General features: G+C 36.4%; 1 pseudogene; it reads right to left on the bottom strand.

The window, feature by feature from the left end:
• Window positions 1–33,460: 33,460 nt before the first annotated feature.
• Window positions 33,461–35,133, bottom strand: LOC147357327 (tRNA (guanine(37)-N(1))-methyltransferase pseudogene; annotated as a pseudogene).
• Window positions 35,134–72,089: the final 36,956 nt, after the last annotated feature.

Below are 72,089 nucleotides of genomic sequence, written 5' to 3'. Positions count from 1 at the left end.
TTTTTATATTTTCTGTGTCTTCCTTTTGGTTGTGCCCTGTGCAAAATAGGGCTTGTAGCCATCACCAATCAATGAAAGGGAATGCAAATCTGCATATGCTCAAGGCTGATTGATAAATGCAAGTTACATACAGCAGGCTCTGTTGTGTGTCTTCCCATAAATCAGACTCAGTTTGTTATAATTATGTGTGTGTGTGTTAGAGTATTTCAGTTCAGTTCAGTTCAGTCTCTCAGTCGTGTCCAAGTCTGAGACCCCATGAATCACAGCACTCCAGGCCTCCCTGTCCTTCACCAACTCCCGGACTTCACTCAGACTCACGTCCATCGAGTCAGTGATGCCATCCGGCCATCTCATCCTCTGCCGTCCCGTTCTCGTCCTGCCACCAATCCCTCCCAGCATCAGAGTCTTTTCCAATGAGTCGACTCTTCGCATGAGGTGGCCACAGTACTGGAGTTTCAGCTTTAGCATCCCTCCTTCCAAAGAAATAACAGGGCTGATCTCCTTCAGAATGGACTGGTTGGACCTCCTTGCAGTCCAAGGGACTCTCAAGAGTCTTCTCCAACACCACAGTTCAAAAGCATTAATTCTTTGGCGCTCAGCTTTCTTCACAGTCTAACTCTCACATCCATACATGACCACAGGAAAAACCATAGCCTTGACTAGATGGACCTTTGTTGGCAAAGTAATGTCTCTGCTTTTGAATATGCTATCTAGGTTGGTCATAACTTTCCTTCCAAGGAGTAAGCGTCTTTTAATTTCATGGCTGCAGTCACCATCTGCAGTGATTTTGGAGCCCCAAAAAATAAAGTCTGACACTGTTTCCACTGTTTCCCCATCTATTTCCCATGAAGTGATATGAACCTTTAATAGACTCCTACCTGATTAAGCTTACTTGGAGAAGCCCCTGTGGTTAGTTTGTATCTACTGTGTGCTTGAGGCATGTGCTGGAATTGGGAAAGACTCTGTGGATGTCTGGGATGGGGCTTAGAGATCAGCTTGCATTCTTTTCAGCCAGGCCACCCCTTATTGCTCATGCCTAACTTCCTACGTTACAATGCAAATAGCAATTATAAATGATGATAATATTTTTAATTGAATACTTACCATGTGTGAGACACTCCATGTGATTCTTAAACCTAAACTCATTTGAGTTTAAACTGTTAATTGAAATGAAAGGAATTAAGACACAGTTTGAGTAGCAAATACCTGATGATATTAAGGCCACAGTTTTAGTTTTTACGGTCCTGTTTTTTGCAACTCTTTCTTTATTCTGTGTGTTCCATCAGTTCTTCTCAGATATATAATCCAATAATCCCACTTTTCTTAAACTACTCTCAGGTAGTTTTCTAATGTTAGAAATAAATCTACACCAATAAATACAGTTCTTGATTCACTAGACATGAAAGCACAGGAAAAAAAGAGGAATAAGTAGAAGATTCTGAAGTTAAGAGTCATATTGAAAAGGTGACTTATAGAGGAAAGAGTAATAGGCATCTATATTAGGAGGTCAGAGAAGGCAATGGCACCCCACTCCAGTACTCTTGCCTGGAAAATCCCATGGACAGAGAAGCCTAATAGGCTGCAGTCCATGGAGTCGCTAAGAGTTGGACATGATTGAGCGACTTCACTTTAACTTTTCACTTCCATGCATTGGAGAAGGAAATGGCAACCCACTCCAGTGTTCTTGCCTGGAGAATCCCAGGGACGGGGGAGCCTGGTGGGCTGCCATCTATGGGGTCGCACAGAGTCGGACACGACTGAAACAACTAAACACACACATGTATTAGGAGGTGGCATCCCAGTTTTGAGGGGTCAGTAATATATCTGTTTTACAAGGGAATTAATGGATGGGAAGAAACCCAGAGAGACCACCAATGCTGATTTCATGAATGTCCCATCTATTCATTCCATCAGGGTCCCTTTGAAGGTCTGTATTCTTGGTTTGATGATGTGCTTTCAGTGTCTTGAAATTCTTAATAATTTTTGAACTAGTGGTTTGCTAGTGGGACAATAGGACATATGTGAGCAGGGAAACTACCCGCCTATGTACCTTTGCCATTCCTTGCTGTCTCATTTGCATGAAACATTCACTATGCCACATGAGCACAGAATTCTAAGGGTTCCATAATGCCCTGGAGTGCAGAGAGTCTCCAAATAAGGACAAGTGGGGAGGGGTAAGTTTTCCCCTACCCTTCTAGGTTCTTCCAGCATGTCTAAGAATTACATTGACATGAGACAGACTAACAGGATAAAACATTAATTATGTAGATATGGGAGCTTCATAAAAATATGAGGCCCAAAGAAATGGCCAAAGCAGCTTTTACAGCTTTTAGACAAAGAAACATACTTGTGACGAATTGACAGGATAAAGATACTTATGCTGGGCCTTAATTAGTGAGGAAACTGAGCAGAGTTTGTATATGTAGATTTCTCAGCCCCAAATTCCCTTTTTCTGGCAATAAAAGTTTCTCTCTGTCTATGCATACCTTTTACACAGGAGATTTACTTCTTCCTTTCAGGGGGACATAGAGAAAGATCAGAATGTCCTTCTTGTACAAGTTTTTCCACAGGTAAATTTAATTCAAACTTGCAAATAGGAAAAGGAGTATGTCAAGGCTATATATTGTCACCCTGCTTATTTAACTTATATGCAGAGTACATCATAAAAAACGCTGGGCTGGAGAAGCACAGTCTGGAATCAAAATTGCTGGGAGAAATATCAATAACCTCAGATATGCAGATGACACCACCCTTATGGCAGAAAGTGAAGAGGAACTAAAGAGCCTGTTGATGAAAGTGAAAGAGGAGAGTGAAAAAGTTGGCTTAAAGCTCAACATTCAGAAAACGAAGATCATGGCATCTGGTCCCATCACTCCCTGGGAAATAGATGGGGAAACAGTGGAAACAGTGTTAGACTTTATTGTTTTGGGCTTCAAAATCACAGCAGATGGTGACTCCAGCCATGAAATTAAAAGACACTTATTCCCTGGAAGGAAAGTTATGACCAACCTAGATAGCATATTGAAAGGCAGAGATATTACTTTGCCAACAAAGGTCCATTTAGTCAAGGCTATGATTTTTCCTGTGGTCGTGTATGCATGTGAGAGTTGGACTGTGAAGAAGGCTGAGTGCCAAAGAATTGATGCTTTTGGACTGTGGTGTTGGAGAAGACTCTTGAGAGTCCCTTGGACTGCAAGGAGCTTCAGCCAGTCCATTCTGAAGGAGATCAGCCCTGGGATTTCTTTGGAAGGAATGATGCTAAAGGTGAAACTCCGGTACTTTGGCCACCTCATGTGAAGAGTTGACTCATTGGAAAAGACTCTGATGCTGGGAGGGATTGGGGGCAGGAGGAGAAGTGGATGACAGAGGATGAGATGGCTGGATGGCATCACCGACTCGATGGTCCTGAGTTTGAGTGAACTCCGGGAGTTGGTGAAGGACAGGGAGGCCTGGGGTGCTGTGATTCATGGGGTCTCAAAGAGTCAGACATGACTGAACGACTGAACTGAACTGAACTGAATATGCCAAAGTGGCATATTTGGGTGCAGTCTGTCATGAACTCCATCAGTACAGAGTAAGAATGTTACAACAATGACTGATTACCCCAAGAAACTATGTTTTCTATTTGAACCAGAACAGACAGTGCTAGTGAAAAATAATCCACCTGCCAATACAGGACACACAAGAGACATAGGTTCAGTTCTTGGGTCGTGATGATCCCCTGGAGTAGGAAATGGCAGTTGATCCAGTATCCTTGCCTAGAAAATTCCATGGACAGAGGAGCCTGGTAGGCTACAGTCCATGGGGCCACAGAGAGTTGGACATGACTGAGGAACTAGGCATGATTGTTACTTTGAATACAGAACAAAGACAATTCCGCTCTAAAAAAAAACATAAATAACTTAGGAACTCTCTCCTATTTTCTTACTCATATTACTTCCCTGTATTAGTCAATCATATACACTGAAAATGACAATACAGAAAGTATGGGAAAGATAAAGCAATACATTGATTCCTTCTTTTTTGATTTTTTCTTTACTCATTAATAAGCTAACAGTTGAGAGTGTTGGTAGAATGTGAGTGTATCAAGTAAAACACTTGAATTAGTTTTCTGCAACATTTCCATCATTCCAGAAAGAACAAAATACATATGCATGTATGAGCTACAAAATATGAATTGTCAGGTTAATTGACGTGTTAATTGAACACAATTATATTTGCATTTAAAACTGGAACTGTTTGATATAGAGATACACGGTAAAATTATAGTATAATTTAACAATTTAATTTATCTTTATGTAGAATAATATTAAATACAAATTAAAAACAGCATGTCAAATACAGAGAAAAACCATGAAAAGAAGAATAAGTTTAATGTTTTAGTGACTTTAAAGGTACTATTCTTCTGTTTTCTGAACAAAGAGCTCTGCATTTTCATTTTGTACCAGTCCCTGCAAATTATGCCCAAACTCAAAATTATAAAACACATGTGCATATGCCCGCTCCACTTGTTAGGGACATTTAGATGCTCAGGCCTTATGTATTTGAAGGAATCAAGGATAGAGAATGATGTGGTACTAACACACATGATGGTGAACAGTGAAAGCGAGAGGTGACAAGAATCAAATGTAGGAGGGTGCCAGAATTCAAAGTGAATGAACCAAAGGAAACCCATGGGATATCACCCAGAAGGGTGTATGTTAGAGTTGCAAAGTAAACTTATTGCTGAGAGGGGAGTCTGGCTACTAGTCACTTGAAAGCCAATAACGTGGCAAGTTTGATGGAAAGGAAAGTTGCCTATCTCTATTGAATTTGCAATGGGGAGTGGTGAGAGGTGGGCTTCCCTGGTAACTCAGTCAGTAAAGAATCAGCCTGCAATGCAGGAGACCCAGGTTCAATTCCTGGGTTGAGAAGACCCCCAGGAGAAGGAAACAGCAACCCACTACAGTATTCTTGCTTGGAGAATTACGTGGGTAGAAGAGCCTGGCAGGCTACAGTCCACGGGGCTGCAAGGAGTCAGACGTGACTGAGTGACTAAACAGCAGCAATAGGGAGTGGGGGGAGACTTCCCTCACAACTGACAATCAGTGGGCAAGAGCTTTTATAGATGCAAGCCAAGAACTACATGGAGAAACAGCACAGTCAACACTGATAGTATCTTGAAATCAGTCATTAGTGGTCTGAGCAGCTTCATCTTGATCATTTTAAGTACAGTTAATCTTTAGTTCCAAGGTCAGTTTGTTCCCATTTCTTTGAGCCCAGTTGGAATTGTGGCAGCTTATGTCACGGCTACATCCTGGTAATCATATAGTTAACTTCTTCCACCTGGTACGGGTTTCTATATCTAGAAGACAGCTCATAAGATATGGCTCAGAATATTATCTATAGTGCTTGAACTAAAGGTCCTTGACTTTGTTTAATGACTAAACTATTACTGTTTAGTTGTGTTGGACTGCTTTTCTTAAAATCTGCATCTTCTCATTTCTCTTATTAAACAAAACAGTTTGACTAAAATTTTTCCATAGACAAAAGGAAGGATGAGGCCATGGAGGGCAAGGGCCATAAGTTCCTGCTCTGTTTCAGGAATTTCCCCATTCTTTATATTTTTGTGATGGCATTCTTATGCCTAGTGGGAATGAAATTTGGAATAACATTTCCACTTTCTATGTCATCTACTATATTTTATCCCTCCATGAGAGGAGTGATTTATCAGATGTTTGGAATCTATAATCTACAGGTCCACTTTACTCTGTTGAGTGGAGCAAGGGTATTGATTACCAGAATAGGTCCTTTTCCTGCCAGTGAGAAAACTGCAAATACAGCCACCAAATTTCTAGTATGTAACATGACTATGGCTATAGCTTTACATTTGCTCTGCAGCCTAACATTATTGATGACTTTTTAAAAATTCTGATAGTTTAATAGCTTTTTAAGAGTTGTATTTTCTTGAGTGGTTTAAAGCCACAGAATATAGTTAGGATTAATCATTACCTGTAGGAAAATTATAGCCCTTAAATTCTTTAATCACAGGTGTCAGAAGGTAGAAGATGAGTCAAATGGTTGTAAAAGGGAGACAGGGTTTGGGGGAAAATATACAGGTGTTGCCACCTGAGCTGGGTTTTATGTGTCCACATTGATTTTTTTTTTTTTTTTAATAGTAAGAGAAATAATAGCTTTCAGAGAACTGTAGGACTCCTGAGAAGTTGCTGTTCTTATTGAAACTTTTAAAAATTTTAAAATATATTTAGAGTTTATATTTTTATCTAACTGTAGAAGGAGCCATTCAATCTACTACCAGCTATGGGAAATGGGAAGAGTGGAAACTTAGGAAGCTAGTGAAATAGCCCCTCCTTTTCCCCAAACTGCCTAAGCACAGAATTACTAAATTAGTTACTAGCAGGGATGAAAAAGAGGAATCAAAGATGAGCAAGATGCCCAATACCATGATTCATCAATTATCATGTCTCATCACCAAAATAGATTGCAGTTTTAGAAAAGTAAGGATGAACTCAGAAGAAAAGTTTAGGGTCAACATAAATCTTTGGATCCATTATCCTTTATTATCCTTCACATTATTATCCATAACTTTCACTACAAATCATTTGTGCCCCGTTTTTCTTAATAACATACAGGCGCAAACAATATAAACTACATGATTGAGTGTCTTTTGGGTTTTCAATATTAATAAAAGATAATACAATATAAAGATAATAATTGATTGCTAATACATAGATATTTGAAGCTAGAGATAATTATTTTAAGGATATCCTATAAGAGCTAAGATGCTCCCCAAATGAACTTCTTTTTTTCCCCAAAACCATTTTCCTAAATCTGAATTATTGGGAACATGTCAAATGCAGTTACATAAAATAAAAACCTCACAGCATGAAATACTGTTTTTCTAAATTTGCAATTTCTAAGCAGACACATTCTATGCCTATGAAAAAATGAGAATAAGGCTATTTAAGGAAGATTAAATTGTAGGGCTATTAGTTGCAAATATAGAAAAGGTCTTATAGGTTCATTTTATCAGACACTAAAATTGAGAATGATGGAGTCTAATTTTGTTATGGATGTTAGTTTTAAGAATAAATATTTTTTTTAACCTGACCCATCCCAACCTTCTGACAGATAATTTCTGAAGCAAATCCAGATCTGTCAAAAAAAAAAAAATAGTATTTATCTACATTTATGTCAGCTCTGGCAAGTACAAATTGTCTAAACATTGAGGCATAACCTTCATGAGCTTGAATCTTTTCATATCCTCAAACCATTAATGTAATGAATAGACAGTAAAGTGAATTGTTAATTCTTTGTGCATTTATCATGCCTTTGTGAACATCTAAAAAGTATTTTAAGAGGCATTATTTCTTACATTTAGTTTCTTACATTTTTTTTTTTTTTAATTGGGAAGCCTTGTGTAGGGATAAGTAAAATTGCAAAGTAACATACCAAAAAGAAACAAAAAAATCCCTAGGTCTACTGTGGGTTTATTTTTAGAGTGTATTATGTGCAGCTGGCCTTATATGTCATAGTAGTTAAAAGCCTGCCTATCTTGAGATATTGAAACTCCTCTTACACAGTGCATACATTTTCACAGTATATACTAGTTACAGTTACTTATTGTTAAAACAGTCTTAATCTGAGTGGTTTAGGAATTCCTTGACTAAAAGAGCAAGCAAATCACACAAGATAAACCACTCAAGTAAAATGGGGCAAATTGTCATACTTTAGAAACAACCTTTCACAAGCACTAATTACCATCTTCTTTGTATACAAGGCTGATCTTGCAAACCAACCCTGAGTCAACACATGTTTATGGGCCTGATACCCATTGCAGGACAGGTTTATATACCATTTTGTTTCCTTGAGAGAGAGAAATCTGATAAGAATCTGAAATGTAGTGAGGATCAGACTTATTTTTTTAATTTATTTAATTTTAATTGGAGGATAATTGCTTTACAATATTGTGTTGCTTTCTGCTGTACATGAACATGAGTCAGCCATAGGTATACATATGTCCCCTCTTTGCTGAATCGCCCTCCCACCTCTCACCCCATCCCATTCCTCTAGGTTGTCACAGCACCAGATTTGAGCTCCTTGCATCATATAGCAAATTCCCACTGGCTATCTAATTTTGCATATAGTTATGTATATGTTTCAATGGATGGATGAACACAGCATATTATACAGAGTGAAGTAAGTCAGAAAAAGTAAAACAACTGTCATGTATTTATGCATATATATTGAATCTAGATAGATGATGCTGATGAACCTATTCACAGGGCAGCAATTGGGGGATCAAATGTCTATCCTTAAACATATGACTATGTCCCACTTATGTTTGATGTGAGTATATCATTGATTCCAAACTCGATTTAGGCTTTTCAGGACCTTCCTGGTAGCTCAGTTAGTAAAGAATCTGCCTGCAATGCAGGAGACTTGGTTTCAATCCCTGGGTTGGGAAGATCCCCTGGAGAAGGAAATGGCAACCCACTTCACTATTCTTGCCTGCTAAATCTCATGGACAGAAGAGTCTGGGGGGCTACAGTCCATGGGGTTGCAAGTCAGACATAAGTGAGTGACTAAACTACTGTACTTAGGAAAGCAGTCCACAGTATATACTTCTTAAAATCTTGGAATGAACATGATCATAGAAAAAAAGTGGTGAGAGGAGTCATGAAGTTAATTAAAGTGAATGAAACCTACATTTATGCCAGGAGCTATAGGGGTCTTAACTGTATCTATTGTAACATTTTGCTTATCAGTTACCAACCATAAAAACTGCAAATATTTCTTCATGTTTCCTATGTTTACATGTGTCCAGATAATACCAATTTCTGACTATGCACTGGCATGATTATGAGAAGCATCCTTTATCACTCTCAAAGAATCCTGGTTTGACAATAAATTTTATAGCTACTCTATTTTTGTACACAGTTCAGTATGCTTTATATTTATTAATCTAATTTAATCCTTACAGTATGCTTTATATTTATTAATCTAATTTAATCCTTACTATAACATTTTAAGATATACACCATTATTATTCTTGTTTTAAAGATTAACAAAGACAAAGCCTAAAGTCAAGAAGTGTGAGTACTGAAGGTGAATTTGAATCAGATAGAGTGATTCTATAATACCATCTCCCAACTATTTATATCTTTTTGGATTTTCAGAACCAAGACTTTGAGTTGTTGGAACATGATGTTTTTTTTTGCAAATTTAAGGAAATTAAAATATGGAAAATTATTCACCTTTTGTTTGTAGAAATAAGATGTCCCTCGTATATGTATATGGGCTGAATACAAAAGGCAGAAGGAAACCAAGAAGATCTAAGATCTGTAATCAGTTCTTAGAAGTTGAGAATGTTTACATGGCAAAGAACAACAGACTGAGCAACAAAATAGAAATTTATTTTCTCATCATTCTGGAGGTTAGGAATCTGAGAACATGGTGTTGGCATGGTTGACTTCTTCTAAGACCTTTCTCCTGGTTTTGTAGATGGTTATCTTTTTGTATCTTCACATACGACTCTATATATTGTCTGTCTTCTAATCTCCTCTTATAAGACACTAGTCATTTGCCATTTCTAACAGCCTAAGAGCTTTGTTTTAATCGAATTACTCTTTAAATGCCTTATCTTTAAATACAGTCACATTTGGGGGCGCCAGGAGTAAAGGCTTCAAGGTGTGATTTTTTTTCCTATTTTTTTTTATTTAAAATTTTTACTTTACACTATTTTATTGGTTTTGCCATATATCAACATGAATCCATCACAGGTACATAAGTGTTCCCCATCCTGAACCCTCCACCTTCCTCCCTCCCCGTACCATCCTTCTGGGTCATCCCATTTTTGAGAGATATAGTTCAGCCCATAACAGCTCAAAAACCAGTATTTTAGAAAAGAGAGTATGTCCAGAATATTTGCATGTTTTGTAAACCTTTTGTTTTCTCCTTAGTTTATAAGGAGAAGTCCTTGAAAATCTTAGCATTCCACAATTATGCAAAGTAAAGTCAATGAAATGGTTTTCACTTGAATGTTGATGAAAAGTATTAACACTGTCTGTAATGGACTCTGTGGAAAGAGTGCTAATTAAAATCAAACAATGACAAGAATTAAGTGAAACTTTTGTGTATAGAACTGAACTTGTACCATTGACTTTGAAACTGCACAAGATTATTTATTCTCAAAGGTATTTTACTGCTGAAGGGTGGTATGCATCTGTTTATCTCTGGAAACTTACAGCATTCTAGTCTCATTACTTTAACATTTAAGTCACCCTAATACAGGAGTATAGTTTTTGTTCAGTTGCTAGGTCATGTCCGACACTTTGCAAACCCATGGACTACAGCACACCAGCTTCCTCTGTCTTTCAATATCTCCCAGAGTTTGCTCAACAGTGATGCCATCTAACCATCTCACCCTCTGCCGTCCCCTCCCTCTTTTGCCCTCAATCTTTCCCAGCAGCAGGGTCTTTTTCAATGAGTCAGCTCTTTGCATCATGTGGCCAAAATATTGGAGCTTCAGCATCAGTCCTGCCAATATTCAGGACTGATTTCCTTCAGGATTGACTATTTTGATCCCCTTGCTTCCCTTGAGAGTCCAAGGGGCTCTCAAGAGTCTTCTCCAGCATGACAGTTTGAAAGCATAATGTCTTCAGCACTGAGTCATCTTTATCATCGAACTCTCACATCTGTACATGACTACTGGAAAAAAAAACCATAGCTTTGACTATACTGCCCTTTGTCAGTGAAGTGCTGTTTCTGCTTTCTAATACACTGTCTAGGTATGTCAGGACTTGCCTTGTGGCTCAGATGGTAAAGAATCTGTCTGTAATGCAGGAGTCCTGGGCTCAATCCCTGGGTTGGGAAGATTTCCTGGAGAAGAGAAGGGCTACCCACTCCAGTATTCTTGCCTGGAGAATTCCATGAAGAGAGGAGTCTGGTGGGCTAAGCAACTGAGCAACTAAGCAACCAACCTGATGCTGGGAAAGATTGAGAGCAGGAGGACAAGAGGGTGGCATAGGATGAGATAGTTCAATAACATTACTGACTCAAAGGACATAAATCTGAGCAAGCTCTGGGAGATGATGGAGGACAGGGAAGCCTGTCATGCTGCAGTGCATGGGGTCATAAAGAGTTGGACAGGACTTGGTGACTGAACAACCAGTAGGTTAGACATAGCTTGCTTCCAAGGAGCAAGCATCTTTTAATTTCATGGCTGAATCACTGTCTGATATGACTTTGGATCCCTAGAAAATAAAAATCTTCCACTAATTCCAATTTTTTCCTTTTCTATTTGCTATGAAGTGATGGCACCAGATGCCATAATCCTAGTTTTGGAATGTTGAGCTTCAAGCAGGCTTTTTCACTCTCCTCTTTCACCCTCATCAAGAGGCTCTTTAGTTCCTTTTCACTTTATGCCCTTAGAATGTTATTATCTACATATCTAAGGATGTTGATATTTCTCTTGAGAACCTTGATTCCAGTTTGTGATTCATCCAGCCTGACATTTTACATGATGTAGTCTGCATATAAGTTAAATAAGTGGGATGACAGTATACAGTCTTGTCACACTCCTTTCCCAATTTGAAACCAGTCAGTTGAATCAAACCCATTTCTAACCGTTGATTCTTGACCTGCATAGAGGTTTCTCAGGAGACAGGTTAGGTGGTCTGGTATTCCCATCTATTTATGAATTTTCTACATTTTGTTGAGATCCTCACAAAGTGTTAGTGTAGTCAATGATGCAGACATTGATGTTTTTTTCTGGAATTCCTTTGTTTTTTTGTATTATCCAATGGATGTTGGCAATTCAGTCTCTGGTTTCTCTGCCTTTTCTAAAGCCAGCTTGTACATCTGGAAGATCTCCATTTTGCTAAAGCCTAGGTTAAGGGATTTTGAGCATAACCTTGCTAGTGTGTAAAGTGAGCAAATTATACAGTAGTTTGAACATTCTTTGTTATTGCCCTTCTTTGGGAGGATGAAACTGGCCTTTTCTAGTCCTATTGCCACTGCAATTTTCCCAAATTTGCTGACATTTTGAGTATAGCACTTTAACAGCATCATATTTTAGGATTTGAAATAGTTCAGCTGGAATTCCATCAGCTCCCCTAGCATTGTTCATAGTATTGCTTCCTAAGTCCCATTTGACTTCACACTCCAGGATGTCTGGCTTTAGGTGAGTGACCACACCTCGTAATTATCCTGATCATTATGATGGTTCTTTGTATAGTTCTTCTGTGTATTCTTGCCACTTCTTAATCTTTTCTGCTTCTGTTAGATCCTTATCATTTCTGTCCTTTATCGTGCCCATCCTTGCATGAAATGTTCCCCTGATATCTCCAATTTTCTTGAAGAGATGTCTGGTCTTTCCCATTCCATTGTTTTCCTCTAATTGTTTTCCTTTATTTCTTTTCACTGTTCTTTAAGAAGGCTTTCTTATCTCTCCTTTCTAGTCTCCGGAACTCTACATTCAGTTGGATATGTCTTTCTCTTTATCCCTTGCCTTTTGTTTCTTTCCTCAACATCTTTGCCTTCTTGAATTTCTCTTTCTTTGGTTAAGTTTTGATCACTGCCTCCTGTACATTGTTACAAACATCATTCTATAGTTATTCAGGCACTCTCTCTACCAGATCTAATTCTTGATTCTATTCATAATCTCCACTATAATCATAAGGGATTTGATTTAGGTCATGCTTCCCAGGTGGCAGTAATGGTAAAGAACCCTCTGGCTAACATAGGAGACATGGGTTCAATCCCCGGGTTGGAAGAACCCCTTGAGGAGGGCATAGCAATCCCTTCCGGTATTCTTGCCTGGATAATCCTATGTAGTGAGGAGCTTGGTGGGCTATGGTTCATAGGGTTGCAAAGGGTCAGACAGAACTGAAGCAACTTAGCACACACAGGATGAACATTCCTGAATGGCCTAGTGGCTTTCCCTCCTCTTTTCTATTTAAACCTGAATTTTGCAATAAGGGACTAATGATCTAAGCCACAGTCAGCTCCAAGTCTTATTTTTGTTGACTGTATAGAGCTTCTCCATCTTTGGCTGCAAAGAATATAATCAATCTGATTTCAGTATTGACCATTTGCTGATGTTCATGTGTAAAGTTGTTTCTCATGTTGTTTGAAAAGGGTGCTTGCTATGACCATTGTGTTCTCTTGACAAAACTTTTTTAGCTTTTTTCATGCTTCATTTTGCACTCCAAGGCTCAACTTACCTATTACTCAGGGTATCTCTCTACCCTCTACATTTGCATTCCAGTCCCCTAGGATGAAAATGTCATTCCTTTTTATGTTGTTCTAGAAGGTGTTGTAGGTCTTCATAAAACCCACCAATTTCACCTTCTGCAGCATCGTTGGTTGCAGTATGAGTTGGATCACTGTGATGTTGAATGGTTTGCCTTGGAAATGAAACCAGACCCTGTATTTTTTGAGATTGCAACCAAGTACTGCATTTCAGACACTTTCATTGACTATGAGGGCTACTCCATTTCTTCTAAGGGATTCTTGCCCACAGGAGTAGATATAATAGTCATCTGAATTAAATTTGCCCATTCATGTCCATTTTGGTCCACTGATTCCTAAGATATCAGTGTTCAATCTTACCATCGTCTGCTTGACCATATCCACTTTACCTTGATTCATGGACCAATATTCCAGGTTTCTATGCAATAGTGTTCTTTATAGCCTCCGACTTTACTTTCACCATCGGATACATCCAGAACAAAGCATCATTTATACTTTGGCCTAGCCACTCCTTTCTTTTTGGAGCTATTAGTAGTTGCCCTCCACTCTTCCCCAGTAGCATACTGGATAACTTTTGACCTCTGGATCTCATCTTCCAGTATCATATCTTTTTGCCTTTACATACTGGTCATGGGGTACTTAAGGCAAAAATACAGAAGTGGCTTGCTATTTCCTCCTCCAGTGGATCAAGTTTTTTCATAACTCTACACTTTGACCTGCCTATCTTGGGTGGCTCTGCATGGCATGGCTCAGCACTTCACTGAATTATGCAAGTCCCTTCAGCACAACAATCCCCTTCACAGGTCATACCCTTGTCATGGCAAAAGGGCTTGCGTAACTCAGAACCTTTGAGCCATGCTGTGCAGGGCCACCCAAGACAAACGGGTCATAGTAAACAGTTCTGATGAAACATTTTTCAGTGGAGGAGGAAATGGCAAACTGCTCCAGTATTCTTGCCATGAGAACTCTATGAGAAGCATGTCCAGATACAAGATTTTTATGTTCTGTGGTGGCAAACAAGAAGAAAGGTTGATTTTATTTATTTATTTTTATTTTTATTTTTTTTATATTTGGCAAAACTAATACAAATATGTAAAGTTTAAAAATAAAAAAAGAAAAAAAAAAGAAAAAAAAATAATAATAAAAGGTTGATTTTATAAATAATAAACTTTTCTTTGTTTTCATATAGTGGAATATAATTTGCTTATAAATTAAAATGTATTCATTGTAGTCAAATGTTTCTTAATGTATGTCATTATTAATACATTTTATACATAAGCACTTAAAAATCTCTGGATCTGAGACAGAAACTGTTTCCATATTACTATTAGAATACTAAAGTTTTAAAATTAAGTTGAGCTGAAATATTTACAATGTTTGTATGAAACTTACTTGACGACTCCAGTAATTTTATTGTCTATTACATTTGCTACTTTTTTTCTATATAGCAATTTATTTATTTTTTTTACCATTCTTTGTCTTTTTTAATTTAAATTTATTTATTTTAATTAGAGGCTAATTACTTTTAAATCAATATAAATAATGATTCTGTAGGCAAATGCCACTTTTGCTTACCATTCAGAAACTTTTTGTTAAGATTGTAATTAAATAAGAATTGTAAATTCTTCTTTAATACTAACAAATATAAGCAATTTCATTATTTGATGATTAAGTATGTTGAAAAATAATCGATAGTACCAGGGAAATATTTTATTCAGATATGCACATTCTATACAAAACCAAAGCTATCAAAAATCTTGAAAATCTGAAATTCCATACAAAATCAAATCTCACTTTGAATTTTAAAGATGTTGTGATCAGATCAAATATTTGAAAGGCAATTTGTTAACTGGTTTATTTGTTACATTGTCAATTCTTTTGTCCTTTCATTCTAGAATGAGTTAGTTCCTCAGTAATTATGGTGTATCTGACAGTTGTAGAAATGTAGAGAATTGAAATATGAGAGATAAGTACAACCCTCAAATAAGTTACAATTTAGTACAGATATTTGCAAAATTAACTGTAGTACAAGGTGCAGTGCAATGAGAAACTTATCTGAGTCATGAGTTCTGAAGTAAAAGAATTCTTTCAATCGCAAACTATCAGGGAGTATTCCATTGACAATATAGCATTTAACCTGAGACTTGATAGGACATTGAAAGCCATAAATTTTAATATGCAAACACAGGACTGAAGAATAAGTGAATGTATCTATGTCTCAGGAAACACAGAGTCCAAAACTAGATTTACTGATATAATGCAAAAAGATTGTTTAGGAAGTATGTTTGCATCCAGATACTGTAATCTGGAGCAAATTACTTAATTTTTAGTTATCAGTGCTTCTATGTGATAAACATTTTTGTTAGAAGGATTTAACATGAAGATTATCATAAATCATATTTTGGATAATAGGTGTGTAATAAAAGATAGTTTACCAAAAAGTGTTCATAAAGGCGATAAACTCTCTTCCTTAAAAAGAGAACCAGCTATAATGTGTATTCTGTTCCTCACTCCTTACATGCTTCCCTTCTCCTTTCTCTATAATTATGTGGATCTTCATTCCCCTCTACTCTGTTTTCATCATTTAATGTTTTTCAAATCAAAGGCTCAGACCTAATACTTTCTGATTCTCTTCACTGAGCTATTACTTAGAAGTTATTTTTATCACATCCATAAATAGGAGGGAATTTGTGATCCTTCACTAAATGTGTTTTTGAGCAGCAATACACATGCTGGTATTTGTTGATAGTACATGGCATTGCTCTGAAAGGAAAAGAAACATCATAGATTCATCTTTTTCCATCTACATAAGAAGAAAGAACAGTATGTCACACTTATTTCTTATCCAACCAACTAATCAGTGTTTTTATTTTCTCCTACATACTCAAATTTTCTTTGCAGGACATTTTGTTTGAAAGCAACCTTCAGTGTGATATGAAGAAACAAAGATTTTCAAACTGACTTTGCAGCATACTGAGGGATTGAATTAGGCAGAAAAGCTGCATGAAGTATTTCACATGCATATACAAATAGCCCTTTAAATTAAAGAGAAACATTTTTGTCCTTGAATATTCTTGAGGACTTCGTGTGGAACAAAAGTTTACAGGAAAACCAATTTTTGCATTCCCAAAATAGGTTTATGGCTCAGGCTCAAAGTTAACATTTTATGAGTCCAATTTTAATATTTGCATATTTTGCTTTAACCAATAGTAATCTCCATTATACTGATTCATTGCACTGTACCCTAGGTTTTATATACAAATGAACTGGAAGATAGGCCTGATACATTTTTACCTGATAACCTGAGTATAATTCATTTCATTCAGTGGTCAAATCTTCCTTGTTCCATAGTCATTGTGTTGTTTTAACCTACAAACTATGTCAAATAAAGATGAATAATATATAATTTTAGAAGTGAAATAATGTTCATGGAACTGAACATTGCTTGAAATTTTTTTAAAGAATGTTGGTATATTTTGAAAGCATCATTCTAATTCATAAATAATTGAGTTCTTTGTATTTCTACATAATAAATGCCATTTAAGAAAAATTGGAGAAAAACAATTTTGGTTAAACAGAGACTAGACCAATAATTCATGAACATCTGTATAGAGTGATAGCTAAACTATTTACATGTCATGAAAACACTGAAATGAAACCATAATAAAAAATTACATTAATTATACCACATTATAAGATTTTATCAAGCTAAAAATGCCTTATCCTACCTATATTTAAAATTTACACTTCATCACTAATCTAAAAGTCATTTTCTTCCCAATACCTGTTATTTTATTTGAAATAAATATAAGGTACATAGCATAACATTTGTCAAGACGATTGTCACATCAAGTAGAGTAAAAATAAATTATTAAGGGGTATTCACTTATAGAGCTGTTCTGGTGGCTCAGACTGTAAACAATCTGCCTGCAATGGGGAATTGCTGGGTTCGATCCCTGACTCAGGAAGATCGCCTGGAGAAGGGGACAGAAACCCATACCAGTATTCTTGCCTGGAAAATCCCGTGGACAGAGGAGCTTGACAAACTACAGTCCATGTCGTCGCAGTCAGACATGGCTGAGTGACTGATACACACAATAATTTATGCATGAAGACTACTACGTAGTATGTGCTACATATACTACTAAATAGAATAATTAAATCACAGTATTTTTAAACAAATACTTTCAACTTGGGTTAATGTAACATGGGATAAGGATTTTGCCCACTATTACTATTTGAATCATGGCACATTACTCTCTGTGTTTCATTTTCTTCAACTGTACCATGAGGATAATAATATCTACCCTGTGAAACTGTTGCATGGATATCATTAGAAATGGGCTCTAAATTTCCTTGCACAGGGTCTGGTAAAACAGGACACTATGTTAGTTTTTGCTTAACAGGAAATGCATATTTAAAAAAAATACTTAGATATTCAATTTTACAGGCATAAATGCTTAGGAATTTTTTCTAACTTTAGCAGGCGGGCCTAGAGGAGCTATTCCATGTTCAAGGTCAGGAAGGGCGGCTGTGAGGAAATACCCCTCGTCAAAGGTAAGGAGCAGTGGCTGTGCTTTGCTGGAGCAGCTGTGAAGAGATACCCCATGTCCAAGGTAAGAGAAACGCAAGTAAGATGATAGGTGTTGCAAGAGGGCATCAGAGGGCAGACACACTGAAACCATAATCACAGAAAACTAGTCAATCTAATCACACTAGGACCACAGCCTTGTCTAACTCAATGAAACTAAGCCATGCCCATGGGGCCACCCAAGATGGGCGGGTGGTGGTGGAGAGGGCTGACAGAATGTGGTCCACTGGAGAAGAGAATGACAAACCACTTCAGTATTCTTGCCTTGAGAACCCCATGAACAGAATGAAAAAGAAAAATGATAGGATACAGAAAGAGGAATTCCCCAGGTCAGTAGTTGCCCAATATGCTACTGGAGATAAGTGGAGAAATAACTTCAGAAAGAATTAAGGGATGGAGCCAAAGCAAAAAGAATACCCAGCTGTGGATGTGACTGGTGATAGAAGGAAGGTCTGATGCTGTAAAGAGCAATATTGCATAGGAACCTGGAATTTCAGGTCCATGAATCAAGGCAAATTAGAAGTGGTCAAACAGGAGACAGCAAGAGTGAACGTCAACATTCTAGGAATCAGTGAACTGAAATGGATTGGAATGGGTGAATTTAACTCAGATGAGCATTATGTCTACTACTGTGGGCAGGAATCCCTTAGAAGAAATGGAGTAGCCATCATGGTCAACAAAAGAGTCCAAAATGCAGTACTTGGATGCAATTTCAAAAACGACAGAATGATCTCTGTTCGTTTCCAAGGCAAACCATTCAATATCACAGTAATCCAAGTCTATGCCCCAAGCAGTAACGCTGAAGAAGCTGAAGTTGAATGGTTCTATGAAGACCTACAAGACCTTTTAGAACTAACACCGAAAAAGATGTCCTTTTCATTATAGGGGACTGGAATGCAAAAGTAGGCAGTCAAGAAACACCTAGAGTAACAGGGAAATTTGGCCTGGGAATACAGAATGAAGCAGGGCAAAGACTAATAGACTTTTGCCAAGAAAAAGCACTGGTCATAGCAAACACCATCTTCCAACAACACAAGAGAAGACTCTACACATGGACATCACCATATGGACAACACCGAAATCAGACTGATTATATTCTTTGCAGTCAAAGATGGAGAATCTCTATACAGTCAACAAAAACAGGACAAGGAGCTGACTGTGGCTCAGATCATGAAATCCTTATTGCCAATTTCAGACTTAAATTGAAGAAAGTAGGGAAAACCTCTAGACCACTCAGGTATGACCTAAATCAAATCCCTTATGATTATACAGTGGAAGTGAGAAATAGATTTAAGGGACTGGACCTGATAGATAGAGTGCCTGATGGGCTACGGACTGAGGTTCGTGACAGGGATCAAGACCATCCCCATGGAAAAGAAATGCAAAAAAGCAAAATGGCTGTATGAGGAGGCCTTACCAATGCTGTGAAAAGAAGAGAAGTGAAAAGCAAAGGAGAAAAGGAAAGACATAAGCATCTGAACGCAGAGTTCCAAAGAATAGCAAGAAGAGATAAGAAAGCCTTCCTCAGTGATCAAGGCAAAGAAATAGAGGAAAACAACAGAATGGGAAAGACTAGTGATCTCTTCAAGAAATTAGAGATACCAAGGGAACATTTCATGCATGATAAAGGACAGAAATGATATGGAACTAAGAGAAGCAGAAGATATTAAGAAGAGGTGGCAGGAATACACAGAAAAACTGTATAAAAAAGAGCTTCCTGACCCAGATAATCACGATGGTGTGATCACTCACCTAGAGACATACATCCTGGAATGTGAAGTCAAGTGGGCCTTAGAAAGCATCACTACGAACAAAGCTAGTGGAAGTGATGGAATTCCAGTTGAGCTATTTCAAATCCTGAAAGATGATGCTGTGAAAGTACTGCACTCAATATGCCAGCAAATTTGGAAAACTCAGCAGTGGCCACACGACTGGAAAAGGTCAGTTTTCATTCCAATCCCAAAGAAAGGCAATGCCAAAGAATGCTCAAACTACCGCACAATTGCACTCATGTCACACGCTAGTAAAATAATGCTCAAAAGTCTCCAAGCCAGGCTTCAGCAACACGTGAACTGTGAACTTCCTGGTGTTCAAGCTAGTTTTAGAAAAGGCAGAGGAACCAGAGATCAAATTGCCAACATCCACTGGATCATAGAAAAAGCAAAAGAGTTCCAGAAAAACATCTATTTCTGCTTTATTGACTATGCCAAAGCCTTTGACTGTGTGGATCACAATAAACTGTGCAAAGTTCTGAAAGAAGTTCTGAAAGAGATGGGAATACGAGACCACCTGACCTGCCTCTTGAGAAATGTGTATGCAGGTCAGGAAGCAACAGTTAGAACTGGACATGGAACAACAGACTGGTTCCAAATAGGAAAAGGAGTACATCAAGGCTATATATTGTCACCCTGCTTATTTAATTTACATGCAGAGTACGTGATGAGAAACGCTGGGCTGGATGAAGCACAAGCTGGAATTGAGATTGCTGGGAGAAATATCAATAACCTCAGATATGCAGATGACACCACTCTTACTGCAGAAAGTGAAGAAGAACTAAAAAGTTTCTTGATGAAAGTGAACGTGGAGAGTGAAAAAACTGGCTTAAAGCTCAACATCAGAACACAAAGATCATGGCATCTGGTCCCATCACTTCATGGGAAATAGATGGGGAAACAGTAGAAACAGTGTCAGACTTTATTTTTTGGGGCTCCAAAATCACTGCAGATGGTGACTGAAGCCATGAAATTAAAAGGCGCTTACTCCTTGGAAGAAAAGTTATGACCAACCTAGATAGCATATTCAAAAACAGAGACATTACTTTGCCAACAAAGGTCCGTCTAGTCAAGGCTATGGTTGTGAGAGTTGGTCACGTATGGATGTGAGAGTTGAACTGCGAAGTCTTGGTTCAGTCTCTAGCAAATGAATATTACTTGTTAAAGCTACATTTGTTTGTGAAGGTACAGTCTGTCCAGACAGATAATTTTGCATACCTGTATGCTAATATGACTATGTCAATAGATATTACTAGAAAGTGTAGTCATTATTCTAGTGAGAAATACACAGGCTAATCTAAGTGGGAAATTATAGATATATCTATAAAACTGTTTGGTGTTCAATATTCTGTTTTATCAATATCACCACACTAAGCCAATATAAGAGGTTACTTTGAGCAAATAATCTAGTCTTTTTAGATTTTCAACAGATCTTTGAATTTAGGCAAGTTACTTAACTCTCCCTGATTATTTTCATCATATATAAAACAAATGTGGTACTTACACATACCTCACAGGGCTACCTTTAAAGTTAATAGAATTAATCACATGTAAAGCACTTAAATCAGCACTTGGCACATAGTATTTTAGATTTTTCCTAGGTATTTTTGCTACTAGTCAGAATCCAGGTTTTGCAGATATACCCTAATAAGACCATGCCAGGTTATACCCTTGCTTAGGAATCAATTATTTTCTGTATTTAATTGTTGGCATTGTTGTCCTGGAATTGATCATCTTTTATTATTGGACTGATGGAAAAAACATAAGGAAAATAAGATAGACTCAGAGTTATTAAAGCTCTTTTTATGACATTCTGCTCGAGACACTCCTCATGACATTTTAAAATTGCCTCAGATACATCATAGAGTGCCTGCTCTTACCTCACTTAGATGGATTGCTGATAATTAAAAATCAATCTCATCTGCCATTATTATATTGTTAAGCTGGCAAAGATTAAGTTTCTTAAATATCAGTTAGATCAGACACAACCTCATCTACCAAATTCAGTCTATAGGCAACAACCTGTACCAAAATCTCTGTCCTTATCACTAAATCTCATGAGCAAATATCCAAAGAATAATACACCTACATTTATTTGTTTGCTTTGTTATTATACTGTGATTGGAGTGGTCTGTTCTGATTTGGTTCATATTATGCCTCACTCACATGGACAAGGGTTTCTGTGGGCTTTGTATTTTTCAACCTCCAACCACTATATCTAATTTGTTTCTATCACAGTGATTAGCATATTTCCTGAAGTAAGGACAGTATTCAAATTGATGAGATTCTTTTCCTTACTTTTACAAGTTTTTGTGAGTTGTTAAAAAAAATAGTACCCTCTTAAATTGTTTACAATGTAAATTACTTACACCTGTCTTGAAATCATTTTGTCATCTCAAGAAGAAAATTGTATATTCTTCACTTTTAATTCAGTAGCTTTACATCTAGAAATTTGTGCTAATAAAACCCTTGGAGAGTTCCATAAGAATCATGTATACAATTTGCATAATAAGATTATTTACTAAATTTTGGTAATAGAAAATAAAAAAGTAATGACATAATATTGCCAGTGATGTTAAATTAAATTAAAATTATTTCACATAAATTTATATCAATCATATCCAAATTATTGTGTAAGTGTGTTGAATATGGCAATTGAAGCTTAAAAGCAGTTAGCTATAATTTTGTTTGAGTAAATTTATAATATTTTTGCATTATATATATTGTATATATTTTTATATTATATATTGTATTATATACTTATATTGCATATTTTTACAAACTCTATCCTATTTAAATTAATCCTCATCTTGGAGACATAATAAGGAGGCAGAATGGTTGGAATAAAATGTGTTTAATCTTGGCTTTCAATTTAAATAATATACTGCAACAATTGCCTATTAAAAGAATCTGTATTAATTCCCTCTTCCTTCTCTTAGCTAAATAAAAATATCTGGTCTATAGGTATTTAACAGAGTAAAATAATTAGGAACACTGTAGATAACAGATTCTGATATCAAGTAGATTATGTGCTTACCAAATGGGGAATTGGTAAATGTTGAAGGAATTCTACCAATATTCTCATCTCATCTAAGCATGACGTAAAAAACATATATTGTAAGTACTATATACAGTTTTAGAAATATAGTCAGGCTTCCCAGGTAGCTGAGCTGGTAAAGAATCTGCCTGCAATGCAGGAGACCTGGGTTCAATCCCTGGGTTGGGAAGATCCCCTGGAGAAGGGCATGGCAACCCACTCCAGTATTCTTGCCTGGAGGAGACTGATGGGCTACAGTTCATGGGGTTGCAAAGAGTCGGACATGACTGAGTGATACAGCACAGCACAGCACAGCACAGCACAGCACAGCACAGACATATAGTCTCATTTAGGCTAGTGGAGAAGGCAATGGCACTCCACTCCAGTACTCTTGCCTGGAAAATCCCATGGACGGAGGAGCCTGGTGGGCTGCCGTCTATGGGGTCGCACAAGGTTGGACATGACTGAAGCGACTTAGCAGCAGCAGCAGCAGCAGCAGCAGCAGGCTAGTGTACCAGTTTTCTGTGTAGTTAATAGTGCCAGAAACGTGGTACTAGTAGTTTCCAGGTTTACAGAGTTCTTGAAATTGTGATTATTAACAAATATCTTCATGCGTCCAAGACCAGAAAGAAAAAAGGAATTGTAATTACTTTTACAATTGATTGAGAAAACTCTAAATTAATTGAATTTACTAGGAATCATGAGAATTAGATTTTTTATCATCAGCAGAATGGGTATTCAAGACCTCAGTCAATACTACAAAGTAACAGTAATCAAAATGGTATGGTACTTGTACAAAAACAGGAATATAAGTAATGGAACAGGATTGCCCAGAAATGGACTCATACACTTATTCTCAGTTAATTTACAGCAAACGGAGCAAGAATGTACAATGGAGAAAAAGTTTCCTCAATAAGTGGTGTTGGGAAAACTGGATAGTTATATATAAAACAATGAAATTAGTCTAACGCCATATACAAAAATAAACTCAAAATTGATTAAATATGTAAGTATGAAACCAGTTATTATAAAAGCCCTAGAGGAAAACATAGGCAGAACACTGACATAAATTACAGCAATATTTTTTGGATCCATCTCCAAGATAATGGAAATTAAAACAAAAATACTAGGTAATGGAAATTAAAACAAAAATACAAGGTAATAGAAATATAAACAAAAATACTGCTTACATGCTGCTGCTGCTGCTAAGTCACTTCAGTCGTGTCCAACTCTGTGCGACCCCATAGATGGCAGCCCACCAGGTTCTCCCATCCCTGGAATTCTCCAGGCAAGAACACTGGAGTGGGTTGCCATTTCCTTCTCCAGTGCATGAAAGTGAAAAGTGAAAGTGAAGTTGCGCAGTCGTGTCCAACTCCTAGCGACCCCATGGACTGAGGCCTTCCAGGCTCCTCTGTCCATGGGATTTTCCAGGCAAGAGTGCTGGAGTGGGGTGCCATTGCCTTCTCCGACTGCTTACATAAAGGATCTTAAAAAGTACAAATGAACCTATTTACAAAACAGAAACAGACTCACAAATTTAGACGATGAATTTAGGATTACCAGTTGTGAAAGGTGGGGGGATGGAATAGTTAGGGAATTTGGGATTGACATGTATGCCCTGCTAGATTTAAAATGAATAATCAACAAGGACCTACTGTATAGCATAGGGAATTCTGCTCAGTATTATGTAACAACATGCAAGGGAAAATAATTAAATAAAAATAGATGCAATTATATGTATAAGTGAATCAATTTCCTGTAAACCTGAAACTACATTTTTAATCAACTACACTCCAATATAAAATAAAAAGTAAAAGCAAGCAAATTAAAAAGGATAATAGCAACCAAGAAAAAAAAAAATGGACGTAATTAATCTTAAAAGCATTTGCACAGCAAAGGAAACCATAAAGAAAATGAAAGGACAACTTTTGGATTGGGAGACTATATTTTCAAAGAAAGCTACTGACAATGGATTAATTTCCAAAATGTACAGAAAGCACATGAAACTCAATATCAATAAAAACAGCCCAATCAAAAATTGAGCAAAGGCATAAATAGATATTTCTCCAAAGAAGACATATAGATGGATAGCAGGTACATGAAAAGATGCTCAATGTTGCTGATTATTAGCGAAATGCATATCAAAACTACAATGAGGTATTCCCTCACACCAGTCAGAACGAGCATCATCAAAATATCTACATGATAAATGCTAGAGAGGATGTGAAGAAAAAGAATCATGCCCCCTACACTATTGCTGGAGATGTAAATTTTTGCAGTCATTATGGAGATTCTTTAATAAACTGAAAATAGGGTTACCATATGAATCAGCTAGTCCCACTTTTGGGCATATATCCAGAGGAAACACTAATTCAAAAAGATACATGCACCTAAATGTTCATAGCAGCACTATTTGCAATAAGCCAAGACATGGAAGCAATCTAAACATCTATTGATAGATGAATGGATAAAGATGTTGTATATTTATACAGAAGAATATGACTGAACCATAAAAAAGAAATAATGCCATTTTCAACAACATGGATGGACCTAGATATTATCACATTAAATGAAGTAGATCAGAGAAAAACAAATATAAATATACATCACTTATTTGTAGAATTAAAAAAAAATGATACAAATGAACTTTTTTACAAAGCATAAATAGATTCACAGATGTAGAAAACAAATTTATAGTTACCAAAGAGGGGAGGAAGATAAATTAAGAGTTTAGGATTAACATATACATACTACTATATATAAAATAGGCAAACAGGAAGTATGAAAAATATAGCATAGGGAACTATACTCAATGTCTTACAATAACATAATGAAAACCTGGCATTGGAATTTTGTAAAGTTAAGGGCCAGGAAAATCACCCTGTCAGGAAGGTTCCAGTCTATATATTACCCTCAAACATTTAGAACTTGTAATAAGTTTTTAGTCTTCAATAATTGAATTCAGGGAATCGATCAAAGGTTAGTGACTGAAAATCAAGAAAAATCTTTTACATTAAAAGGGATTATTAAAAAAAAAAAAACAACAGAAAAATGTGCAACTTTCAGGAAGCCAATTATGAAGGTTTAAAAGTATCCTCAAAAATTTTTAATTACAGGCTCAATTCAGTAAAATAAATAAGTTATTGCAACCATTGAACAAGTATAGTATACAAATTAAGGAAAGAGAAATAAGAGCTCTTTGCTCTTGAACATTAAAAAACATGATGAAGAGAGGATTCAGGAAAAGTGTGAAAATGAAGTTGGTGTTATCTCCAAGAAAATAACTTAAAACAAAAAACAGAAGCTGAAGAGAAAGTAGAAAAATTAGAAGACAAATCTTATTAAGAATAAGAGAATTTCATAAATAGAAAATAAAACCTAGAGAAAAAAATTATCCTTGAAATATGTAAGAGCATTTCTTAAGAGGGAAAGACAACACTGACAATGAATGAAAACAGACTGTATCATCACAAAACTGTCGAAAATATAGGACAAAGATAAAATGAGAATGATTTTGCAGATCAGTAAAAGTGCTAATATAAATATAAAACTTATTATATGAACCATAACCTTTTTAACATCAAATGGGGGTACTATTACTAATTACATTGTAAAAGCAGACATAGAAGGAGACTGTCTCAGGCAAATGGGGACATGAAACAAACCTACATATAACTCAGTACCAAGAATGACTTCATTTTCATTGCAAGACTGGAAAAGAAATTTTATGGGACACATCCTTCAAAATTCTGAGGAAAAGATTTACAGCCAGGAATTCTATTTCTGACCAAAAGTAGTGTCAATATACACCAGATTTTGAAAGAAAAGAAAGATAGCTTTTGGAGGATTGTACTCTATCAATAAGTGAGAAAAAAAATACATATGACACAGAAACAAAAGATGCAAAAATCAAGATAGGTAGAGGAATTGTTTAGATTATAGCAAAGGAGGACCGATGGTACAACAGATGGAGAAGGCAGCCTAATTTGATTCGTGTAGGAAAATGGGCTCTGGAAAGGACTCTCTTAGGGATATTAACTAGTGGACTTATGCGGTATGTCTAAACTTCCAGAGAATATTTAGATAACTGGTTAGAGTTAGTTTTTTGTTTTTTTTTTTAATGAAGATTGCATGTAATATAAAGGTAGCAAAAATCACACAAATGACTGACTTCCAGGAAAACAGAGTTGCGTAAGAAGGAAAGTTAATTATGGTTTTTAAAAAATAGCTCAGATTTGACTAGGATTTGGAGCATCATATCAAAGTAAACAATGAATGGTGTTCTCACCAAAATTACAACATGACCAAGTTTCAAGAATAGGTGAATGAGAAGAGTATGTAAGTTGATGAATAAGGTTGGAAGAGGAATGTGCCTGTGGAAGGATAGCAAATTACCCACCAGAAGTGATTAGTTCATGCTTTCATGCCTAAAACTAAAAACTCTAGAGAGCCAACATTAACATGTTTCTTAGAGGTATGCATATAAATTCTAAAATGATTACTTGAAAGAGATTAAAGTTTGGTTTGCTCTGATGAGAATGAAGTTATATTAAAAAAAAGATGCAGCAGAGAAGCTGTTATTTTTCATCACAAACATTATAGAATTGACTGACCATTAATATGTTCATAGAATTTTGTTTGAAATTAAAACTAAAAAGATATAGAAGGCAATATATATATGACATAAATTGAGTTCAATCTACTTTTATGGTTCCAAGATGCAGTTTCCTAAAGTGTAGGGAATCTCTATGCTGTTCTCTCTTGTCCTAAGATAATAATCGTCGTCTTATTTAGACTAAAAGATATTAGAATATAAATGGTTCAGAGTTTGACTTGATGCACTAACCCTTGCTACATAATCTCCACTAAAGCAGTCTATAATTCAGCATCATATATAGCACATTGAAGGTAAGCAAGAAATATTGTCAGATATGTATCTACAGTGTTGGATGGCCTATAGAGTGTTTGAAATGGCAACCCACTCCAGTATTCTTGTCTGAAAAATCCCTTCCACAGAGGAGCCTGATGGGCTATAGTCTGAAGGATCATAAAGAGTCAGACACAACTGAGCATCTAAGCACACAGCATTGTGTTTGATTTATGTAAATTAAAATTTTGTAGGAATATTCACAAACTGACTAAAAAGAAAGGGTATTCTAAATAGAATAATAATTAAATAGCTCAAAATTAAGAATTATTGAAAATATTGTGAAAAATGTAAAAGAATTAGAATTTTAGATTGGCACTTGAATTGTGTCAGTGGGCCATAATGGTGATTTGATGGTGGGAGTCATTTTGAAGATTAAATTATATTTTTGAAATCTTTAGTTGGATAATTATGTACATAAATACAATTAAGTTTGATCTAGTTATTTTGGTCCATGGAAATTTTACTGGTTTTAAATTTTAAATGATGAGAGGTTATAGATACAAATACTGTAAAATTGAAAACTACATGTAGAATGTGAAATGTTTTCACAGGTATGTGGTGATGTGTCTTAATTGATGATTTAACACAGCAGTCCCCATACATTTTGGCACCAGATTTTGTAGAAGATAATTTTTCTGTGGATCAGGGTAAGGGGATGATATTTGGATAATTAAAGCACATTGCATTTATTTTGCACTTTATTTCTATTATTATTCCATCAATTCCACCTCACATTATGAGGCATTAGATCTCAGAGGTTGTGGTCCCCTGATTTAACATATATACACATACATGTATATACAAATATATATATGTGTGTGATGAGTTATGAATTCATATTATAAAAATAAAAGGGTCTTTAATCAAGTAGGAAGTGTGTGGTGTACGTCAATGCGAAGACAGAAAAATTAAGTGGCTGAGATTAGTGATGATAACGACTATGAACATGTGATAGCAGTGTCACCAGAATGGAAACAAAAGGAATGTCAGAATCTCTAATCTTCATTGTCTAATTTGTTTTGGAGTAGAAATGTGCTTATTTGACATTACATACAAAGAAATTTAATCTGAGAGAAGTATATGAATGTCTCAAGGGTACACAGTAATTTAAAGATTGAGGTGTTAAACCCCAATTCAACCTGGTTACATATCCAAAGTTCAGTTTGCCATTGTACACTACTCTTTTATTTTACACAGTTTCAGAGGAATTTTATGATTGTTCTATCACTGCTGCAAACTATAATCTTCTACTACCATCATCATCCCCACTATATCTGGATAATATACTGTAGGTACAAGGGATTGATAGAAGCTTTCCCATATTGTTTTTGCCAAGACGGACCTGGTATACAGTCACTGGAGTTCTGTACATCCTGGGTGTTAAATGCATGTCTTGTGATAAATACATAAGTGAAGTAATGAATTCATTTTTAGTGGTAAAGTTTTGGCAATTTAAAGTAATGTTCCTTGAGAGAAAACTGATCATGTTTTGACAAAAATTACCTTAGTGTCCTGGTCAGAAGGAGAATATTCAAGCTTCACTGAACTATTTTTTTTCTGACTCAGTGTAGTATCCTCTATTTTCTTTAAAGACTTTATATTTCTGTATGCATTTAGTGGAAAAGTTACTTATCGAGATTTCGGAGACTAGTCATGTAATAATATGCAGACTTTCAAGTCGTAGATCAGATAATCCATTTCAAGTACATATTTTCAATGAAATGTGTTTTTATTTAATGGTCCTTTGTTTATAGTTTTTTTTTTTCCTACTATGAATGACAATATAAGGAAAATAAATGAAAATTGAAGCAAGCTGCCTTGGGCTTGATTCTCTGTACTTGATCAGAGGGAATACATTTTCATCATACAGTAAATTTCCGCTGAAGTAAAATTTCCACATCTTATGGGAGGTATATAAAAAAAACAAACAGGCAAATAATTCATGTGCTCTTCTACGTTATAATGTCAAATAAAAATTCTGTTGTACTTTCAAAGTCTGTAAATTCATTGAGACAGATATTAAACTATGATTTGTTATATTGTAAATTCAAATCTATCTAAGAAACAGAATGCTGCAAATTTCTTTCATTTAATGTTGAAAATATGACTCTAACATGGATATTCAAAATATATATAAGAATTACCTAATAGAGACATCTTACATGGTATCTTATAAATTGTATATATTTTGAAGAATAAACACTTAAAGAACACATCAGTTCAGTTCAATTCAGTTCAGTCGCTCAGTCGTGTCCGACTCTGTGACCCCATGGACTGCAGCACGCCAGGCCTCCCTGTCCATCACCAAATTCAGGAGTTTACCGAAACTCATGTCCATTGAGTTGGTGATATCATCCAATCATCTCATCTTCTGTTGTCCCCTTCTCCTCTGCCTTCAGTCTTTCCCAGTATCAGGGTCTTTTCAAATGAGTCAGTTATTCACATCAGGTGGCCAAAGTATTGTAGTTTCAGCTTCAGAATCAGTACTTTCAATGAATATTCATCACTGATTTCCTTTAAGATGGACTAAGTTGGATCTCCTCTCAAGAGTCTTCTCCAATACCACAGATCAAAAGCAGCAATTTTTCAGTGCTCAGCTTTCTTTATAGTCCAACTCTCACATCCATACATGAATACTGGAAAAACCATAGCTTTGACTAGATGGACCTTTGGTGGCAAAATAATGTCCTTGCTTTTTAATATGCTGTCTATGTTGGTCATAACTTTTCTCCCAAGGAGCAAGTGTCTTTTAATTTTATAGCTGCACTCATCATCTGCAGTGATTTTGGAGCCCCCCAAAATAAAGTCTGACACTGTTTCCACTGGTTCCCCATCTATTTGCCTTGAAGTGATGGGACCAGATGCCATGATCTTACTTTTCTGAATGTTGAGTTTTAAGCCAAATTTTTCACGCTCCTCTTTCATTTTCATCAAGAGGCTCTTTAGTTCCTCTGCTTTCTGCCATTAGGGTGGTGTCATCTGCATATGTGAGGTTATTGATATTTCTCCCAGTAATCTTGATTCCAACTTGTGCTTCATCCAGCCTAGTGTTTCTCATGATATATTCAGCATATAAGCATGGTGACAATATACAACCTTGACGTACTTCTTTCCCAATTTGGGAAATAAAGCAGAAGTTGATATTTTTCTGGAACTCTCTTGCTTTTTCGAAGATCCAATAAATGTTGGCAATTTGATTTCTGGTCCCTCTGCCTTTTCTAAATACAACTTGAACATCTGGAATTTCATGGTTCATGTACTGTTGAAGCCTGCCTGTGAGAATTTTGAGTATTATTTTACTAGCGTGTGAGATGAGTGCAATTGTGCTGCAGTTTAAGCATTCTTTGGCATTGCCTTTCTTTGGGATTGGAATGAAAACTGACCTTTTCCAGTCCTGTGGCCATTGATGGGTTTTCCAAATTTGCTGACATACTGAGTGCAGCACTTTCACAGCATCATCTTTTAGGATTTGAAATAGCTCAACTGGAATTCTATCACGTCCACTATTTTTGTTCATAGTGATGCTTCCTGAGACCCACTTGACTTTGCATTCCAGGATGTCTGGCTCTAGTTGAGTGACCACACCACTGTGATGATAATCTGGGCTGTGAAGATCTGTGTATTCTTGCCACCTTATCTTACTATCTTCTACAAAAGTAAAAAGACAGGAAGAAAATATGACTTCATATATTTTGGTATCCCATTCTATCTAATATACTATAAGTAAAAATAACATTATTTAATATTTCCAATATTATTTAACTTCAAAGAAGTGGCTATTTTGCACATAGATTCCTTTATCCCAATACACGAAAAGGCAGCAACAAATAAGATAAACCAAACAGAAGAGCCAGGTGGGCTATAGTCCATGGGATCACAAAGAGTTGGACATGACTGAGCAACTAACACAGACTTGTTCAGATACAAAATAAAAAGAGAAGGACTTACGCTACCTTAAACTCACCTTCCAAAGTGTACAAAAATAATTCTTATGTAAGGTAACCCACCAGCTTCATCTGTCCATGGTATTCTCCAGGCAAGAATATTGGACTGGATTGCCATTTCATTTTCCAGGGGATCTTCCCAACCAAGCGACTGAACCCAGATCTCCCTCATGGCTAGCAGATTCTTTACCATCTGAGCCACCAGGGAAACTCTGTAAGATAACAGATAGCACTCAAATATAATTTAAAAGCTTTTTCTGGTTAAAATTATAGAGATTATCATTTGCATAGCAAAAAGAGAGAAACAGAGAAAATTTAAGGAAGAACATGATCGCCTTAATGCTAAGGGCTCCAAATTACAGAGATAATGCAAGCTGTGCATATCAGGGCAGTCTAACCAATTGTTTGCCATCAGCTAAGCACTATAAATCAATACAAGGACCAAAGGCTCTGCCAACAACAAATATAAAGGAAAAATAGCAACATAATTTCTGTGAAACAGAATTATCTACAGAAACATCAATGTTCAATTATATATAGAATATTATAAGTTACTTAGAGTAAAAATGGCCAATAAGAACTGAAATGGAATAAGGAATAGTATCAGATCTTATAGATATTCCAATAGGAGAGGATGCAATATAGAGTCAGACCCAATGGAAATATACAAACATCCTTAGAATGACTTCATGATTCAAGTTGCCTTTGAGTGTGTGAACAGGTTCATCCTATATCAAAATAAATGTCTTTATGATCTACTTCCTGGCTTTAGGTTTAGCCAGGAATCAAACCCAGGTCCCCTGCATTGCAGGTAGATCCTTTACAGTTTGAGCCATCAGGGAAGCCCCACTTTGGAAGTATCCATGCAGGACTCACACAAGCACACAAATGCACACAAACACTAGTTTAACTAAATAAATGTAAACTATGGTACATACATACAGTGAACTATTATGAGCCTGTTAAAATAGATAAGAAAAATAATTGCTAAAAGCTAATATGGGGTGGTTGTCTGAATATATTGCTAAGTAAGAAAGCAATGTGAAGAAGAATAGAAATGTTCATCCATTGCTGGTAGGAATACAAAAATGGTACATCCACTTTGGATAATATTTTAGAATTTTCTTACATAACTAAACATGGGCTTCACAGGTGGCAGGGTGATAAAGAATTCACCTGCCAATGCAAGAGACTCGAGTTCAATCCTTGGGTTGAGAAGATCCCCTGGAGGAGGAAATGGCAACCCACTCCACCATTCTTGCCTGGAAAATTCCATGGACAGAAGAGTCTGGTGGGCTACACAGCCCATGGGGTCACAAAGAGCTCATGCACAAAACAAAGCATACTCTTACAATATAGTCCAGCAATCACCCTCTTAGTTATTTAGCTAAAGGAGGAAATGAACTATGGTGTTGGAGAAGACTCTTGAGAGTCCCTTGGACTGCAAGGAGATCCAACCAGTCCATCCTAAAGGAGATCATTCCTGGGTGTTCATTGGAAGGAATGATGCTAAAAGCTGAAACTCCAATACTTTGGCCACCTGATGCAGAGAGCTGACTCATTTGAAAAGACCCTGATGTTGGGAAAGATTGAGGGCAGGAGAAGGGGATGACAGAGGATAAGATGGTTGGATGGCATCACCAACTCAATGGACATGGGTTTGGGTGGACTCCAGGAGTTGGTGAAGGACAAGGAGGCCTGGCATGCTGCTGTTCATGGGGTCACAAAGAGTGACACGACTGAGCAACTGAACTAAACTGAGGAAATGAATGTGCAATCTAAATGACAAAAAACTGAAGAGACATAACAAAATAGAAGCAGTTGTAGATACAGAGAAAAAAACATGTGGTTACCATGGTGCTTGGTGGGAGCGAGGAAAGAAATAAGCAAGGGACATTAAGAGGTATCGATTTCCACTGCAAAACAAATAAGTCACAAGTATAAAACAATAATGTGGAGAATATAGTCCAGAATGAAGTAATAATATCTTTGTGGTGACATAACATAACTAGGCTTATGTTGGTGGTCATTTAGACAGTGCATAGAAAATAACACCATGCTGTATGTATGGGAAGCCAGCGAGGGTAAAATAAAAGTGTTTAATAGTTCCCTATCACAAAGGTCTAGTGGGGAGATGGAAAAACTATTTCCAATTAAGTGACTGAAGCAATTTGTGCATTTAAAAGGTGGATCTTTATGATTGTCCTGATTTACAATCTCGTTCTTGTAAAGTATAGCAGCAGGAATCTGAAAAGTGATGCATAACGCTTTGTTATTAGGGGCCACATTTTTTACTAAGTGAACTGAACTGCATGCTTCCTAGGAGATGCCTAATACAGTTTCAGCTTGTTGCTGAACCTCCTTATCTGGATTAGCTAAAGCTGTAACAGTGCACAATAGGAAGGAGCTCACTGCCACATGGCTGCCATCTCAGAGTGCTTTAAAAGTGGTGAGAAACTCAATAGCCTTTGCTGTCAAGTTCATGACAATGCACACAGACTGTTTTCTTCCTTTTGACAGTGGACCCAGCTGCTGTATTAACTCTTCTCTAATTGGTCCTTGCAGGAAATTTTTCCCATCCAACTTAAAGACTTTTACCATTTGGTCCATTTTAACTAATTTACAATTGTGCAGTAGCCATTTATAGGATTCAGGATTGACATCACTAGCAAACACAGTGAAGTTTTTCTTTGCTGCTGGAATGGCCAACGGCCCAGTCCTAGCAAAAACATCAAATAGGACATCCCCAGATTTGAGAAGTTCTGTAATATGTTGCGTTCTGTGGAGAGACAAGGATTCCAGTAGACTTTTGAAAAATCAAATTCATAGGTGTAATTGTTTTCTCAAACCTTGGTCACCATATTCTCCTCTCCAGTATTATCAATATTATTGATTTTATTTACTGCTGATGTGATTCCTGGATTTTTGCCAATCATAACTTGGCCAATTAAATGCTTGTAAGGTGGTTGGTGAACTCAAAGTTTCAGGTGGGCAGTGTGCCCAACTCTGCTAAACCCTGAGGTCACATCTTGATCTTCAGGAAGCACAGCTCTCAAGATTTCTTCAGATTTAAAGTTTCCACAAGCTAGTTCCAAATTATATTTCAATATCTGTGGATTGACATTAAGATGCTTTAAAATACTGAGTTATTCTTCCTCAAAGGAATCAGTGGTAAACATTTTATAGGGATCCAACATAAATAGTCTACCTTCTTCATCTTCTGGATCTTCAATCACACATTTTAGGCCTGGATCCTGCAGTGTTGTCCTTTCAAGGGATCACAACACTTTATTGAGTATTTCTTTCCTCTCTTTAAGCTCAGGGATGACGTCTGTCTTTTTAAAAGCTGTTCTATCAGGTTCTGTCATTCCTTGAACACCAGAGGGTGGGGAAAACAATTCAGAGTCTCTGTGATTTGTTTCTATTTCAGGCATGGTTGAGAATCTTTCTCTTTGATCCAACAAGAAAATACCAGGTGCTCTGCTAAGCTTCTGTATCAGTGATGCCCAAGGGGGTAGAATCAGTGATGCTTACTCAGTCATTCTTCAGCTTTCCACTTTGAGAAGTCTTCTTAAGAATCCACATTGCTTCAATAAGCTCCTCATTCTCTGGTACAGCTCGGATCTTCATGTTGTATAATAAGAACTAATACAGTGTGGTAGGTCAATTATACTTCAAGACAAACAACAAGGCATACAAACAAACTCATGGAAAAAGAGATCAGATTTTTCATTACCAGAGACAGAGGGTGAAGGAAGGGGAATTGGATGAAGAAGGTCAAAAAGGGCTACAAAGGTAGACTTGATTAAGCTTAGTGAGAAAGGCTTGCAGAAAGTTGAGATAGGCCTGGGTAAGCATCTTGTGCCTAAAAATTAGCCAAGGTGTGAATACAAAAGAAGAATTCTTGAGTAAAATTAAAAGTGCTACCCCAGTGTACACATGTGAATGGTAAGACAAGGAAATGGATTGTTGAAATGGAGACATTTTAGTGGTCTGGATGTAGGATCAAATCCATCAAAACATTTCCTTAAACCAAAAGTGAATCCAGAGCAAGGCACTAACTTTCTTCAATTCTGTGAAGGCTGAGAGATGTGAGGAAGGTACAGAAGAAAAGTTTGAAGCTAGAAGATGTTTATTCATGAGGTTTAAGGAAAAAAGTTATTTCCATAATATCTTGTGCAATGTGAAGCAGCAAGTGCTGATGTAGAACTGCAGCAAGTTATCCAGAAGATCTAGATAAAATAATAAATGAAGTTGCTATACTAAACAGCAGAGAAGGAAATGGCAACCCACTCCAGTGTTCTTGCCTGGAGAATCCCAGGGACAGGGGAGCCTGGTGGGCTGCCATCTATGGGATCGCACAGAGTCGGACATGACTGAAGAGATTTAGCATAGCATGCATACTAAACAGCAGATTTTTAGTGCAAACAAAGCAGATTTATATTGAAAGAGGATGCCATCTAAGACGCTCATAGCTAGTAAAGAGAAGTCAGTGCCTGGCTTAAACATTTCACAGAACAGAGTGACACTCTTTTTAGGGCCTGATGTAATTGATGACTTAAAGATGAGGCTGATGCTCTTTTACCATCTAGAAAATCTTATGATCCTTAAGAATTATGCTAGATTTACTCTCCTATGCTCTGCAAATGGAAAAGCAAAGCCTGGATTACAACACATCTGTTCACAACATGGCTTACTGAATAGTTTAAGCCCACTGTAAAGAACTAATAAAAAAATAATAATAAAAATCCTTTCAAAGTAATACTGTTCATTGACAGTGTACCTGGTAAACCAAGAATTCTGATGGAGATGTGCAATAAGATTCATGTTCCTTTCATGCCCACTGACATAAATTCATTTGCAACTCATAGATCAAGAATTAAGATCAAATTTCAAAGTTTTAATTTCAAGGGTTACATTTCATAAGGCTATAGCTGCCACAGATATAGTGATTTATCTAATAGATCCGGACAAATTAAATTAAATGGTAAAGATTCATCATCCTAGATACCCTTAAAAATATTTGTGATTCAGAGGAAGAGGTCAAATATAAATATTAAAATGAGCTTTGAAGAAGTTGATTCCAATCTTGATGATTTGGAGGGGTTCAAAACTTCAGTGGAGAAAGTAACTGCAGATTCAGTGGAAATAGCACGAGAAGTGGGATAAGAAATAAATCCAAAAGGTGTGTGAGTTGCACAATCTCATAAGAAATACTTGAAGGGATGAGAATGTGCTTCATATGCATGAGGAAATAAAGTGATTTTTTGAGATGAAAACTACTGCTGGTGAAGATTCTGTGAAGATCATTGAAATGACAACAGGATTGAGAATACTACATACATTTAATTGATAAAGAAGTGACAAAGTTTGAAGAGATGACTCCAATTCTGAAAGAAATTCCACTGTGGGTAAAATGCTATCAAACAGCATTGCATATTACAGAAAAAATCCTTTGTAAAAGGAAGGATCAATCACTGTGACAACTCTGTCTAATTTTAAGAAATTGCCAGAACCACCCCAACTTCAGCAACACCACTCTGATCAGATAGCAGTCATCAACATCAAGACAAGACCTTCCTCCAACAAAATGTTTTAACTCCTTGAAGACTCAGATGTTAGTTAACATTTTTAGCAATAAGATTTTTAATTATGTACATTCTTTTAAACATATATTGTTATTTCATATTTAATGGATTGATGTATAAACAACTTTTTTATATACTAGGAAATCAAAAAATGTATGTGACTTGCTTTACTACAACTTTCATTTGTTGCAGTAGACTGGAACTGAATCTGCAATGTCTCCAAGGTGTGCCTGTACCAAATTAATGACAAATACCTGAGAAGGAAAAAGTATAGCTAATCAAATAATTTTCAATAATCCAAGTAAATACATACACTGCTTGTAGAAGTTTGAAAGAGCTACAATGAAATTTGAACATTACTTAGTAGTTTCAAAAATTTTAAATGTATGTATTTATCAATTTCATAACTTTCATATATATTGTGGTACTGAGTAAATGAGTAAATACACTGGTAGAGCTGACAGCCAGAATTCTAAACATGGGAGAAAAGTGAAAGTGTTAGTTGTGTCCATCTCTTTGCGACCCTATGAACTATTGCCCACCAGGCTTCTCTGTCCGTGGGATTCTCCTGGCACGAACACTGGAGTGGGCATCCATTTCCTTCTTCAGAGGATCTTCTCAACTTAGGGATCAAACCTGTGTATACTGCATTGCAGGCAAATTCTTTAACATCTGAGCCACCAAGGAAGCAAATAAGGGAGAAAGAGATACAAAGTGTAATGGGAGAATTACAAGGGAAAGCCTTTTGGTATTGGGATGGAATTTGAGATTTCAATATAAATCTATAAATTATGAATTTATAATAAAACCTCAAATTCCAAATTTTATATATATATATATAAAATAAAACCTCAAATATCCAAATTGTGTGTGTGTGCTAATCATGTCCAACTCTTTGCCACCACATAGACTAGTATGCCAGGCTCCTCTGTCCATGGGGATTTCCAGGCAAGAGTAATGGAGTGGGTTGCCATGCACTCCTCCAGGGGATCTTCCTAACCCAGGAATTAAACTCACATCTCTTAGAACTCCTGCACTGGCAGGGAGGTTGTTTACCACTAGCACCACCTGAGAAACCCAATGTCAAAATTATCATATGCATGGTATATATTAAATATATATTATACTTTATTACCTATAGAAACACAATCCCTAGCTTTGTCTGTTGAAAACACCAAGACATAATGATAACAAACCAGCATACCTAGTACTGTAGACTGCTTGTCTACCACCAAATTTGTGTGCTGAAACCTAATCGCAGTACAATGGAATCTGGAAGTGAGACCTTCAGGACAGTGATCCCCAACATTTTTGACACCAGAAACAAATTTTTTTGAAGACAACTGTCCACCAACTAAGGCCTAGGAGAACAGGGGAATGGCTTCAGAATGATTTTCATAAGAAGTTCACAACCTAGATTCCTCTCAAGTGCAGCTGGTAGTGGAGTTCACAATCCTATGAAAATCTAATATCACCACTGATGTGATAGGAGGTGGAGCTCAGACAAGTGATAGGAAACAGCTGTAAATACAGATGAAGCTTAACTCACCCACTGGCTACTCAACTCTTGCTGTGCAACCAGTTTCTAACAGGCCATGGACAGCTACCAGTCTATCGCTCAGGGTTTGGGGACCCATGCTTTAGGAGGTAACTAGCTCATAAGGGTGGCATCCTCATGAACAGGATTAATGCCCATTAACACAGGTCCCTGGGAGCCACCATGTGAGGTTACAGTAAGAAGCTGGCCATCTATGAACCATGAAGCAGAACCTTATCAGACACAGATTCTGTTGGCACCGTAATCTTGTACTTCCCAGGATCCAGAACTGTGAGAAAAAATTTCTCTTTTTGTTTAAACTACCCAGTCTATGGTATTTTTGCTATTGTTGTCATATGTGAGTGCAAGCTCAGTTGTGTCCAATTCTTTGCCCCATGATATATAGTCCACCAGGTTCCAAGCAGGAATACTAGAGTGGGTTACAATTTCCTCCTCCAAGGGATCTTCCCTATTTTTAGTATAGTAGCTTTAAAAAACTAAGATATCTAGAATCCCTCCATCTTAATATTGGTTTCTAAATACCATTCATTTCAAAATAAGTAGGACTTGTTGAGAAAATGTATGGATTCCATGACTGCTGCAGGAGAGTTACAAAGGTGAACCATGAACCTCTTCTTGGGTCAGAAATTAAAGAAAGGCTCAGAAATGAATACAAACATGTTAAAAGAACATCTAAGTCTAAGAACTGTGAAGTGACATGTCATAACAGTCCTGACTTGTAAGGACATTAATGGCTTCACTTGAATTTAAACCAGCTCTAGGTAGGAAAAAAATCTTGTCTCCTCATTTGCTTTTTCAGTGGGGTAGCACATCCCATATTTTAGAACAAGTAGGGGTGCCTTGCTTAAATAAAAATAGCATTTAATGTATAATTGTGTGAAAGGTTTATGGGTAAAGCTGTATTTCTGTCACATTGTGGCAGTATCTTCTGCTTTAATATTAAACAGCTTGTTATTTAAATACTGGATCAAAATGGCTGGCTTCAAATTGTAGTCATTAATAAACTAACTTTATGTGAACCTGTGTAGGAGAAAAAAAAAAAAAAAAGAACATCTAATCCTTCAGAGGGTCATACAAGTGTCTTCTGAATACCATATTTCTCTGACATGGGTGATTTATTTGAATTCCTTTTCTCCTTGGGCCACACTCCATAACTTTTGCTACTGAGGTCTCTGAGTTAAGGCAAAAAGTCTAGTCTTATTCAAACACTTTCTGAGGTGGTGAGTTAACCCACAAGAAACCTGTGCCTCCCTGTCAAAGAAACAAACTAGAGAAAAGACTGACTTAAGCTGATCTAATATCCTTATTCTTTCTTCTGTACATCACAGGATGTTCAACCAAGAAAATAAAGCCAATTGTCTGTCATTGCTGTAATCAACCAAGTTTATCACCGATTGTTTTATCTTGCCATTTTAGTTTTTCTTTCCTGCAAGAGTGAGCTGATATTCTGGGTACTGAATCCAAGTGGCACATCTTAATAAACCCCAAAGGAGTAAGTAGACTATACTTATTTTTTGACAGCTTTATCTCTGTGTCTCTCATACCACACAGAAGCAAGCATGCAAGCACACATGCACACATCCCACTAACACACAAACTGCAATACAGTAATGTATATGCATTTTTTCATAGCTTTTACACTCAAAATTACGTCATAAACATTTCATATATAAGTTATCTTTCAAACCATCAACTTAAAAATTGCACAATATTCTAGTATTGGTTGAATTTTCTAGATAATAGACCAATCAAGAGTGTATTGATATATAATTGACTTACAGAGCATTGCCAGTATTTACTAAAATAAATTTCATTCCCATGATTATTACTTAGCATAAATATTTGATCACATGTTTTATTACATCCTTAGGATCATTTCTAAGATTTATAATTAGAGAGACAGTCATTAGTTTTTTAAAAGATCTAATTCCATCTATATAGTATTTCCAAATGCACTTCTAAACCATATGAAAGCAATACAAATCATTGTTAATTAAGGATTCATTAACTATTTAGATGTTTAAGATGTCATTATTAGAAATGAAACATTTGTTAATAGTGACAGATGCTTACTTTATAATTTTTTGATTTGGAGTATAGTTCTGGAGAAGAATATGATACAACTATATGGTAATAAGTGTTACCAGTTGCCATTTCATCTAAATAGCAAATGGTGAAAGAAAAAGCAGATTGAAAAATTGCAAGTAATTTATATCACATAAGGGAGACTCCTTATTAGCTTTTCTTAATTACCTAATTTCTTGTCATCTCAGTAAAAGCCTATTACAGCAGACCTTTATGTTTTACCTCTCTAGTTCCTTCACAGTATCTGATAGTGTTTTGCTCAGTGTGTAATATGTAACTGCTCAACTGAAATAATACAAAGTTCTTTTGTCTAAAGCCTATCAAAAGTTATGAGAATTTCATTTTTATAAGTATGACCAATATTTGCAAAGCAACTCCAAGATGAGTATCTTTCTTGTAAAATAAAATATAATTTAAAAAAAATCTTTTAAATCCTGTTCCATGTCATTTAATTTCAGATAACATTTTTACTTTTATTGCTAATTTTTAAACTTTAAATTGTGTACCAAAGAAATATAAAGTATCATATAATAACACTTATTAAGTGTAAAATTTTAAAAAGGATAAATTATTTTTAGTGAGAAAATTACTTTTCCCTTTGGGAAATAAAGAAGATACAGCATTGCCTAAGTTATCGAATGAAGATTCAAAATTATTTGCAAGGATCACATTAAAGTCATAGAGATGATATACTTAAATAAAATATATATCAGATTTTTGGCCGATAGAGATTATTTTAACAAAAGCTATATTAATTTAAAAATAAGAACATAGTAAAGACTGAATTACTGAATTTCTGTATGACTAAAAATCAGACTACGCTTTTGTCAATCAAGCAATGCTAGTGATTTAGTATGGCCACTACCAAGATTTTTATCAATATCTAAGCATCAACAAAAAGTAGCATGACATACACTCATAGTTGAAAGATTAAAATTAATTCATAAACTTTTTGTGATTTATTTATTTATTAGATGACTCAATATTAAAATGATGCGATCCTTTCCAAACTGATTAGAGTTGATGTAATCTAAAATTTTAGCCCAATAGGAGTAATTTTACTTTAACAGCATAACAAAATATTTGCTAAACATTAGCAAAGTGTTTCTGAACTCTTTGGGAATATTTACTTTTAAAAAAATATATCAAGGAAAGTACTTGAATTAGATTATATAATTTATTATTAAAAATAAGAAACTTGTCCCCCAAATTTCCAAATAACTTGAAAAGACATTTTATAAGAAGATTTCCAACTGTCCTATGAAAAAGTGCTCAACTTTAATAATAATTAGAAAAATAAAAATTTAAACCCCAAACATATACCACTAAACACTGAGCACATGACCAACATTAAAAAGTGATATTAACTCCTAGGTTTGTTCTTAAAAAATGTATGCACGTTTACAGCAATAATAATAATAATGAAAAACTTAAAAAGAGTGAGGACATTACTTATCAATAACACAACAAATGAATAAATTGTGTGATGTTTATACAAGAAACACTATCTAGCAATAAAAACAAATGAACTACAGCTATGTAAACTATATAGGTCCATCTTACAGCTCATAAGAAAATAAAATAACATAGATATGAAAATTATACTTCCTCTCTTTCCATTTATATTTCTGTATGTGTCCTGGTGTGATAAGTCACTTCAGTCAGTCATGTCCAACTCTGGACATGAAATATTAAATGCCAGTTATTCTTATTTTAAACTTCAGACAATAATGCTGTCTATCTTATATTACTGTGAGTCTTGAGTTAATGGACATGAAGTGATGAACACAGTGAACATGACTTAATATTTCATATTCAGTTTTTACAACTAGGTATTCGAGATGGCTTACACCTTAGTAGAGTGACTTCAAATAACTCATACCTAATACAAGTTAACAAAATAAAAATACGTTCTTAGCAAAATTGTCAATATTGATTTTCTATACCTTAATAGAAGTAAAAAAAAAAAAATACACATTTGGCCAAATGGAGGCTGGGCATTGCTATTCTTTTTGAACTCCTGTATCTATATTTATATTCTGTTTTACTCTAGAATTTTTGTTTATAAATCAAGCACCATTTGGTTCATAACCAAATTTTCCTTTGCAAATTTATTGCTGCTCAAAATAACCAAAAGTCAAGAACCTACCCTTAAAATTTATTTTATTTTATTTTTTTTATTTTTTAGAATCTGTTATTAGTTTACCTCTTCCTCTTTATCTTTCTCAACTGTGCAACCTAGGACAAGATCATTACATGGTTTTAAACCTAAAATTACTTTAAAAATATCAAAAGGGACACTGGCCATAAGAAAAAATAGGCATCATTTCATAGTTAAACATTATTACTCTACTTAAATACTTATCAAACAAAGAAAAGTAAGACAAGAGGTAGACTGAATCTGACTAATTGACAGAAATGACCATTACAGTTTATATATGGCATTTGTGTGCACATAGAGAGAACTCATTGCATTGTCTCCAAAACCTTAGCTTTGGAAACAGTTTCATGGATGAGTCTTATTTTCACTCAGTCCTCAGTAGTAATACTGGGCAAGCCCATTGCATTTTTTTTTAATTAATTTTATTTCCAAACTTTACATAATTGTATTAGTTTTGCCAAATATCGAAATGAATCCACCACAGGTATACATGTGCTCCCCATCCTGAACCCTCCTCCCTCCTCCCTCCCCATACCATCCCTCTGGGTCGTCCCAGTGCACTAGCCCCAAGCATCCAGTATCGTGCATCGAACCTGGACTGGTAACTCGTTTCTTACATGATATTTTACATGTTTCAATGTCATTCTCCCAAATCTTCCCACCCTCTCCCTCTCCCACAGAGTCCATAAGACTGTTCTATACATCAGTGTCTCTTTTGCTGTCTCGTACACTGGGTTATTGTTACCATCTTTCTAAATTCCATATATATGCATTAGTATACTGTATTTATGTTTTTCCTTCCGGCTTACTTCACTCTGTATAATATGCTCCATTTTCATCCACCTCATTAAAACTGATTCAAATGTATTCTTTTTAATGGCTGAGTAATACTCCATTGTGTGTATGTACCACCTCTTTCTTATCCATTCATCTGCTGATGGACATCTAGGTTGCTTCCATGTCCTGGCTATTATAAACAGTGCTGTGATGAACATTGGGGTACACGTGTCTCTTTCCCTTCTGGTTTCCTCAGTGTGTATGCCCAGCAGTGGGATTGCTGGATCATAAGGCAGTTCTATTTCCAGTTTTTTAAGGAATCTCCACACTGTTCTCCATAGTGGCTGTACTAGTTTGCATTCCCACCAACAGTGTAAGAGGGTTCCCTTTTCTCCACACCCATTGCATTGCATTGCATTTTGAACCTGTCTTTTCACTTGGAAAATAAAGATAAAAGCACCTGTGAGGCTAACAGGATTGTTACAAAATAAGATAAAGCATATGAAAACAGTTCTCGGCAGTAAAGCATAACATACATGTGTTATTTTTATTCAATATCAGCTCCCTAGTGTTTTATGAACTTAATCAGAATGTAGCTTTGTTTATTCTTTTATGTAGTTTATAAGACGAAATTTATAAGAAGCTTTTGTGACTAAAAAAAAAATATTGAATAATAGCTACTCCCAGAGGCAAGTGATATGTACAAGTGAATTAGGAGGGGTTCTAAGACGCTGTCTTGCTATAAAAACACTTTTAAAGAAATTCGAAGCCTCAATGAGTCCCCAGACTGGTTGCACAGGTCAATTACTCCTGTAGTGGAGAGAGTATGCCTAGGGGAAATTCACTGTTTATAATCACTAACTGAAGTAAAAAAGAACAACTATGAGAGTCCTCCAAAAGACAGTTGAACAGAAGGAAGTGCAGTGCAGTATCTCAAAAAGCTCTCTGTTTAGAGGCCAAAATTGAGACTTAGGGTACTACTGTCATCTCTCTTAACAGAGGGAGTCTCTGGCCTTTAAGATTTGGGCAAATATATTTTAGAGTCTCCCTCCCAATACTTTAGATCTTTGGTAACTTCTCTCCTCAAGTCCCTCTCTCTGCTCTAGAAAAAAAGAGGCAATGACTCTCCTTGGCCACATATTCATCTTTCCCTACTTTAGTCAAAGAAAAAGGAGGGGGGCCTTCTTACATCTATTTTTTATTAGTTTGTAACTTTCTTGAAGAGTTTTAAGGGGCAGGAGCAATATCACAATTTACCAAGTTCAAGCCTTTGACTACAATTAAAGTAGTCTCAATTTCCTTTTTCCTTTGGACTTGGTACGAGTTAGTAACACTCCTTCCTCTGCCAGTCTCTTATATCTATGGCAGGTGAATCCACATACAGCTCAGCTTCTAACTCAAGCAGGCTTAAATGGGAATTTTCTCATCAAAGTGGATAAGATCATCTTTCCCTAAGAGAAATTCCTTACATATTGCTAGGAGAATAATATTTTCTCCTGGTCATTGTTTTATTTTCACTAGCTGAGACATTTAAGTTTATTAAGTAGAAACTGAATGCATAATGTTTTCTAAATGAAAACATCTATCTATCTAATCAGAATAAAGTGGAGACTGAAGTCAATAATATAATCCTGGTCCTCCCTTTAAATAACCTTAACGTCTAATCTCTTTATACTACCCTAATTAGGTACTACTTGTTTAACTTCCAGGATATTTAGAGTGACCAACATCTTATTCACCAAATAGGACCAGGGATTCTACATGACTCATTTAATCCTAACAATTATATATTTCTCATTTATTAATGAAGAACTAGTTTAGTGATCTTCAAAGGAGCCTATCATTAATAGATGCAAGAACATGTATTACATTCTCAGCTTATCTGACTTTAAGATTAATGTCCACTGCAAACCATAATGTTATTTTGGAGAAATTGAGAACCTCTTAAGGCATTTCCAAATAATATTAAATTTAAAAACTTTAGAGGGAAATCTTGCCATATATAGCTACCTGTATCTACCTGAAAGACATTATGCTAAGTGAAATGTCAGTTACAGTAAAGCAAATATTGCATGATTATATTTTTATAAGCTATCTAAAATAGTCAATTCAAAGAAGCACAGTTTGGAATGGTGGCCATCAGGGGCTGTGGACAATGACATGGGGAGATGTTCAAAGTGCATAAATTTCATTTATTCAAGATGAATAAGTTCTAGAGATCTGCTGTGCAATATTGTGTCTACAGTTAACAATCCTGTGCATGTGTGCAGGCTAAGTCTTTTCAGTCCTGTCTGACTCTTTGCAACTCCCTGGACTGTAGCCTGCCAGGCTCCTCTGTCCATGGGATTCTTCAAGCAAGAATATTGGAGTAGGTTTCCATGTGATCTTCCAGGAGATCTTCCTGACCCAGGGATTGAACCTGTGTCTTTCACATCTCCTGCATTGGCATGCAGGTTTTTTTACCACTAATGCCACTTGGGAAGCCCTAACAATACTGATTGTATGATTAAAAGTTTGTTAAGAGCATAGAGATCATGGCAATGTCAAAGAATGCTCAAACTGCTGCAGAATTGCACTCATCTCACACACTAGTGAAGTAATGCTCAAAATTATCCAAGCCAGGCTTCAACAGTACATGAACTTTGAAATTCCAGATGTTCAAGCTAATTTTAGAAAAGGCAGGAGAACCAGAGATCAAATTGCCAACATGCATTGGACCATTGAAAAAGCAAGAGAGTTCAAGATAAACATCTACTTCTGCTTTATTGACTGTGCCAAAGCCTTTGACTGTGTGAACCACAAGAAATTCTGCAAAATTCTTAAAAAGTTGGGAATACCAGACCAGCTGACCTGCATCTTGAAAAATCTGCATGCAGTTCAGGAAGAAAGAGTTAGAACTGGACATGGAACAACAGACTGGTTCCAAATCAGGAAAGGAGTACGTCAAGGCTGTATATTGTCACCCTGCTTATTTAAGTTATATGCAGAGTACATCATGATAAATGCCAGGCTGGATAAAACACAAGTAGGAAATCAAGATTGCCAGGAGAAATATCAATAACCTCAGATATGCAGATGACACCACCCTTATGGTAGAAAGTGAAGAAGACCTAAAGAGTCTTTTAATGAAAGTGAAAAAGGAGAGTGAAAAAGTTGGCTTAAAGCTCAACATTCAGAAGATCAAAACATGGCATCTGGTCCCATCACTTCATGGGAAATAGATGGGGAAATAGTGACAGACTTTAATTTGTGGGGCTCCAAAATCACTGCAGATTGTAACTGCAGCCATGAAATTAAAAGCTGCTTGCTCCTTGGAAGAAAAGTTATGACTAACCTCGACAGTATATTGAAAAGCAGAGATGTTACTTTGCCAACAAATGTCCGTCTAGTCAAAGATATGGTTTTTTCCAGTAGTCATGCATGGATGTGAGAGTTGGACTATAAAGAAAGCTGAGTGCTGAAGAATTGATGATTTTGAACCGTGGTGTTGGAGAAGACTCTTGAGAGTCCCTTGGACTGCAAGGAGAGCCAACAAGTCCATCTTAAAGGAAATCAGTCCTGAATATTCATTGGAAGGAATGATGCTGAAGCTGAAACTCCAATACTTTGGCCACCTGATGCGAAGAACTTACTCATCGGAAAAGACTCTGCTGCTGGGGAAGATTGAAGGTGGGAGAAGGGGACGACAGAGGATGAGATGATTGGATGGCATCACTGACTCAATGGACATGAGTTTGAATAAACTTCGGGAGTTAGTGATGAACAGGGAAGCCTGGCATGCTGTAGTCAATGGGGTTGGAAAGAGTTGGACACTACTGAGCGACTGAACTGAAGTGAACTAGAGATCATGTTAAGTGGTCTATCAGAATAAAATAAGCACTTTTTAAATTATTTGATTTTTGTACCATACATGAAAGTGAATAAAATCAATAGCTTAATAAATAATTTTATTCTATAAATTACTGTGTTCAAGCATAGAATAGACTTATTATTAGGATTTAATAATTTGTTTCTCTTTGCTAACATATATTAAATTATGTTAAAGGACATTAAAAGTATTCCCATTTCATCAAATTTATTTTGTAAGTAGCTAAATGTTTTCATACTTAATCTTATACTATGCTAATATTAATCAAAAGAAGAGCATATGAGGGAAGCCTTAATTTGAAGTGATGATTCACTTTTTCTATAGAATAATCAAGAAAATCCTATTATAACTGTGCAGTTCTTGTCACCAGTAAAAAGCATTCCACATATCCATCACCACTGAAACTCATCCCTATTCAGCTCTATGCATTCCCTAAAGGGACCCAATTTTCCTCCTTTCCCTACCTTCAAATCTTTGATCCCTTTGCATCACCTTCCACTATCAGTATCTCCATCCCTATCCCACTTCAAACTCTGCCATCTTATTTTGTTGAAGATATGACAGCCAATGCAGTGCTCAAAGTGGAAGCTTTCGTTGTTTTTCTTTCAATACTCCATGTACTGTAAGGCCTGAAGACAGTACCTGCTCAGTCACTTAACTTGTTTGACTCTCTGCAACCTTATGGACAGTAGTCTTCCTGGATCCTGTGTCCATGAGATTTTCCTGGCAAGAATACTGGAATGGGTTGTCATTTCCTCCTCCAGGGGATCTTGCTCACTCAGGGATCAAACTCGAGTCTCCTGCATTGCAGGTGGATTTTTTTTTTTTTTTTTTTTTACCATTGAGCAACCTGGGAAGCCCAAAGTGATATCAGTTCAGTTCAGGGCAATTGCTCAGTCGTCTCCGACTCTTTGTGACTCCATGAGTTGCAGCACGCCAGGACTCCCTGTCCATCACCAACTCCCAGAGTTCACCCAAACTCATGTGCATCGAGTTGGTGATGCCATCCAGCCAGCTCATCCTCTGTCGTCTCCTCCTCCTCCTGCCCCCAATCCTTCCCAGCATCAGAGTTCCCTCCCAGCATCAGCATCACTTTGGCCACCTCACTTCGCATGAGGTGGCCAAAGTACTGGAGTTTCAGCCTCAGCATCAGTCCTTCCAATGAACACCCAGGACTGGTCTCCTTTAGGATGGACTGGTTGGATCTCCTTGAAGTCCAAGAGACTCCCAAGAGTCTTCTCCAACACCACAGTTCAAAAGCATCAATTTTTCGGTGCTCAGCTTTCTTCTCAGTCCAAATCTCACATCCATACATGACCACTGGAAAAACCATAGCCTTGACTAGATGGACCTTGGTTGGCTAAGTAATATCTCTGCTCTTTAATACGCTATCTAGGTTGATCATAACTTTCCTCCAAAGGAGTAAGCGTTTTTAATTTCATGGCTGCAATCACCATCTGCAGTGATTTTGGAGCCCCCCAAAGTAAAGTCTGACACTGTTTCCACTGTTTCCCCATCTATTTCCCATGAAGTGATGGGACCAGATGCCATGGTCTTAGTGTTCTGAATGTTGAACTTTAAGCCAACTTTTACACTCTCCTCTTTCAATTTCATCAAGAGGCTTTTGAGTTCCTCTTCACTGTCTGCCACAAGGGTGGTATCATCTGCATATCTGAGGTTATTGATATTTCTCCCAGCCATGTTGATTCCAACTTGTGCTTCTTTCAACCCAGCATATCTCATGATGTACTCTGCATAGAAGTTAAATAAGCAGGGTGACAATATACTGCCTTGACGTACTCCTTTTCCTATCTGGAACCAGTCCATTGTTCCATGTCCAGTTCTAACTGTTGCTTCCTGACCTGCATATAGGTTTCTCAAATGGCAGGTCAGGTGGTCTTGTATTCCCATCTCTTTCAGAATTTTCCACAGTTTATTGTGATCCATACAGTCAAAGGCTTTAGCATAGTCAATAAAGCAGAAATAGATGTTTTTCTTTAACTCTCTTGCTTTTTTTAAATTTACATTTATTTATTTTAATTGGAGGCTAATTACTTTGTTTTTTTGATGATCCAGCGGATGTTGGCAATTTGATCTCTGGTTTCCCTGCTTTTTCTAAAACCAGCTTGAACATCTGGAAGTTCACGATTCATGTATTGCTGAAGCCTGGCTTGGAGAATTTTGAGCATTACTTTACTAGCATGTGAGATGAGTGCAAATGTGCGGTAGTTTGACCATTCTTTCACATTGCCTTTCTTTGGGATTTCCTTGTTGACCATCTGGTCCATGTGTAGACTCTTCTTTTGTGTTGTTGGAAGAGGGTGTTTGCTATGGCCAGTGTGTTCTCTTGGCAAAACTCTATTAGCCTTTGTCAGGCTTCATTCCATATTCCAAGGCCAAATTTGCCTGTTACCCCAGGTGTTTCTTGACTTCCTACTTTTGCATTCCGGTCCCCTATGATGAAAAGGACATCTATTTTGGGTGTTAGTTCTGAAAGGTTTTGTAGATCTTCATAGAACCATTCAACTTCAGCTTCTTCAGTGTTACTGGCTAGGGCATAGGCTTGGATCACCGTGATATTGAATGGTTTGCCTTGGAAACGAACAGAGATCATTCTGTCTTTTTTGAGATTGCATCCAAGCATTGCATTTCAGATCTTTTGTTGACCATGATGGCTACTCCATTTCTTCTAAGGAATTCCTGCCCACAGTAGTAGATATAATGGTCATCTGAGTTAAATTCACCCAACTAGTCTATTTTCATTCGCTGATTTCTAGAATGTCAATGTTCACTCTTACCATCTCCTATTTGACAACTTCCATTTTGCCTTGATTCATGGACCTAACATTCCAGGTTCCTATGCAATATTGCTCTTTATAGTATCTGACCTTGCTTCTATCACCAGTCACATCCACAACTGGATATTGTTTTTACTTTTGCTCCATCCCTTCATTCTTTCTGGAGTTATTTCTCCACTGATATCTTGTAGCATATTGGGCACCTACCAACCTGGGGAGTTCCTTTGTATTTCATTTTACCCACCAGACCATTTGTTATGTATCAAAAACCAAAGCTTCATTCAAGTCGTGCTATTAGACTTTACTATCTCCTAGTTCTCTTTGACGCTGATGTCTATTAACATTTCTTATTCCTCTTCATGCTTGAATTCTCATTCTTTCACCTAGTTTACCATCTTGTCTCATACTAATATTTTTCGAATTATTCTTGACAAGGTCTAAATTTACAGTGATAATCTGTCCAGTTCCCTGGACTCCTAGGTTTTCGGAATCTGCACTTCCACTAATCTATTTCTTAATTCCACTTTAGTTACCTCACATGTCCTAGACATTGTCCTTCTTGCTAACCACATCATATCTGAAATCCCAACTTCACACATGTAAGTCTTTTAACCAAATATACTGTTTCTGCTCCTTTACACCAGTACAATCAAAGCAAAAAATATCTGTTCTATCAACAATTATGGCTGTTCCATTTTTCAACTATTTATGTCATTTTTTTTTCCTCCTTTCTAGCTTAGATTTCATCCAGTTTATAAACTATTGTTGTACCTCACTCCCTATGCTATCACCTTGCCTGGAAAATTTTAGATCCCAATATACACAAACTTTACCTTCTCTTCATCTTCACATCAACAGCTGGATTTGACTGGTGAAAATCATAGAACCCTGTTGACTGGGCTACATTTGAATTGTGCCATAAAACTCAAATGGGAACTCAAAACCACCTAGCAAAAAGTGACAATTTCCCTGAGGAATTCACTCTTCTATTTCCCAAGAAGGAAATGTCACATCTACTCCTGATAAATGAGTCTCTAGCATTGTCTTCCCATTCTCATTTTGACTGATGGAACTCCTTTTAATTAATTGGAACAATAAAGAAATCTACTTATCTGTAACTATGCATTTAATCTCTCACTTATACTTTTGGAAGGAATGAGTTTGCCTGTCATACACTAAATAATCTGCAAGCCATTTTTTTTCCCATAGGTTTTTTTTAAAAAGTATTTATGTCTGTGTACATGGAGTTGGTTTATTGATTTTAGCTGATACACGCTTTTGCTGAATAAAGAAGCATTTATTTTTCATCCTTCTGTTGATAGATGGCTGCATTATTTGTACATTGTCTCATAATGCTAAGAGTACTGCAGTGAACATTCATGAATATGTCCCCTTGTCCCCCTGTGGAAAAGATTTTCACAATGTAGATTTCTAAAAGCATAATGACTGGATTTCAAAGAGTGCACATTCTCAAAACTTTAATTAAATAGAATCGAATTGCTTCCCAAAGTGATTTTAACAATTTACACTCCTAATAGCAATTTAAATGTTATATTCAACACTGGTTTAAAAAAAAAGTTATTAAACTTTAAATCTTGCAGGCTTGACAAGTGTTAAAATCTATATCTAGTTCTAATTTGAATTTTTCTGATTATCAGTGATGTTGAGTATTCTTTCTTATTTTTATCAGTCATTCAGATTTTCTCTTCCATAAATCATGTGTAATATCTTTTGCCATTTTTTTTCTGCTAGAAATTTTAATGTTACACAATATGTGTATAAAATACAAATGCAAGCAAAAATGAAACTATAGTTCCATCTCTTTTCAAATTTTATAGAAATTAAATTCTCCAGTATGTATTAATTTTGTTTCTGTCTTCTTCCACTTGGCATAATAATTACAAATTCATCTAAGTTATTATTAAAAATATAATTCATAATTTCTATTGCTCAAAGTATCCCTTTGTATAAATGAATCACTATTTGTCCATTTTATTCTTGATTTGAGTTGCTCCAACTTAATTTATCATGATACCATGAACATACCAGTACATACATTTTAGTGCAAATAAGCATGCTTCTGAAAAAAAAAAAGTATTTAAGTTAATCTGCTGAATTGAAGAATACATGAATTATCAACTATACAAAATAATAAATATTTTTGGCTTTCAAAATCAATGTGCAACCCTCTGGACTTGTTTATATTTCTACTCCTAATGTAATTTCTGATTGCTCCAAATTCTTCTCAACTTTGTATGTTCAGACTATGTATTTTAAAATCTTAGTCTTTTGGATATGCAATGTGTATATAATTGTGGTTTTACTTTGGAATTCATCAAATACTAACTAGATTTGTTCCCTGTTTTTGATATTTGACCATCTATATGTACTCATTTTTGAAGAATTTATAAGGATTCCTTTTAGGAAATTTCCATTCCATCGTCCATGTCTTCACTTTTCCTTCCTTTTTGTTTGCTATGAATTTTTCTATCAGATTATCTATTTTTCTTTCTAAAATATATAAATTGTAAAAATAATACTAATATAATCCCTTCAACTATTAAATATGTGGCAAATCTCTTCTCCTACCATATGGCTTGCATCTCAGTTTTTAAATTTTGTGTCTTCATTATATGCCCTTAATGTAGTCGTTTACAAACGTATTCATTTATACATAGATTTTTTTAATGTGCCATTTAAGAAATCTATTGCTACTCAGATATTATGAAGGCTCTCTTTCATAATATCTTCTAATGACATCATTTTCTCTTTAGTATTAGTAACATGAGGCCTGTAGAATTGCTCTGTGTGTTGTGTGCCTCTGTGTGTGTATGTGTGAGGGTTTGTATTTATGCCCTGATGTGGTGGTCCTTCTTTTTACAACAGTTCTGTAGCTTTATCTGGGTCATATATCAAATATGTATGTATGCGTTATTCTGGATTCTTTAGTTTGCTTCCTTCTTCTTGCCTTTGAATATTTGTCTTGTTCAGGGACTGGCAAACTTTATCTTAAAAGGTCAGATGGGAACTATTTCAGAGTGTGGGTTATAAACTGTCACTAGCTGGTGTTACACAGAAGCAACCATAAACAATACATATATGATTTCCAATAAAATTATTTTTAAAAAGTGGTGGTTCATGTGTGAAGCAAATGATGCCAAATCTCTGTCTGGCCTAATCTTGATAAAGTCCTACTTAATAACTATAGAATGTGATAAATGTTATCATTCAGTAGAACACTTTTACCATTTTTTTCTTCTTTAGATTATCTGAGTTAGACTCAAAACTTTGTATTTTTTCATAAATTTTAAAATGACTGTGTTAAATTTCTTCAATCACCCTCCCAAAAACATGACATTTATCATAGGGTATGAAATATGATCTGTATTTCTATTTGATATAAATTGACATTTTGAGCTTTCCAAGTCATGGTATTGATAAATATGTCCACTTGTTAGAGTTTTCAGCAATATCTTTCAATAGAATTGCATAGTTTTCTTCATAGATGTTTTATATATATTTCCTCAGATTTGTTCAGAGGCATTAGATATTTTGATAGTTTAAATAGTCTTATTTTTAATTTCTAAATTTTACTGGCAAGTGTTACTGACTGTTACTATAGCAACCTCATTGTTGATTGTTAGTAGAAATCTAAATGCTATTTGCTATTTTTATTTTATTTGATGGTTGTATGTTGGAAATACTGTGAGAGAAAAGCTAAAGCTTCCTAATTTGTAAAGTTAAAAGAAAAACAGCTTTAGTCTGACATTTTTTTTGTCTGTTTAAATGTAGTCTAAGGACAATCCTCTTCAGAATTACTCCAGGGCTTACTGAAATGCTGTTTGCACCATCGCATCCTTGAACTGACGATTTAGAATACCCTGTTACAAGAATCACCACCTAATTAACAAAAACTAAACATGAATACATTTATGATAGACAATCTATAAGCAACAAAGAATATTTCTTGAGTTTATCAACCTGAAATATTTAATTACATTTTATTAGATGGATTTAACAAAATACAATAATCATATGCATGTTTGTTTTAATTTACCAATCCCAAGAAAATGTGCAATGTTTGGGCAAAATGTGAAAAATGTGCACATTCCATCACAACTTCTTGAAAAAATAAAGTATTCTTCTTCTAGTCATCCTGCTTCAGATCTTTTAATTAGAATTTGAAAGGACCTAGCTTTTCAGTAATTTTGCAAATTGGTTTAATCCTGGGAATTCAAATAGTGTTGTTCATAAACAACAGATCAGATCAGACTTCCCTGGGCTCTACTGCTCTCCTTGCTTCCTTATTGTAAGAAAAATACATTTCAGACAATCCTTCTACCTCTGTTTTTTAAGATGGCAATAGGTTTAGATGCTCAGCTAGAAACCAACAATGAAACTATGCCCTGTGACTTCTTCCCTTGCGACTTCTTTTGTTTAGAAGTACATAAAGAGAAAATAGACATTTTCTTTTATAGCTTTACTCAGATTTCCTACTGATGTTTAGGCTTACTTACCCCCATTTTAATGATGAGTTATTGAGCAAATTACATTTTACCTGTAACATTTGGATAACTTAGATAGCTGTCTATGACTGCGGCATTCCAGTGATATGACTTTTCTCAGAAAAGTGTGTTTTATTTATATTAACATAATGACTTGAGTGATTCAGTTCAGTTCAAATCAGTCACTCAGTCGTGTCTGACTCTTTGAGATCCCATGGACTGTGGCACGCCAGCCTCCCTATCCATCACCAACTCCCAAGCTTGCTCAAACTAATGTCCATTGAGTCGATGAGCCATCCAACCATCTCATCCTCTGTCGTCCCCTTCTCTTCCAACCTTCAATATTTGCCAGCATCAGAGTCTTTTCCAATGAGTCAGTTCTTCACATCAGGTGGTCAAAGTACTGGAGCTTCAGCCTCAGCATCACTCCTTCCAATGAATATTCAAGACTGATTTCCTTTAAGATGGACTGGTTGGATCTCCTTGCAGTCCAAGGGACTCTCAAGAGTCTTCTCCAAACCACAGTTCAAAAGCATCAGTTCTTCGTAACTCAACTTTCTTTAAGGTCCAACTCTCATATCCATACATGACTATAGCTTTGACTAGATGGACCTTTGTCAGCAAAGTAATGTCTCTGCTTTTTAATATGCAGTCTAGATTTGTCATAGCTTTTCTCCCAAAGAGCAAGCAGCTTTTAATTTCATCAGTAGCCTAGTCCAAATTTAAAACAGGGAACTGTTATTGATTTATCTATAATCTATTTTTCTCAGTTTCCTGCTATCAATGCAATATAGAAGGATATCAGTGTTTTGTTTTTTTTTTTTTCCCCCCAGGGAAGGCCAGCTAGCTGTTTCTCCAAAATTTTATGTAGACAGCTCCAATGGCCACTGAAAATTCTAATACAGAGTAGAGGCTCAGTAGAAATGTAAGTTATTAAGAAACATTATTACCAGAAACTAGGAGCATAGTACAATTCTCTAAAGAGTGTATTGGAGATCCTGGAATCCTCTAGACTCCCTGGGTAAGTAATGCCTTTTGTACCCATTCCCCATGGAGTGTGTTTTTCTTCATCTTGACAGAAATGAGAAAATCTCCATAGGAAGAAAATAAACAAAGCCCAAACTGCAACAAAACACTAAATTTTATTGTATTTCCTAACCAGGTCATCATAATAAACTGGAAAATTCTGAAAGAGATGGGAATACCAGACCATTTGACCTGCCTCTTGAGAAACCTGTATGCAGGTCAGGAAGCAACAGTTAGAACTGGACATGGAACAACAGACTGGTTTCAAATAGGAAAAGGAGTACTTCAAGGCTGTATATTGTCACCCTGCTTATTTAACTTATATGCAGAGTACATCATGAGAAATGCTGGGCTGGAGGAAGCACAAGCTAGAATCAAGATTGCTGGGAGAAATATCAATAACCTCAGATATACAGATGATGCCACCCTTATGGCAGAAAGTGAAGAAGAACTAAAGAGCCTCTTGATGAAAGTGAAAGAGGAGAGTGAAAAAGTTGGCTTAAAGCTCAACATTCAGAAAACTAAGACCATGGCATCTGTCCCATCACTTCATGGGAAATAGATGGGTAAACAGTGGAAACAGGGGTTGACTTTATTTTTCTGGGCTCCAAAATCACTGCAGATGGTGATTGCAGCCATGAAATTAAAAGACGCTTACTCCTTGGAAGGAAAGTTATGACCAATCTAGTCAGTATATTAAAAAGCAGAGATATGACTTTGTCAACAATGGTCCATCTAGTCAAGGCTATGGTTTTTCCAGTGGTCATGTATGGATGTGAAAGTGGGACTCCAAAGAATGCTGAGTGCCAAAGAATTGATGCTTTTGAACTGTGGTGTTGGAGAAGACTCTTGAGAGTCCCTTGGACACCAAGGAGATCCAACCAGTCCATCCTAAAGAACATCAGTCCTGGGTATTCTTTGGAAGGACTGATGTTGAATCTGTAGCTCCAATACTTGACCACCTGATGCGAAAAGCTGACTCATTTGAAAAAACCCTCATGCTGGGAAAGATTGAGGGCAGGAGGAGAAGGGGACAACAGAGGATGAGATGGTTGGATGACATCACCAACATGATGGACATGGGTTTGGGTGGACTCCAGGAGTTGGTGATGGACAGGGAGGTCTGGTGTGCTGTGGTTCATGGAGTCGCAAACAGTCGGACCCAACTGAGTGACTGAACTGAACTGAACTAGTCATGAATTATTCAAGGTAATTTTATATACCACATTTTCTTTCCTTGCTCCTAGATCCAAATTATATCATACTGTTCACAGAATATGTTAACACCCAGTTTTCTTTATCTATATATGTATCTCTCTACCAGTCCTTTTTCTCTCTCTACCTCCCTCCCCACCTTTCTGTCTGTCATCTCTCTCTCTTCTTTTCTCCCTGCCTCTCAGCACAAAAGGACAAACTGAGCACACCTGTATTATACAGTCATATTATTTGTGAGAAAATTAATCTTTGCCAAAACCTAGTTGATGTCTGAGTAACCTTTAAAATATAATTCTTAACAAACTTTCAGGAACTCATTGCTCTCACCTTCAACATGTCTGTATTATTTTTCATTCTGAATGTGCTATTTTTCATCCTGAATTTGTATCTATTATTCCCAGGACCCTTACCCACTGATAAAAGTGATGCATCCCACTCCAGTATTCTTGCCTGGAAAATCCCGTGTGCGGGGGAGCCTGGTAGGCTGCAGTCCATGGGGTCGCAAAGAGTTGTACACGACTCAGCGACTTCACTTGCACTTTTCACTTTCATGCATTGGAGAAGGAAATGGCAACCCACTCCAGTGTTCTTGCCTGGAGAATCCCAGGGACAGGGGAGCCTGGTGGGCTGCTGTCTCTGGGGTTGCACAGAGTCAGACACAACTGAAGCAACTTAGCAGCAGCAGCAGCAATGCTGATTAAATGTCTTTGGTGAATTTTCACCACAAAATTATTTTGAAATCTTATATCCTAGGGATAACTTATTGGTCTCTGGAGAATATTTTGCATCCATTAGATTTCAAATACTCCCTAATAATAATCATATTCTTCTGTCACTAGTTTGTAAAACTGTAGTAAAACTACAGTTACTACATTTAATTAGCTCTTTTTTCCCTTCCCTAGTATTCAGTAGAATGGGATAGACAGAAACTTAATCTGAAGCTGATGTGATCAAGGTAAAACACAGCATTTTTGATTTATGATTTATAATTTATAATTATTCCATCACTATTAATTATTCTTTATATATCAATTATTCATCATTCTATATATTAATTATCTTAGGGCTATGATTTAAAATTATTCTATGGTTATTATCAATTACTGGATTGACAAGTAAGCTCCTTACTATGCTTTTGGAATGCTCATCTAATTTTATTTTGATTTTGTCTTTAATCTGAAAAGTCCAGAATACAATTTCACTGTCCTCATTTCAAAGTAAACCAAAGATTTCATTCTTTTTTTTTTCTTAATAAGACCTATTGCAAATATAACCACCTATAAGAATTCATTACCAAAACTCACAAATGAACCCATTCATCATTTTGTTTTGATATAGTTATCCAGGTGTCAACTCAGATGACAATCTCACAATTAAAGACAATTTTAAAAAGGTTTTCTCCATTCTTTTAAAAAAGATGCCCGTAATATGACTACTTTTTCACAGATATTGCAGTGTATCTCCTATTTTTCACTTCACCTCAAGATTTATTCCCAGATTTTTCTTTACTTCTCTACTGCTTCACTACATATTTTGTGTTCTTAACCCTATTAGTATGGCTTCCATCTTTACTATAATGTGTCTTGCAGTTTGCTGGAGGACAGATCACTTTCTCACTCAAAATTCATTTACATGTTCAGCCTGATGACATAACATGCAGCCCAAAAGAATTTGAAAAGATATCACCTGAGGCATTCTGGAGAGAATGGAATCAGCATACTTTGACTTAAGTGAAAGAAGAACCAAGAGGTTTCAAATTTTATTGTGCTTATATTCCACTGGTTGCTGGAGTTAGGATTCCTACATGGGTTTGGGATCGATGGGGTTTGCAAAATGCTGGCCTCCTGATGCGAAGAGCAGACTCATTAGAAGACACTGATGCTGGAAAAGACTGAGGAGAAGCGGGCAACAGAGGATGAAATGGTTGGATGGCATCGCTGGCTCAATGGAGATAAGTTTCAGCAAATTCCAGGAGATAGTGGAGGACAGGTGCTGCAGTCTGCAGTCCTGCTGTGCTGCAGTCCACGGGGTTGCAAAGAATCAGACGTGACTTAGTGACAACAAAAATGTATCAAAAAGGGAGCAATGGGATTTTTCTATCAGATTGTCCAGGTGTACTCTTTCCAGATATGAGCTGAGTGGAAAAGGGGGAGAAATGAGTGCTGAAAACTGTCAGCAGTCAAACATTAAAAATGAAGTGAGACATTTCATCACTTACTGAGAAGCAGCTTTCTCTATAGAACTGATAAATTTCCAATTGACAAATCCAGTTGCTCACAGTCAGTATTCATTATTTCCTCAGGCCATACTTCTCTGTGGTAAATAGTTCCCTATTTTTGGTTAACCTCTTGCAGCCAGGGGAGAGGGTCTTTGGAAGTGGTGATTATTCAAAGTAGCTTAAACTGCTATGCTTACAAAAATAACCAAAATCCCAGAAGTTAGGAGTCATATAAGAATATGACATCTTTCTTGATTGACATGTGGCTGCAATAAACAATTACAAATTAAGGGATTAATTTTGTTTAATTTAAAGATTAAAAATAAACAGATTAAAATTTCCAGTGGTGGCAGAAGTGTTAGATAAACAAAGAAACAATTGTGCAATAATCCTGTAATTTGTCTCCTATACTGATTTCCATATAGGGAAATTTACAGGGAAGACTGTCACCATGTCTTTCCTGCTGTCCACGACAGAAGGTGGTTACTGGTCCAGGATCTTGCTTCAGATGTGTAGGCTCCCCCACCCATTACACCACTGATGTTGCTACTGCCGATTCCAGACTCTTTCTTCAGTCATAAAACTGGGCAAGTACTGGCCTTGTAGGCCTGTGGGGTGCAGCCCAACTATTGGTGGAGCTAGTACATGCAAAATTGGGCTTATACCCAAGACCAAACAGAGAAAGGAACTGAAAGAGAACGTATGCTCAGGCCAATCACGGAAGTCGGTGTGCCTAAGCGTTTTCCTGCCCAGAGGCTTTCATTCCAGTCTGTGGCTTCCTCTTTCATAGGTTTTCTTTCCTTTGTTTGCCCTCCACATGGTTCTTCTACTTGCCACTTTCTCTACCTGCCATCTTAGACCTTTTTTTCCTATTTTAACTGCCTAACCAGCTGAACCTGGTTATATTGAAGAATGCTCCTCTAAATTACCAAGTGCAGTTAACCATGGAACTACAGTTTTATTTTTGTTAAAACTTGAAGCAAAAAGTAGACTGTCACATTACCGACACTGGAGGCCTTGGAGGGCGGCTGCCTGGGGCCAGAGGCTTTTATATTTTAAAAGAATATATAAAGGCAAATTTAATTTAGAGATTTTTGTTTAATATCTATAAAAACTACACTCCCATGTAGGGACCAGGAGACTTCCAGCCATATTGCTTTTTGAGTTACAGTGGAATTTTGATGAAAACATGAGCTGCACTAATTTTGTGTTGCATGATGGGGGAGTTGAGGGCTACGGGGGAAATGAACACATTTTAAATAGGTTTCCCATATTTTTCTACATTTGCTTCTTTTTGTCCCCCTTCTCTACAAGGATGGTGTTTAAAAAAGATTAATGCACATTTTTCTTAAAAGCCAGCACCCTAGCATTGAGGTCATCAATGCTTTCTATTGGAAGAGTTGAAATCAAAAGGGAAATAATGAAAAAAGAAATCTGCATGTATTGAGGTATGGGAAACTTAGCTTGACTTAACTTAAATTTTACTGACCAGAGAAGCTTGTTTTGTGGTCTTTCACACATATATTGTATATCTGCTTTGGCAGACCTATACTGTGACTGCTGACTCCTGGCTAGGCCACCAAGATGTTTCTTTTAAAGCTGAGCTTCCCCTCCCTGTGTGAGTTGCTCTGGGATTGTGAAAACCAAGGCTGGCCTTTCCTCCCTTAAAACAGGGGAAGGCACTGCTGCTATTGGCCCCCTTTCCATTGACCCGGTAAGCACTTGGCTCCAAAATTTGCCCATATCCTGGCAAATGACTGTTCTGAGCATACTAGGTGTAACTTACTCTTGATACTCTTTGGCTGCAGCTATCTGTATTTTATTTGTGGTATCTGGTTGCAGTGTCCCCAACATACCTCACCTTAGAGATAGCACAGAAGAGGAATGGACCAAGATTAAAGGATCATGCATAATATTCAAGGGTGGATTGTATGGTCAGGCTACTCAAGATGGTGGTTTTCTTGCTCTCTGTATATCCCCTGTCTGACCAGTGCCTGCTTTCAGTTTAGTTCAGTCACTCAGTCGTGTCCGACTCTCTGCAACCCCATGAATCTCAGCATGCCAGGCCTCCCTGTCCATCACCAACTCCCGGAGTTCACCCAGATTCACTTCCATTGAGTCAGTGATGCCATCCAGCCATCTCATCCTCTGTCATCCCCTTCTCCTCTTGCCCCCAATCCCTCCCAGTATCAGAGTCTTTTCCAATGAGTCAACTCTTCGCATGAGGTAGCCAAAGCACTGGAGTTTCAGCTTTAGCATCATTCCTTCCAAAGAAATCCCAGGGCTGATCTCCTTCAGAATGGACTGGTTGGATCTCCTTGCAGTCCAAGGGACTCTCAAGAGTCTTCTCCAACACCACAGTTCAAAAGCATCAATTCTTCGGTGCTCAGCCTTCTTCACAGTCCAACTCTCACATCCATACATGACCACTGGAAAAACCATAGCCTTGACTAGACGGACCTTTGTTGGCAAAGTAATGTCTCTGCTTTTGAATATGCTATCTAGGTTGGTCATAACTTTCCTTCCAAGGAGTAAGCGTCTTTTAATTTCATGGCTGCAGTCACCATCTGCAGTGATTTTCCTATGCCCTATTCACATTACTGACCATCCTACTTACTTGCCCCAGGGATCAACTAATAATAGCTAATCAATGGGGTGGTCAAGAGCATGCCCCTATATTGGCTGCCCTAGTAAATAACAAGCCCACCTGACTTCAATTTTCCTATAATAGGTAATCTTCCCTTCCCCAACAGGAGTAAAGACTGCCACCATGTCCTGCCTGCCATTCACCACACATGGTAGGATGTGACTCCAGGACCTTGCTTCAAATCCATAAGCTTCTTCATCCATTAAGTCATTGATGCCTCTAAATACAGAAAGAAAGAAATATTAAAAATAAAAGCACATATTCAGCCACTAATCCCACCTTGATGCTCACTGGCTGTACTTTCTTTCACACTTTTAAGTATTTTATATAAAAAGCACCTAAATTTAGGTTTTTTTTTTTTTAATTTAAATGTTTTTTTTTTAATATTTAACTTACAGCTGTTTTAGTTTTTCTTTCTCTTTTTTAAGCTGTATTCTATTTTATTATTATTATTATTTTTTTACTTTACAATAATGTATTGGTTTTGCCATACATCAACATGCATCAGCCATAGGTGTACATGTGTTCCCCATCCTGAACCCCCCTCCTACCTCCCTCCCCATACCATCCCTCTGGGTCATCCCAGTAGGTGTTTTCTAAGTTATTAGATGTTTATATTATAGTATTTATATTGATGTCCAATTTTAGTAAGCATATTTGCATATTTTATTATAATTAGTTTATTGCATTACATTAAAGGTTTATAACATAATGAATCAATATTTCTATAGATTATACTCTGTTTAAAGTTACTATGAAATATTGGCTATATTATCTATGCTGTACATCATTGTATCTTATTTCTTTAAATACATATAAATTTATTTATATATTTGGCTGTGTCAGGTTTTAGTTACAGCACACAGGCTTTCTACTTGTGGTAGCAAGCTTAGCTGCTCCATGGCATGTGCCATTTTAGTTCCCTGACTAGAATTGAACCCATGTCCCCTACAATGCCAAGCAGATTCTTAAACACTGGGCCAACAGAGACATCCCTATCTTATTTATTTTACATAGAATTTTGAATTTCTTTATACTCTTCCCAAATCCTGCCCCTCTCACATCCCTCTTCCAACTGTTAACCACTAGTTTGTTTACTATATATGAGTCTGCTTCTGTTTTGTTATATTCATGCATTTGCTTTCTTTTTTTTAATTGCACATATATGTGATAATATAAAGTATTTGTCTTTCTCCATCTGACTTATTTCATTAAGCATAATGTCCTCCAGATCTATTCATATTGTTACAAGTGGCAATTTTTTTTTTTTTTTATGGCTGAATAATTGTTGTTGTTCTGTCAAGAATCGTATTATACTCTTTGAGACCCCATGGATTGTAGCATGCCACACTTCTCTGTCTTCCATTATTTCCCAGAGTTTGCACAAATTCATATCCACTGAGTTGGTGATGCTATCTAAACATCTCATCCTTTACCACTCCCTTCTTCTTAAATCTTTCCCAGCATCATAGTTTTCTCCAATGAGTTGGCTGTTTGCATTAGGTAGTCAAAGTATTGGAGCTACAGCTTTAGCAACTACTATGTGAACGTATGTTGGCAAAGTGATTTATTGACACCACTTTGAAATGGGGTGTTGAAATCTCCTAATATTATAGTCATTTTTTCCCATAATGCATGTTAATATTTTACTTATATATGTAGTTGCTCTTACATTAAGTGCAAATGTATTTTATAAGAAAGGTTATATCTTCTACCAGTATTGATGCCATTATCATTATATAATATTTTGTCTTTTCTTACAGACTTTAGTACACTTTGTCTGATGTCAACATTGCTGTCCCAGCCTTCTTTTCATTTGTGTTTGCAGTTGGCAGGAAATATTATTTTGCATCTCCCTCACAAACATCTGTTATTTGGAGCTTCTAACACACTGACATTTAAAGTGATTATTAATAGATATGTATTTATTGCCATTTTGAAACTCATGTTTTGTAGTTCTCTGTTTTTTCCCTCCTGAGTTGCTTCCCTTGTGATTTGATCCTTTTTTTTTTTTAGTGTTATCCTTGTGTTCTTTCTCTCTAATTCTAATGTAGGTTTTTGATATGTGGTTACTATGGGTGAATATGTGTACTCATTTAAGTTCAAACATTGAAAAGGAGTACATCAAGGCTGTATATTGTCACCCTGCTTATTTAACTTCTATGCAGGGTACATCATGAGAAATGCTGGACTGGAAGAAACACAAGCTGGAATCAAGATTGCCCGGAGAAATATCAATAACCTCAGATATGCAGATAACACCACCTTATGGTAGAAAGTGAAGAGGAACTAAAAAGCCTCTTGATGAAAGTGAAAGTGGACAGTGAAAAAGTTGGCTTAAAGCCCAACATTCAGAAAATGAAGATCATGGCATCCGGTCCCATCACTTCATGGGAAATAGATGGGGAAACAGTGTCAGACTTTATTTTTTAGGGCTCCAAAATCACTGCAGATGGTGACTGCAGCCATGAAATTAAAAGACACTTACTCCTTGGAAGGAAAGTTATGACCAACCTAGATAGCATATTGAAAAGCAGAGACATTACTTTGTTGGCAAAGTAATGTTGGCAAACCGTCTATGGTTTTTCCTGTGGTCATGTATGGATGTGAGAGTTGGACCGTGAAGAAAGCTGAGCACCAAAGAATTGATGCTTTTGAACTGTGATGTTGGAGAAGACTCTTGAGAGTCCCTCGGACTGCAAGGAGATCCAACCAGTCCACTCTGAAGGAGATCAGCCCTGGAATTTCTATGGATGCTAAAGCTGAAACTCCAGTACTTTGGCCACCTCATGCGAAGAGTTGACTCATTGGAAAAGACTCTGATGCTGGGAGGAATTGGGGGCAAGAGAAGGGGATGACAGAGGGTGAGATGGCTGGATGGCATCACTGACTCGATGGACGTGAGTCTGAGTGAACTCCAGGAGTTACTGATGGACAGGAAGGCCTGGCGTGCTGGGATTCATGGGGTCGCAAAGAGTCGGACACGACTGAGTACTGAACCGAACTGATTGATTCTCTAAGAGATCTCATTCACACTTTTACTCTCCTCAACATTTCGTGTTTTTGATGACATATTTTATATTTTAATGTGTATAATTAACAATTTATTGTAGTTAAAGGTGATTATGCAATCTTTTAATCTTCATAGTAGCTCATTTATGTGGTTGATTCACAGCCTTTACTGTATATTTGTCCTTATTACTTGGATTTTTAATTTTCTATAAATTCTTAACTTCTTATTATAACTATTATTCTCTAATTAAAAAAGACTTTAATAGTTCTTATAAAGTAGGTTTAGTATTGATAGACTCTTAGTTTTTGCTTGCTTGTCTGAAAGTTTTTTTATTCCTCCTTGAATTTTGGATGATAACCTTGCTGGGTAGAGTCTCCTATGTTGTTTTTCCACTGCAGCACTTAAATATATCACTGCAGTCTTTTCTTATCATCATTTTTTTTGGCAGAAAATTCAGTAGATATCTTATGGGGGTTCCTGTGTATGTGGCTTTTTTTTTTTTTTTTTCCTCTTGCTGCCCTTAAAATGCTCTCATTGTATTTAACTTTCACCATTTTAATTCTGATATGTCTTGGTGTTGGTCTTTGTCTCGTTATTTGAGACTCTCATTTCTGTACCTGGTAATCTGTTTCTTTCTTCAGATTCAGGAAGCTTTTAGTCATAATTTTGTAAAATATATTTTCTACTCCTTTCTTTCATCTACTTCTGTATACCCTATATTGCAAATGTTGATAAGCTTGGTATTATTCCAGAAGTCCCTTAAAACTATCTTCATTAAAAAAAAAAAATTGGTATCTCTTTATTGTTTTTACTGGGTGATTTCCATAACTTTATCTTCTAGATCACCTATGCATCCTTCTTTATCACCTAGTCTTTTGTTAATTTCTTCTAGTGTATTTTTTCAATTCAGTTATTGTATTCTTCAGATCTGACAGGTTCTTTTTCATACTTTCTAGTTCTTTGTTAAAAACCTCACTGTGTTCATCTATTCTTTTCCCAAGTTTCATTAGCATTCTTATTGTTAATACTTTGAACTCTTAATCTGGCAAATTATTTATCTCTGTTGCATTAGAGTTTTTCCTTATTCTTTCATTTGAAACATATTCTTCTGTCTTCTTGTTTTGTCTGACATTCTCTTTCTTTGTGAAATTATGTGAAATGGTTATGAATCCTGTCTTGAAGGCATGTGTCTCTGAGGGAGCATTTCTTTGAAACTTGCCTGTGCTCAAATAGCTGTGGTGGGAGACCTGGATCTTAAGTGAGAATTTGCTATATCTTTTTCCAGTGTGTGCTGGCAGCTGCCACTTTGGTAAGTTGGAAACAGAAGGCTAGAATCTGAGCCAGAATTGAGCTATGGCTTCTCTGATGCTCGCTCTATGGCAATCCCTGTCCTATCAAGGGTGTGATTGGGGCCTGAGATGCTGGAGCAGAAGCCTTGAGGTTTGGGTGAAAATTGATTTTATTGTCTTTAAGTGAACAACCCTCCCTATAACCCACAGTACAAAGGGTAGCCTCACTGGCTGAGGAGGGGCTGGTGCAGTGCCTAGTGTTGGCCAAAATGCATGATGAGAAGGTCCTTGCAAGTCCATCAGAGCTTTAACGAGTTTCAGTCTACTTTCTCCACCTTATTATTTAGAGTATGCAATAGTGTGTTTATTCTTAATGATTAAAGTCTCAGTATTTTGCACTTCTCTTTCTGATAAATCCTTTTGATTTTAAAATCAGCTAAAAGAAGTCATCTCCTTGGTGTCAGATTCCCAAGGCTGAAATGCCCAACATGTGTCTCACAAATTTGTTCCACTCCAGGAAAGATCCCTGAGCCTGTGAATCCCACTCCTATTCTGAGTCTTCTGGTAGGGACATGGGTCCTGACCCACTATTTCTTCTACCTGACTCTATGTGGATCTTTCTTCACAGTCTTGGTTTTAGCAGAGATTTTGTGCCAGTCTCCACATTGTTTTCAGCAAAAGTTGCTCCACGGGCAGAAGTATTTTTTACTGTGTTTCTCAGTGTCTTCCTCATCCAGCATTTTAATCTCCCTATGATTTAAAAGTCCCGAGCATCTTTGCATATTCATTTCAGTTCAGTTCAGTCACTCAGTCTCTTCCAACTGTTTGTGACCCATGAATTGCAACATGCCAGGCCTTCCTGTCCATCACCAACTCCTGGAGTTCACCGAAACTCATGTCCATCGAGTCACAGATGCCATCCAGCCATCTCATCCTCTATCGTCCCCTTCTCCTCCTGCCCACAACCTCTCCCAGCATCAGAGTCTGTTCCAATGAGTCAGCTCTTTGCATGAAGTAGCCAAAGTATTGGAATTTCAGCTTTAGCATCAGTCCTTCCAAAGAACACCCAGGACTGAGCTCCTTTAGGATGGACTGGTTGGATCTCCTTGCAGTCCAGGGGACTCTCAAGATTCTTCTCCAACACCACAGTTCAAAAGCATCAACTCTTCGATGCTCAGCTTTGTTTACAGGCCAACTCTCATATCCATACATGACCACAGGAAAAACCATAGCCTCGACTAGATGGACCTTTGTTGGCAAAGAAATGTCTCTGCTTTTCAATATGCTATCTAGGTTGGTCATAACTTTCCTTCCAAGGAGTAAGCATCTTTTAATCTCATGGCTGCAGTCACCATCTGCAGTGATTTTGGAGCCCCCCAAAAATAAAGTCTGACACTGTTTCCCCATCTATTTCCCATGAAGTGATGGGACCAGATGCCATGATCTTTGTTTTCTGAATGTTGAGCTTTAAGTCAACTTTTTCACTCTTCTCTTTCACTTTCATCAAGAGGCTTTTGAGTTCCTCTTCAGTTTCTGCCATAAGGGTGGTGTCATCTGCATATCTGAGGTTACTGATATTTTTCCCAGCCATGTTGGTTCCAGCTTGTGCTTCTTCCAGACCAGTGTTTTTCATGATGTACTCTGCATATAAATTAAATAAGCAGGGTGACAATATACAGCTGTGAAGTACTCTTTTTCCTATTTGGAACCAGTCTGTTGTTCCATGTCCAGTTCTAACTGTTGCTTCGGGACCAGCACACAGGTTTCTCAAGAGGCAGGTCACGTGGTCTGGTATTCCCATCTCTTTCAAAACTTTCTACAGTTTATTGTGATCCACACAGTCAAAGTCTTTGACATAGTCAATAAAGCAGAAATAGATGTTTTTCTGAAACTCTCTTGCTTTTTCGATGATCTAGCAGATGTTGGCAATTTGATCTCTGGTTCCTCTGTCTTTTCTAAAACCAGCTTGAACATCTGGAAGTTAACGGTTCATGTATTGATGAAGTCTGCCTTGGAAGTCTTGAGCATTACTTTACTAGCGTGTGAGATGAGTGCAATTGTGCAGTAGTTTGACCACTCTTTGGCATTGCCTTTCTTTGGGAATGGAATGAAAACTGACATTTTCCAGTCCTGTTGCCACTGCTGAGTTTTCCAAATTTGCTGGCATATTGAGTGCAGCACTTTCACAGCATCATCTTCCAGGATTTGAAATAACTCAACTGGAATTCCATCACCTCCACTAGCTTTGTTTGTAGTGATGCTTTCTTAGGCCCACTTGACTTCACATTCCAGGATGTCTGGCTCTAGGTGAGTGATCACACCTTCATGATTATCTGGGTCGTGAAGATCTTTTTTGTACAGTTCTTCTGTGTATTCTTGCCACCTCTTCTTAATATTTTCTGCTTCTGTTAGGTCCATACCATTTCTGTCCTTTATCGAGCCCATCTTTGCATCAAATGTTCCCTTGGTATCTCTAATTTTCTTGAAGAGATCTCTAGTCTTTCCCATTCTGTTGTTTTCTTCTATTTCTTTGCATTTATCGCTGAGGAAGGCTTTCTTATCTCTTCTTGCTATTCTTTGGAACTCTGCATTAAGATGTTTATATCACTCCTTTTCTCCTTTGCTTTTCACTTCTCTTCTTTTCACAGCTATTTGTAAGGCCTCCCCAGACAGTCATTTTGCTTTTTTGCATTTCTTTTCCATGGGGATGGTCTTGATCTCTGTCTCCTGTACAGTGTCACGAACCTCATTCCATAGTTCATCAGGCACTCTATCTATCAGATCTAGTCCCTTAAATCTGTTTCTCACTTCCACTGTATAATCATAAAGAATTTGTTTTAAGTCATACCTGAATGGTCTAGTGGATTTCCCTACTTTCTTCAATTTCAGTCTGAATTTGCCAATAAGAAATTCATGATGTGAGCCACAGTCTGCACCTGGTCTTGTTTTTGCTGACTGTATAGAGATTTTCCATCTTTGGCTTCTAAGAATATAATCAATCTGATTTCAGTGTTGACCATCTAGTGTACATGGTCTATGTTTAAAGTCTTCTCTTGTGTTGTTGGAAGAGGGTGTTTGCTATGACCAGTGCATTCTCTTGGCAAAACTCTATTAGCCTTTGCCCTGCTTCATTCTGTATTCCAAGGCCAAATTTGCCTGTTACTCCAGGTGTTTCTTGACTTCCTACTTTTGCATTCCAATTCCCTATAATGTGCATATTAATGTGAGATAATTACCTGTAAGCTTTTGCACATCCATGAAAGAGGCATTAATAGCCCTTTGATGCAAACTATTTTTTCAAGAATATTAGTACAGCAAAATGCCTGGGAAGAAAATGATAGTGTATTCCCTGGAAACAAGGTGAATGTATTATAACTGCATAGACATATATGGGGAACAATTTTTTTTTAAGGGTGGATATATGTATAACAGATTCACAGTGTTGTACAGCAGAAACTAAGACACACTGTAAATCAGCTACACTCCAATAAATTAAAAAAAAATACTCTGATATGATAAGGTAATGTCTCCCTTCAGAACAAAGAGTTGGCATGTGTATATTAGTTGCTCGGTCGTGTCTGACTCTTGTGTCCCATGGACTGTGGACTACCATGCCCCTCTGTCCATGGGATTCTCCTGACAGGAATACTGGAATGAGTTGCCATTTTCTTCTCCAAAAAGATTGGCATGCTTACTGTCTATTATAAAATATAGAGATTTCCTAATCTAAAGAATCTTTTTCTGTTATATTGTCCACTGTATACACAGATATCACTTTGTCCTCTTTACCTTGTCCTGAGGGAACTGGAGTTTGGGGAACTGGTGATGAAAGATAATACTTTCTATGCCTATAAAATTGTGTGTGTTTGTGTGTGTTTATGATCATAGTTAGCTGTTATCTCTGTTTACCCAAACTCCTTTAGATGAAAAAAAAAGAGAGACAATTAAAGACAAAGAGAATAATGAGTCTTTGTCTTTGACAGTGGATCTATCCTTTGATAGTCTATGTGATCTCTCCTTTAACAGTCTATGTGATCATACCTATACACATGTTTATATACCTATTTTTAATTCTGTGTACACCTGTAAAGATATATATATATATATATATATATATTGAATCTATAATTAAAAATTAATGTGCTGTCAAATATGAATAGAGTGCTCATAAAAGTGAATGAGATAAAATGTTACAGTAATTAAATATAAAATGTGATTTCACATACATCAAAAAGATATTAAAAACATTGAAAATCATATTTTGCTGTTATTCAAAAGATGAACAAAAACAAATCATATATATAATTGTGGAATGTGTTTTTGAGCAATGTTGGAAAAGCCAAGGCAGAATGTGAGTCTATTGAAGGAACTTACAAAAAGGCAAAATGGATGGAAAACAAGTGATTAAGAAGTAGAATAACATGGGCGATTAGTAAAAATAGTGGAACATAGACTGCTCGTTGCCTTTATTTTCATTCTCCTCTAGTGACAGAATTCCAAGATTTTTCTTGATACATTATTCTACTTCTACTCTTAACTCTATCTTAAAAATAAAGATGATCTAATAACCACCTTGGGCCATCAAGCTGAGGGCCCCATACAAGATATAACAGAATGGTGAGTATAAGAACTATGAAGTGCTAATAAATTCATGCATCTCATATGTGAACCCTGTGCTTTTTACCTTGGGGTTAAGTAGGAAATAAATACTTTATTGTTTATTAAAATCATTGTTACTTTAGGATTTCCTGTTTAAGTGCAAAAACCAATCCCAATTAACATAAATAGGAAGAGGTCTGAAATAAAGAGATTTATAGGTCATTTCAAAAAGTTTTTAGTTTATTCTAGGTAAAAAAGAATGTTACTGAAGGATTTTTAATGTGTTTAAGTTGTAGATTTTAAGCATCATTTCTGAAATTTCAGTGTTCTGAGAGTATGAATAGTTACTAAAATGGTGAATGTGTAAATGTACATCTTCCCCTAAATTATATCTTTAGTGTTTTTGATCATAATTTTTAAAACTGAGCATATATTAATGATCTAGTGTCAGTAATAATTTTAAAGAAATAGACACTTTACTTTTTGTTAACCATATATATACTTTATGGACTCAGAAAACTAGATTCTTGATATTGGCTTCACCATTCATTAACAATGAGTGTTTGGCAACTTACTTACTGGTTATTGTGCTATAAAAATATACAACTATTGTACCAGGATACTGAGATTAATGGATTCATTTTTGAAACTGCTTTCTAGATCACAAGACTCGATATGAATGGCCTACTTAAAATGTACGTGTGATCATCAAAATAATTAAGCATTATCTTTTTAATTTTGTACTTTCAAGTTATCTACTCTGAAAATGAGTGAATTCAGGAATTATGCTAAATATTTAGCTTGAAAATATGACTTAAGAAATTAAATGAATTAAATTTCCTCTCAGTTTAACAAATTATAGAGACATTGTGATAACTGCCATTAAATTTAATGACAACTATTAAGTAGTATCAATATTTACTATATTGACAACATATTGTCAAGATGTAGTTTATTCTCCAAATATAATTAAAATCGATATAATACAGTGGCTTGAGTTACCAGTTATTTTCAGTTCCATCTTTCCTTCCTGAACATGTTTTAAAATATGAGAATATTTGAAGTCAGCCTACTTCACATGAGTACTTTGTGGAGTAAGAAGTTCAGTTATGATGACAAAAGAAATAAACTATGAAAAATATTAGTTAGAAGTATTAGGAAATAAATGCAACACAAACCAGAGAAGTATGATAAAAGCCATCTTTGAATCCAGG

The sequence above is a fragment of the Bos grunniens genome, chromosome 15 (genome assembly GCF_055505025.1).
Source record: "Bos grunniens cultivar Pamir isolate PY7600 chromosome 15, Bosgru_T2T1.0, whole genome shotgun sequence".
Classification (NCBI taxonomy): Eukaryota; Metazoa; Chordata; class Mammalia; order Artiodactyla; family Bovidae; genus Bos; species Bos grunniens.
Note: the sequence above shows the minus strand (reverse complement) of the source record. Positions and strands in the feature narration are given on the sequence as shown.